The 63,932-nt window shown below is 41.1% G+C and overlaps 2 protein-coding genes across 2 annotated transcripts; one reads left to right on the forward strand and one right to left on the reverse strand.

Moving 5' to 3' along the window:
- The first annotated feature begins 16,129 nt into the window (after positions 1-16,129).
- Positions 16,130-29,669, forward strand: PDK4 (pyruvate dehydrogenase kinase 4). The gene is made up of 11 exons (XM_027540118.1): positions 16,130-16,798; positions 17,795-17,936; positions 19,554-19,625; positions 20,368-20,552; positions 20,726-20,812; positions 21,275-21,352; positions 23,117-23,193; positions 25,186-25,284; positions 25,471-25,581; positions 25,864-25,977; positions 27,456-29,669. The coding sequence occupies exons 1-11, from the start codon at positions 16,684-16,686 to the stop codon at positions 27,597-27,599; spliced, it is 1,224 nt and encodes a 407-aa protein (XP_027395919.1). The 5' UTR covers positions 16,130-16,683; the 3' UTR covers positions 27,600-29,669.
- Positions 29,670-58,517: 28,848 nt separating this feature from the next.
- On the reverse strand, positions 58,518-58,914 carry LOC113891914 (histone H2B type 1-like). Its single transcript, XM_027540351.1, has one exon. It carries the CDS (start codon positions 58,896-58,898, stop codon positions 58,518-58,520), a length of 381 nt encoding a protein of 126 aa, XP_027396152.1. The 5' UTR covers positions 58,899-58,914.
- Between the last annotated feature and the right edge of the window lie 5,018 nt (positions 58,915-63,932).

Genomic DNA, 63,932 nt, shown 5'->3' on the forward strand with positions numbered 1-63,932 from the left:
GTTCATGGCAAATAGATGGGGGGGAAATGGAAATAGTGACAGACTTTATTTTCTTGGATTCTAAAATCACTGTGGATGGTCACTGCAGCCACAAAATTAAAAGATGCTTGCTCCTTGGAAGAAATGCTGTGACAAACCTAGACAGTGTATTAAAAATCAGAGGCTTCATTTTGCCATCAAAGGTCTGTATAGTCAAACTATGGTTTTTCCAGTAGTCGAATATGGATGTGAGAATTGGACCATAAAGAAGGCTGAATGCCAAAGAATTGATGCTTTTGAACTGTCGTGCTGGAGAAGACTCTTGAGAGTCCCTTGGACAGCAAAGATAAAGCCTGTCAACCCTAAAGGAAAGCAACCCTGAATATTCATTGGAAGGACTGATGCTGAAGCTGAAGCTCCAATACTTTGGCCAGCTGATGCAAAGAGTTGACTCATTAGAAAAGACCCTGATGCTGGGAAAGTTTGAGAGCAGGAGGAGAAGGGGACGATAGAGGAGGAGATGGTTGGACAGCATCACTGACTCAATGACCATGAGTTTGAGCAAGCTCTGGGAGATGATGAGGGCTGACATGCTGCAGTCCACAGGGTGGCAATGAGTTAGACATGACTTAGCAACTGAACAACAAATGACCCACTAAACTGATTTCATGACCTACTGATTTGTGATAACTCACAATCCAAAATAGACCTCTCTAGAACATGGAGAACTTTGTTCCTAATCTGGAGTCATTTCACGCAGCCATGTTTTTAAGATTATAAAGCAACTGCACTTTAGACACACTCTAAAAATTAAGATGGCTGAGTGCCCCAGCTACCGATTCTGATTCAACTAGAACCAAGCATTCTGGGTAATTCTAACGTGTGCCAGGATCAGTACCGATTGCTCGGTCTAAAGCAACTAATAAGAAAATCTCTAAGTTATTTTATTGCAATACATTTTTTAAAAGACTCTCATAAAGTTATTTTACATAATATGAAGTAGCCAGTGAGTAGCTTGTGTATCCGTTTGCCACATTTGGTACAGGACGATCTTCAAAGCACTTTACAATGCCTATTTTTCCACTTAAGCAGCAGGACACCTGAGCATCTGGCCTCTTGCCTTGGACATGGCGTCTCGGCAGGAGTGGGTTATTACAGAGCTGCCTCTGGTCTGGGTGACCTTTTCTCTACTGAGCTTTATTTCCCTGAACAGAAACTAGATGCCTGAGAATGACGCATGGAGAGTGACTGGAGCGCTGCGGCAGTGACCCTTCACCTACTAAACTTCCCCTGTCGACTCCGCTGCCAGGCGGGGCAGCTCAGGCTGTGGAGGTGGGGCTGACCTTTCCCCCAGTTAGCCTGCCAGCGAGAGGCCGGCATCTGCTTCGCGTCCACAGAACGGGCTAGCACGTTTCCCCCAACACAATGTGGATGAAAACTGCCCAGCAGAGTCACTTTATTTTTAAACAGCAAATGCATTTATAAATTCATGTCCTAGCAAAGGAAAACTTACCCCGTTGCTCCAACAAACAGTACATTTTGTATACAGTACACTGAGGGGCCCATTTATAGAAAGCAGAGGTGGGAGAACCCTATGAGGGAAGGGGCAGGAGAAAGAACAAAGATGGGGAACCCCACACCTTTCCTTGCTGGACTCAGCCTTGACTACTGAAACCCACCTAGGTCCCTATGAACTGAGAACATAATATAACCAGGTCCCTCAAACTCAGTACTGTCAAAGTCTAACATTTATTTTCGAAAGGGAGGGATTAAAAGGGGAAAGGTGTATGTGTCTGTGTGACTACTGTTAAGGCTAAATGCAGTCTAATTTCCTCTGCAGCAAAGTCTAACTTATGCCCAGTGTCCTTAAGGAAACAAGCTGTTGAATTTCCAGCATCCTTTTTTTTCCCTCAAATTCAGTTTCATGCAGTTGTCTGGTCTGGACCAAGAGGACAAGCAGGCATTCTCAGTTCTAAGAGGTCAGAAAGGTTCATGTAAAAAATAATCCTAAAGTTGCCAAAGCCTAGAAGAGCATGGCAAAGATTCCAGTTTCAACTGAGGTTTACAAAATTCACACTTTCTACTACTTATGTGACTTAGGTGACTTAATATCCTGTCTGCCTCCATTTTTCCGCTGCAAGTAAAAGTGGTGGATTAAGTGAATGTTTTTGGTATTTGTCTTTGACGATCTCACTGAAGGACAGCTCTTACAAGTGGAAAGGAGAGGATGGAGGCACAAGGCTGCTTGGATTCCCCAGCCCAGAAATAGGCAGAGGTTGAAACTCCCAAACCTGATTCTGCTTCTCTAATCTCTGGAGTGCTGTGTTGGAAAACAATCCTAAGGCCAAACCACACCAAACAGGAAATAATGTTATGATCTATAATTGGTGGTGTCAGCTATAGTTGGAGAGGGCAGGACTAACTGCTTGGACAATACGTACTTGTACTTGCTTAAATTGGTATTTTCAAATAAACAGAAAAATTTAGTGTGTAATGTCTATGTATCTGTCTTTTCACTGCTAAGCATAGCATGCAATGCTATGCATACTAATGCACTGCATATAATATGCACTGCCAAGGCATATGAATTAATTGAATTAACCAGGTAGAAGGGAATGTCTGTATAACTGACAAAATTTTCCCATTTTTAAGTGGATATTTAGTTGGGTACTGATTCAGTTTTGACCATCCCTTGCACTGGGATGAACAAAGAAAGGACAGCAGGTAGTGACCTCTAAAATTTGTCTTCCAGATTACCTGATACCTGATTGTGTTCCTTTTATTTTCAGTAAAAGTTTGTCTCAGGCAGTCAGTCAGTGCTACACAAACGAAGCTGGGCCTTGGCAATACTTGGGATTTTCCAAATGAGAGATTTCTATTTGGAATCTGGAGGGGCAGGGGGGTTTCCCTGGTGTCTCAGTGGTAAAGAATCTGCCTGCAATGCAGGAGACCGGGGTTTGATTCCTGGCTGGGCATGGCAACCCACTCCAGTATTCTTGCCTGGAGAAACCCCATGGACAGAGGAGCCTGATAGGCTACAGCCCATAGGGTCACAAAGAGTCAGACATGAGTGAAGCGACTTAGCAGCGGCAGCAGGGGAAGGGGGGAGAGGGGTGAGAAAGAGACCCCCCTTGGTGATAATCTCAGGAAATCTGGGCAATGATCAGCAGTCAGAGAAAAGGAACAAGTCATAAAAGCAGAAACAGTCTCAGCTGACAACAGCTCAGGATCCGTGTACAGAAGACAAAGGGCAGGGAGGATAAGAGAGAGGAGCTGAATTCAGGCTCCTCAGGTCTGGAGTTGTCAAGCCTCCTATGCCCAAGGGGTTAGCAGCAGAAGGCAGGGGAGCCATTAACCCAATTCCCTGTCCTGATCCTGCCTTCCAGTTTCATCAAAAGCCTATTTTAATAGATCTCTGCCAAATTCTTTGGCCTGTTCTTTTGTTACATGTGGTTTCATTTCAACTTTTGAAATAACATTTATAATTCCTTATAATTATGATATATGACAAAACCAATACAATATTGTAATTAGCCTCCAATTAAAATAAATAAATTTAAATTTTTTTAAAAAAGGGAAAAAAAAGAAAAAAAAATTCCCTGAAATAGCAAAGAGACCCATATGACATAACATTAATGAAACTTTTGTGACTTCCACATAATCATATTTATCTCTAATTAAAAAATAAAGCATATGATTAAAAAAAAAAGAAGTAACACATGTTCCATTGTTTAACGTTTGGAAAAGCACAAAAGAAAGCAAATGTAAATAATGATAATTTTACCACCCCAAAATAATCACTACAAACCTTCTGGGCTATTTTCTTTATACATATGTTTATGCATATGTTTGTTCATATAATATTCAAAATATTAACCATCTATGTTTTCAGACACGACTTGGCAACTAAACAACAATTGTTTTCCACCAGCATTTCTTATTTTCCAATGCCCTCCTCCCTCATTTGGTCAGCTAGGCCATAACTCACAGAAGAAGCCAAAAATACTTAATGCTAAGTTTGGGAGATCTGAGAGATTGAGTTATATGTTTTCTTTTTTCCTAAAAACCTATGTGTGGTTTCTATGATCCATCTACTAACTCCTACTTAAGGTTCTTTGAGCTGTTGTCAAGTTTCTTTCATTTTTTATTTTCTTCTGTACCCTGCAGACCAGAGAATCTCTTCCAGTTTGAGAGGTAATAGTGGGAAACATGATGTGATTTACTGAATATTCACTTATGCTCAGGCTTCCCAGGTGGCGCTAGTTGTAAAGAACCCACCTGCCAATGCAGAAGACTAAAGAGACGTGGGTTTGATCCCTGGGTCAGGAAGATCTCCTGGACGAGGGCACGGCAATCCACTCCAGTATTCTTGCCTGGAGAATCCCATGGACAGAGGAGCCTGGCAGGCTATAGCCCATGGGGTTGCAAGAGTCAGACATGACTGAAGTGACTTAACACGCACACACACTATGCTCTAAACTCCTTCAAAGCCTAGGCCTTTGCAACTCATTTTCTGCACCAAGACCCTAGGAACACAGCGGGAGCAGAAATGGCTGCAGGAAGATCAGGCAGACAGGCACGCAGCAGCCTTCTAGAGCTTCCTGCAGCCCCAGACAGTATAATCACAACAGAGGCACTGGAGTAAATAGCGTAGGAGACTGCGGACCAATGTGTTTCAGGAACAACAGGATGAAGTGCTGCCCATGTGGCCAAGAGCAGACAGATGCGAGAGAGAGAGAGAGAGAGAGAGAGAGAGAAACAGACCCAAGTGCGTCTTCTAGATGGGAATGAGGGATGATGATGTAGCAATTCACATGAACCAACAATCTAGGACCAAATACAATGAGAAACATTGTCATAGAAGCTAGATGGCTAAGTGACACCAAGCACCAGATCTCCACCTGCCGTGAGACCTCGGGGAATACACAGATGCAACCCTGGGGGAAAGGATGATAAAATCTCCCATTAATCAAACAGCCTTGTAATAGACACAAAGCTGACTTATAGACAAGATGATATCAACAACTGCACATTCGGCATTTGTGAACTGAAATTGGTACCCACTGTATATATTTAGAATGGCTTAACTCTGGCTGCTTCACCGAATGAGTAAAACAGGAAGAGAGAGAGAAGAGTTTTCCTAAGTGTATAATTATGGTGTTGGACCATGGAGTCCAACTGGACAAGAGGAGAGAGAAGACACAGAGGAAGGAAGGAAGGCCAAATTGGAGTCTCAATGAGTCTGAGATACTGTACATGAGATGACAGTCGAAGTCACCTAGGAGTATGGTGTCGCACAGAGTCGGACTTAAAACGACTGAAGCGACTTAGCAGCAGCAGCAGCAGGAGTATGGGACGTGGCATGCAGAGAGTCGTTGATATTTCCTGTGTTGTGGCATTACTTGTGAAGATAAGTTCTAGGGTGTGTTCATGGGAATGGGTAGCTGAGGTGAGCTATACATAGATATTGATAAGGTAAAGAGACTGATGAATTCAGGGGTAAAAGGATAGATATATCATTCATAGTAGTGTTGAAATCAGAATGATTGATGAATGAAATCAGAAACAAGAATGATGACAGAAAGCATACTGGAAAGGAAGTAGTCCGCTATGCCGTAAAATGCAGCAAAAAAAAAAAAAGTAGTAGGTAGAATTGTCTGATGCCTTGTCTTCAAAGGTCCTGTGATTTTAAAGGAGAATGGAGGTGTAATGTTTTGAATGCAGAGGGATAACAAACAGGTGTGGAAAGATTTGAAGACACTCATCTCACCTTCAGGTCATTAAATACTTTGAGTTAAGGAAAACATCCATCTCCACTTAAGAGGTTGCATGAGACACGAAGTCTGTAGGTTGTGGCAAGAATATAAACATATTTAGAGAAGAAATTGGGGATGTTGGGAATGTACAATGTTTGCAGACAAATGCTGAGTTCTAGAGGGCAAAATGGAAATATTTGGAAGAAGGACAAAGAGCATGAGAGACTAGGTCAGATTGGGAGGTACAAAAAATGATCTGGAGAAGACACTAGTCAAAGATAGATAAATGGAAGGGAAGAAATGTCAGGTGGTACCTGAGCTAAATCATGATGTGAGGCATGGCAGGACTAGTCCAAGTAGACTCTGAGGTCCAACAGTACAACGTGGCGTCCAGGGACTCATTTAGCCTAACTGTGTGGCTTACTTTTCCACTGAGATGTGTCACGACAGCCTCAGGGAGCAGGATGTAACCTGGAACACAAGACTAAGGGAAGGCCTGGGGGAGGACGGTCCCCTGCAGTGCTATGGCGTGGTAGATGGGAAGAAAATCTCACAAATAAAATAGGATGCCTATTCTTCAGTTAACAGATAGTAAAACACAAGCAACAGAAGAACAAGCAAGGGATGAAGGTGAGAATGAATCAAGTGCAGGGCATCTAGGGTGAATAGGGAAAAAATGGAAAACACAAGATGCGTGCCATAACATGATTAGAGAGAGCAAGGGAGCGAGCCAGAGGGAAAAAGAGGAGACAGTGGGTTGGGAAAGGAGTCTCCATGCTTTCAGAGGCAAGGTAGTCCTGACCAATAGCCAGGCACGTGAGGTGGCCGTGGGAATAAGTAACAGAAAGGCAGTAGGAGGACTTCCCTCATGATCCGATAGCTAAGACTCCATGCTCCCAATGCAAGAGGCCTGGGTTCGATCCCTGGTCAGGGAACCAGATCCCACATGTCGCGAATAAAGATCCAGGATGCTGCAACTAAAAAAGATCCCTCATACTGCAAAGAAGATTGAAGATCCCTTGTGCCACAACTAAGATCCAACATGGCCAAATTCCTTAATTAATGTTAAAGAAGAAAAGCAGCAGGTGTCAAGGTCACTGAGATGAAAGAATTCAAGGAACTATGAGGACAAAGTTAGATAATTCATCCACCTGACCTCTGAAGTTGTCTAGGATTATATGCTTTCCAGAGCCTCAGTTCTACCTTTCAATTCAGTGGTATAGACCAAGGTGGCACAGTGGTAAAGAATCTGTCTGCCAAGGCAGGAGACTCAAGAGACACAGGTTCAACACCTGGGTTGGCAAGATCCCCTGGAGGAGGAAATGACAACTCACTCCAGTATTCTTGCCTGAAGAATGCCATGGGCAGAGGAGCCTGGTGGGCTACAAAGAGGGGCTACACGGGGTCACAAAGACTCGGACACAACTGAGTACACACGAAGACCAAGATACTCAGGCCTGGACTATCATCCCCCATTGCACAGCATTTATTTCTGCAAACACTCTCTCCACCTTACGTGCCCAATTTTTGGCATTCAGGCAAAACACAGTCACAGAGGACCCTGGTATTGGCAGTAGCAAACTTGGTGATAGCATGGTCTAGCTCCTAGCTGCTTCAATCCACTGTTGTTTCATCTTGGAATCCCACAGAAGAAGGAAAATGTGAGGGGAAACAAGTACAGGGAACGATTTTTCCCCAAGTGGCATTATTTTATACCCTGTTCATTTGGTCAAGAACTCTTACTGGCTTGAGTGTATGAAACACAAAGTCATGTATCATGGAGAATATAATACGGAGTATAAAGAAGTGCAGGGGTCTCCTTACATACACCCCAATACCATGACTATTTGGTATTATTCCTTCCCAGACCCTTTACCTCCATATATTAACTCATATTCAAATATTCCATTTTTGTTATTTTTCTTTTTTAATTAATAATTTCAGTTGTACTGGGTCTTTGTTGCTGCACAGACTTTCTGTAGTTGCGGCAGGCAAGGGTTTCTCTTCGTCGTGGTGCACAGGCTTCTCATTGCGGTGGCGTCTCTAGTTATGTGGCATGGGCTGTAGATGCGAGCTTCAGTAATTGCAGCACATGGGCTCAGTAGCTGCAGCTCCTGGGCTCTCGAGTGTCAGATCGGTAGTTGTGGCACACAGGCTTGATTGCTCCATGGCATGTGGGATCTTCCCCAATCAGGGATCAAAAAACTGTGTCCCCTGCACTGGCAAGTGGATTCTTATCCACTGAGCCGCTGGGGAAGTCCTCTTTAAGTTCTCTTTAAAAAAAATTGAACCGTACCATATATATATTAGTATGCCATAAGCTTTTGACAATTAAGATATAGAGGACAACTTTCTAACATAGAGACAATGTTGGTGTAGGTCCTCTGGTAAGCAGTTGCTGAGACAAAAGTGCAAGAGGTTTGGAGTTTTTTCTTTGTCTATGTAGAAATAAAAACATACATTCACCAAATGTGTGACTTTATAACATGTACCTGGACCAACTAATCTGCTTTAGGGAAAGTACCATATCCATGGAAAGCAGCAGTTTCTATCAGGGCTACTGCTCCTTTGGCCTATAGTAGTCCACAATCACTCTCAAAAAGCCATCTGTTTTTACAGATGAATTTGGTAGAAATATGATGGAACCACCACCTTTGAGACACAAGAATGGAAGTAATCTCCATCATTCCCACCAGAGGATCATAGTGTTCTGTAACTGTTTCAGAAGCTTATACTTGGCTTTCCCCACTTTGACAGTGCTAACCCTATAGGCCAAGGACTTACTGTGAAATTATTTCAAATGCCAGTTACCAAGTATGTAAATTCCACTTATACCCTCAAGGACCAGGGAACCGATTTCTATCTCTGCCCAATATAGGATAAGCCTCTTCTAATGGAAAATGTTTATGCCAGAGTCCCCAGCTGGGCTGCCAGAGGGGTGGCCTGTGGAAAGCTAACCGGGAGGAAGCAGAGTGAGCAGAGAAAACTTTCAGACCAGAAAACTTTCAGATCAGTAGTTGTGGGGACATGGGAAGCAGAACTGAGCAGGGACAGACTCAGAACATGACACAAATTTGACAGAACTTCAACCAACAGGAAGAAGGCCTCAGAGCAGAGAATTCCCATTAGCAGAGTCCCACACTGAGGAGAGGGCTTCTCAGGTGGTACCAGTGGTAAAGAACCTGCCTGCCAACACAGGAAGATGTAAGAGATGTTGAGTTCTAACCCTGGGTTGGGAAGATCCCCTGGAGGAGGGCATGGCAACCCACTCCGGTATTCTTGCCTGGAGAATCCCATGGACAGAGGAGCCTGGCTACAGTCCACAGCAGTTGGACTCAAATAGGTCTCAGAGTCTGAAGTGGCTTATCATGCACACATGCACACCGAGGAATAATGGCCAGCCCTAGGTGCTTATCCATCACAGGGGTCTACATGTGAAAGGCCTGGCATTGGTTCCAACACTGTGTGGATCCCAAAGGGGCTGCAGCCTTGCTGTCAGCTAACTGCACACCCTGCAGCTAACAGATAGGATTGTAGTGCATCGGCTCAATTGCTCAGTCACGTCCGACTCTCTGGAACCCACGGACTGCAGCATGCCAGGCTTCCCTGGCCATCACCAATTCCCAGAGCTTGCTCAAACTCATGTCCACTGAGTCGGTGGTGCCATCCAACCATCTCATCCTCTATCATCCCCTTCTCCTCCCGCCTTCAATCTTTCCCAGCATCAGGGTCTTTTTCAGTGAGTCAGTTTGTCACATCAGGTGGCCAAAGTATTGGAGTTTCAGCATCAGCATCAGTCCTTCCAATGAATATTCAGGACTGATTTCCTTTAGGATGGACTGGTTGGATTTCCTTGCAGTCCAAGGGACTCTCAAGAGTCTTCTCCAACACCACAGTTCAAAAGCATCAATTCTTCAGTGCTCAACTTTCTTTATAGTAAAATTCTCATATCCATACATAACTACTGGAAAAACCATAGCTTTGACTAGATGGACCTTTGTTGGAAAAGTAATGTCTCTGCTTTTTAATGTGCTGTCTAGATTTGTCATAACTTTTCTCCCAAGGAACAAGTGTCTTTTAATTTCATGACTGCAGTCACCATCTGCAGTGATTTTGGAGTTCAAAAAAAAAAAAAACCACCTCTCATTGTTTCCCCATCTATTTGCCATGAAGTGATTGAACCGGATGCCACGATCTTCATTTTTTGAAGGTTGGGTTTTAAGCCAGCTTTTTCACTCTCCTCTTTCACTTTCATCTAGAGGCTCCTTATTTCTTCTTTGCTTTCTGCCATAAGGGTGGTGTCATCTGTGTATCTGAGGTTATTAATATTTCTCCTGGCAATCTTGATTCCAGCTTGTGCTTCATCCAGCCTGGCATTTCGCACGATGCATGTAAGTTAAATCAGCAGGGTGACAATATACAGCCTAGATGCACATACTCCTTTCCCAATTTGGAACCAGTTCATTGTTCCATGTCCAGTTCTAACAGACATAGTTGCTTCTTGACCTGCATACAGATTTCTCAGGAGGCAGGTAAGGTGGTCTGGTATTCCCATCTCTTTAAGAATTTTCCACAGTTTGTTGTGATCCACACAGTCAAAGGCTTTGGCATAGTCAATAAAAAAAAAAAGTAGATGTTTTTCTGGAACTCTCTTGCTTTTACTATAATCCAGCAGGTGTTGGCAATTTGATATCTGGTTTCTCTGCCTTTTCTAAATCCAGCATGAACATCTGGAAGTTCATGGTTCACATACTGTTGAAGCCTCGCTTGGAGACTTTTGAGCATTACTTTGCTAGCATGTGAGATGTGTGCAATTATGAAGTAGTTTGAATATTCTTTGGCATTGCCTTTCTTTGGGATTGGAATGAAATCTGATCTTTTCCAGTCCTGTGGCCACTGCTGAGTTTTCCAAATTTGCTGGCATATTGAGTGCAGCACTTTAACAGCATCTTCTTTTAGGATTTTAGTGCATGGGTGTCATTTATTTATTCATTCCCCCATGAGTAGACAAGTTCTTTTGTCTTCAAAATTTTGTTCTTACAGGTAGTACTACATGAGCAGTTTCATACATAAATCTTCATGCTCTCTGTTGGTAAAAACCGTAGGTTAAGTTTCTAGAAGTGGAATGGCTGAAACATGAGGTAACTATCCTTAAAATTTTATAGATTCTGCCAATTGCCTTCCAGAAAATGTTACCAATTTTACATTTCCACAAATAACACAGTAGAGCAGCTCATTTCCCCAGGACTTGCCAACATCAGATGTTATCAGACTTTTGCGTTATTTTCCAATCTGATGGTAGAACAATGATGTCTCATTATCTTATTACTTCCTATTTTCCTACTCATTCATTAGTCTCAGAATGTTTCCATATGTCTATTATTTTTTTCTTTAGTTAATTTTTAAATTTCCTTTGCTTACCTTCTCTTATTGTTTTGTAAATGCAAACATTAAACACAGTTGAATATTTTCTGGTGGGGGCAGGAAATTAACTGTAAGCCTGTATTTGGAGCTGAGGCAAAAATTCTTCTTGCTTCCCCAAGGAAAGTCAAGATGTGCTACCTTCAGGATTCATTTGCCTTTTTTATGATAACATTGGAGCTCCCGCTGAAAAAGAAGGAAAAGAATTCTTTTGCTTTGGTGCTGCTCTAGTGAAGGGAGGGTTTTGACTTTGGTAAGTGTACAGAGGCTGAGAATGAAACCAAGGACTACTCCAGAAGGAAGTAACGTGCATGGTAAAAAAGTGAGACATAGCTGTAGGTGACTGTTGAGGGGAGCCTTGTGTAAAGAAAGTAGGGAGAGACTTTCATCCATTCATTGTCACTTCTCAGCAATGGCTCAATAGCCTTTGAGTTCTCATCTTCCCTTCACCAGTAATTACAACTGTGACTGCTTCCCCAGTGACTTCTCCTGAACTCAAAGTGTTCCCGAACTCACCCTTTGTGTTCCCTTCTCCTCAGTCAACCTTTCTTCCTGACCCTCTTCACTTCTTTCTTCTATTGTTGAATTACCCCTCCCAGTAGCACAAGCTTAGAAGTTCAGAGAACTGTTTTTTTATATTCTTCCTTCTCAGAATTGACAAACCCTAGAGATTTTGCCAATGAAATTACTCTTTGCATTTCCTCCCCACATTGTCCCAACACTTTTTTTCCTCTTTCTCCGCCCATGAACTTCTGTTCTACCTTTATAACTCAGATGTGTCACCTCCTCCAGAAAGTCTTTGCTGACTACTTGCACGTCCCTCCTCTCCAGCACATACTTTATATACATCACACTACTTTATCTTTACACTATCTATATGTCATTCTCTAAACCTTCAAGAAAGGAAGGTTTTCATCTTTATGTTCCCCAGCACCTATCACAGTGCCTGATACATAATGTGGGTTCAGTGAAGTTTCAATTCAGTTCAATTCAGTTCAGTCGCTCAGTCATGTCTGACTCTGCGACCCCATGAATCGCAGCACACCAGGCCTCCCTGTCCATCACCAACTCCCATAGTTCACGCAAACTCACATCCATCGAGTCGGTGATGCAATCCAGCCATCTCATCCTCTGTCGTCCCCTTCTCCTCCTGCCCCCAATCCCTCCCAGCATCAGAGTCTTTTCCAATGAGTCAACTCTTCGCGTGAGGTGGCCAAAGTACTGGAGTTTCAGCTTTGGCATCACTCCTTCCAAAGAACACTCAGGACCAATCTCCTTTAGAATGGACTGGTTGGATCTCCTTGCAGTCCAAGGGACTCTCAAGAGTCTTCTCCAACACCACAGTTCAAAAGCATCAATTCTTCGGTGCTCAGCTTTCTTCACAGTCCAACTCTCACATCCATACATGACTATGGAAAAACCATAGCCTTGACTAGACGGACCTTTGTTGGCAAAGTAATGTCTCTGCTTTTGAATATGCTATCTAGGTTGGTCATAACTTTCCTTCCAACATTGAATTGTTTAGCTACTAACATTTGAGCAGGAAGCACATTGCTTGCTGCCTAAGAGGCTTCAACAGTTTCATGATGCCTACTCCAGGAATAGCAAAGTCCTCATACCAGCATTTAAGGCTTTCATGATGTAACCCAACCTTCCATTTCCTCCCCACTTTGGTAAACTAGTCATTATTCCTCTGCTATATCCCTAGCTTGTACACCCATGCTTTTTCTAGGCTTAGAAATCCTTACACATCATCTACCAATAATTTGCCCAAATCCTCCTCATCCTTCTAAGGTTACCCCAAAATCCAGTCCTCAGAGAGAGCATTCCCTAATCTCCAACACAGCTCTTCCTCCAAACATCACCTGAGTTTGGAGATGTTAGCATTGCCACCATTGCTATTACCACCAACGTGACACACCGATCAAATCTCTATTATGAAATAGTTGATAATGCATTAATTGTATTCTTTTTCTTGCTCTGAGGATTAAATTTTTTAAAATCCCATAATTTTTTAAAATTGACTATTGTTTTCCATCACCCAATGTTAGGAGAAAATGTTTTTTCACCCACCAATGCATGCCCACTCCAGCTCCTGATACACAGTATTCTCTAAAAGTACCAATTGTAAGTATCAGAGACCAAACAGTGGTTTAGGCCTTGCTTTCCTCAATATCTTCACCAGTAGTCCCTTTTCACCCCTCAGTGGAAGCCTGCTCCATCTCTTATAATTGTTACTTTCTCAGAGAGACCTTCCTTGCCCACAAAGCATTAACAGCTCCCATTATATTCTTCAAGTCAATTTTCTTCATGGCCCTCACATTTGCTTTTGTAATGCCTGTTTCCCCCACAAATCTATAATCTCCATGAGGGAAGAGAGAGTGTCCATATTGTTCTGTGTTGAAGTAGCCATTTCTTAAATAATCATTTGTTTGTTATATACTCTGAAAATACTTTCTCCAAGTATGCTGCTCATTTTTTTAACTTGAAATAGTCTGTAGTCAAATCTGTTCATCTTTCCATTTTGGCTTCTAAAGTTCCTGTTATGTGTATTTTTAATCGCTTCTTTGGAATATGCTCCTAGAGGTAGAAAAGTTGAATGGGCTTCTCTTTAGAGTCTTGATGCATTCTTTAAATTGGACATGCCCAGCCCTTTGGCAAAAGTGTGACTTGCATTCTTGAAGCTCAATCACAGGTCCTGTGTTATGAGATTTTGCTAGGCTAGAAAGAATTCATCTGATGCTCCTGAAAATAAGTGTGCTCCTGAAAACTGCAGGAATCAGTTGCCTCCAGCAGGGAGGATGTGTTCAGCACAGGGGACAGGGGGGAAGCTCTGGTACTCCCCCCTGCCCATTAACAGCAAATCCGCTGATAGTCCTCTGATGTTTACCTTTACTCAAATGAATGGGCAGATCTGTCCATACCCATTGCTCCTCAATAATTCCCTTTCCTTTACTGTTATAGCAACTGGATCACCTCCAAGTTCTGAGATCAGCCCGAGAATATAAATGCAGCTCTCTTTCCAGGTCACATTCTAATCACGGTAATACACGGCATCTTATCCAACTGGGTCCACAACTTGACCTGTCTACTCCAGCCTAGTTACCATGGATGTTGTCAATAAACAACTGTTCCTGTCATACAGAAATGACAGAGAAGAATGTAATGTACTGTGAGAACAACCTGGTAAATATTGTTGGCTGGGATAACACGCACACAAAAGTGTGATGACCTCAGTTCACATTTAGCCCTTAGCCATCTCTGTGAACATCATATGACTTCACCTGATCTTTAATCACCCCACCACACATATGGGAGTCCTGCAGGGTAAGCCAGGTCAAGTGCTCAATGGGGCTCTCCTAAATTAAACCTGCTTGTAATGAACACCATCATTTCCATTGCTTTTCCTCTGCAGATTAAAGAGTAGAATGCTTTGAAATACTTTGCTATTCCAGATCCCATACACAGGGTGAGAAAAGCAAAGGTATGCTTTTCTTTTACTTCTGTTCTTAGGATGTATTAAAGTAAAAAGAAGGGATTTTTTACCTTAAATTCACTTGCTTCATCAGAGGAGTTTTATTTAGTTTTTTGACTTCTTGACCATTTTTGTCGCTCTTGTTGTTTCATAGAGCTATGCAATTATGTAAAAAAGGATTCAGAATGCAAAGACATAAATCATAGTGGTATCAAAACTTATCTCCAAGTGGAGATGCAATTTGGAACTTTCCCATGTTTCCATAACTGAACTTGAGTAGCAACAAAGCAAAGTAGGACTCAGAAAGAGTCATCAGACATGGTCCCAAACCTGACCTCTTGTAGGGCAGAGGGTTCAGAGAGGGGAAAATATAAGAAAATAAATAGCTACAATATAATGTCATAAGCATATTCAAAAGCAGAGACATTACTTTGCCAACAAAGGTCCATCTAGTCAAGGCTATGGTTTTTCCTGTGGTCATGTATGGATGTGAGAGTTGGACTGTGAAGAAGGCTGAGCACTGAAGAATTGATGCTTTTGAACTGTGGTGTTGGAGAAGACTCTTGAGAGTTTCTTGGACTGCAAGGAGATCCATCCAGTCCATTCTGAAGGAGATCAGCCCTGGGATTTCTTTGGAAGGAATGATGCTAAAGCTGAAACTCCAATACTTTGGCCACCTCATGTGAAGAGTTGACTCATTGGAAAAGTCTCTGATGCTGGGAGGGATTGGGGGCAGGAGGAGAAGGGGACGACAGAGGATGAGATGGCTAGATGGCACCACTGACTCGATGGACCTGAGTCTGGGTGAACTCCGGGAATTGGTGATGGACAGGGAGGCCTGTCGTGCTGCGATTCATGGGGTCACAAAGAGTCGGACACAACTGAGCAACTGAAGTGAACTGAACTGAATATGTCATAATGTGAGAAAAGCCATATTTGGAAGAAGGAGTGAGGAGAAGCAATCAGGGAAGATACCTTGTAGCACATAGGTTGTGCTGGACATTTACTAGTGTAAAATAGTCTTAGGCAAAGATTTGGATAAAGGACATTTCATACAGAAGGATAGAGTGGCAGTCTCTGATGGAAAGGGGGAAAAGTGAGTCAAATTGACAAGTTAATCCCTTTTGAATCTTGTTTTTAATTAAAAGAGTTAAGCCTAATGGAGGGAATGTTTTACTGGAAGGAAACAGACTGATGGCTTTTTTTTATCGCCACAAGGAAAAATAACCCGTTCTTTGGTCTGTTCCTCAAGTTCCAGCAAAAGGAACTTTCAGTTCCCGACCTGTGCCATTCACTGATGGAGAAAACGCAGGAAGAACTCCAGGCTGTTGATTCTCTTCGCTGTCCAATAGCAGAGCAGCCCATACTTTTGGACAAAGCTGATAAGTTACTGTAAAAGGCCCGCTCTGAGCAAGGACCAATGATGTCTCCGAAAGCAGATTCTTGGAAATAGTTTCTGGCCAGGAATGCGTGACATTGAGACAGCCGTCTCTGGTAAACAAGGACGGGTCTGGGCTGGCCACCAGCCCACGCTCTCCGGAGTCCTGTCCCAAGGGTCTGATCTTGAGTCCCCGTACCTCCTGACGTCCGCTTGGGCTTCCTGCTATCCCCTGACACCTGACAGCCTCTGGGGGCCAGGCCCCCGCGACCTGGAGGCGGGACCCAAAGTACTTTATCTGAGCCGACTGGCGCAGCCCCAAGTTCAGGAAGCTCTCCAAGTCCCAGTGACTCCTCCCCTCTGGGGCGGGTGCAGGGTTGGGGCGGGGGAGTAGGGGGACCTGCAGGGAAACAAATAAAATCTCGGGAGGCGACGGGAGGTGACAGGACACGAACTTGAGTCTCAAGCCACCTACGGCTCCGCAGACTCACTGGCCGACTCCTCAACCGCGAAGCCCCACCGCCTCCCCGGAACCTCAGCCCAGGCCGGGGCGCACGAGGCCGCTGGCCCACCTGCTCTCCCTGCCCGGACGCGTCCCACCCCTTCTGCGGTCCCAGGTCAGCCTTCACCCCACAAACCAGCCCCAACTCCGGCCCGGGACGGTGGGCATCAAGATGAAGGCGGCACGCTTCGTGATGCGCAGCGCTGGTACCCTGATACCCCGCGAGGTCGAGCATTTCTCGCGCTACAGCCCGTCCCCGCTGTCCATGAAGCAGCTGCTGGACTTCGGTGAGAGGGGATGTAGGGCCCGGGAGGGTCTGGGGAGCTGCCTCAGCTTTCAGACCCGGTATAGGGAGGACTCGTTAACTTAAAACAACCGGGGTCCGCTTTCCCGCGGAACCCTGGAACCTCGACGCCAGCACACTGTTTTTCTTAGATCTGCCTCCTTTCTGACAGTCCAGTTCAAGGCCACTTGCAGCCCCGCTGATGCCTGCCGGATAGTCTGAGCTCACCCTCCTCCTTCGGTCCTAAGCTTTCAGTCAAAAGACTTTTTGCCTCCAGTCATCATTTAACAATAGTGAAACTTCCCTTTTTCCCTAAAGAGGAAACGTTATCCCCTCCTTCATCGCATATTACTTCTTGGAGAGGATTACTTGTATTATTAAGTAGGCTTGAATTAATTGCTATTTTAACCTCTAGCCACCCTCCACAGGGTTCATCTCTCTGTAGTCCTAACAAATTTCTTTGTTTCTTTACCTTTATCATTTTTCTCTATATTTGCATTACTGCTGAAAATATTTGCAAACTTTCGGCAGAAAAATCTTATAAAGAAAATTTCAAGCATTTAAATATATTATTATTTATCACTAGTCTGTAAACATCAGGACATCCTCCTCCCCACCCCTCCCACCACCCCCCTCCCAACCCCAATCTTCTTAATCCAGCTTCCTATCTAGAACTCTGAATGATGTGGTCTTCTCGACCTTGTAGTTGGATTGAATCCTGCACTCTTTTAGAAATACTAAGAGCCTTGGGATATTATGACTTCTTGGAAGTGAATCCTCATCAAAAAGAGAAAACAGTAATTCTCATATTTGGTCACTTTTTCTAAAAGAAAGAAAAAGATAAAGAAGATGCTTACTAATGAATTATAAGTAGATGCTTAATTACTATTGAGGGTGAAATAAAATTTTGTAATATATATGTGTGTGTGGATAGTTAATGCTACTCAAATATATAATTTAGGTACATGTTTTTGAAAAAAATAAATGTTGTTTATTGCAGGTTCAGAAAACGCATGTGAAAGAACCTCGTTTGCATTTTTGCGACAAGAGTTGCCTGTGAGGCTGGCCAATATCCTGAAGGAAATTTATATACTCCCTGACCGACTAGTAAATACCTCTTCAGTGCAATTAGTTAAGAGCTGGTAAGTGGTGAACCATTCTGAAACAGTCTCTAGTTTTAAAACAGTTATCTGAGTATGAATTCTTACAATGTATTAAAATCTTAATTTGAAAACAGGTGGTCTGAACCTTAACTACTTAGCAAGATGTAAAGAATTTTCTGTTAATCTAGGGTAAGTTATCCTAAGGGCAGTTATGAAGCTGATAAAGTAGATATTTTCACAATATAATTTTTACCTCTAGAAGAAAATATGAAAAATAATCAACAGTTACCATATTTGTGTTTTAAATCATAAAAGAGTTTGATATTGCAAAAAGAATCCTATCCTAGAAATAGATATGGAATGACTACTATTTAGAGAGGGCCTAAAATGTCTTGCTGGCATTTGGCTATTACTATTCAGAAACTAAGTGGAGAGTCTGGCTAGAATTAAAAATTTGGGAGTATTCTGAATAAAAAAAAAGACATCAAAGATGGGGGCTTCCCTCATAGCTCAGTTGGTAAAGAATCGGCTTTACCAACTTTACCGCTTTGGTAAAGAAGACCCCGGTTCAATTCCTGGGTAGGGTAGATCCACTGGAGAAGGGATAGGCTACCCACTCCAGTATTCTTGGGCTTCCCTGGTGGCTCAGCTGGTAAAGAATGTGCCTGCAATGCGGGAGACCTGGGTTCGATCCCTGGGTTGGGAAGATCCCCTGGAAAAGGGAAAGGCTACCCATTCCAGTATTCTGGCCTGGAGAATTCCATGGACTGTATAGTCCATGGGGTCGCAAAGAGTCAGATATGACTGAGCAACTTTCACTCACTCACTCACTAATCTTCATTGCTTAAAAACCAACTAATGAAGCAGCCTCTGGATTCAAATCCCAGCTCTGTCCCTTCTTAGTTGTAAAAATCCTTGGTTAGTATCTCTATTATCTCTAAGCCTCAACCCCCTCCCCCCGTCTATTTTGGAGGAGAATAAAGATGATGCCTCAAAGGGATATTTGGGTGCAATTAAATGAGGTAATCCATGTACAAAGCACCGAGAACAGTGCCTGGCCCACAGCCAGCACTCAGTTCAGTTATGATCTCTTTTTCAAAATAAACACTGAGTTAGGGAGAGTACATAACCCAAAGCAGCAGATTTTCGGAGAACAGAGCCAGGTTATTCACCGAGGCAGATATATACCAGACCTTCGCCCTAACCCACCTTCTGCACAGCTCTCTGTTTATTGATTTAAGGAATATATGTATTATACAGTCATTAAACAGCTGCAATCTGAAACACAGACTCAATCCCTAGTATGTACTGCTGCTTTCAAGACTTCTACTCTCCTATGAACGCAGTAGGAAAAAAGCATGAAGCCTTCCCGTAAAAGTTGTTTCTAAACGATTTTGCTATAAAAATAAAGACTCCTGACAAACAAAACAGAAAACTGACTAGTGATCTGGGATAGTTAAAATTTTAAGTTATTAAGTTGAGGGTTAAATCGTTTTCTTTTTTCTAAGACATAATGTTTTCCAAATGTCTTGGAAGAAAGTTTTCATTTTAAATATACTTTCTCTCTTCAAATCTCTTGAAAGAAGCAATCTATTTTCAGCCACCTGTAACTGACTATTCCATTTTAAAACTTAAAACACACCTATTGCTTTGTAGGTATATGCAGAGCCTGATGGAGTTGGTGGAATTCCATGAGAAAAGCCCAGAGGACCAAAAGGCATTATCAGAGTAAGTGTTATGCATTAGGACAAGTGTCTAAAATTCTGATTATAAACATCATATTATTTTTTAGAACTTAAAGGATAATTTATAGTATTGTCCTGAATAGTAAATAACTACCCCCTTACAAATGACAAGTTTTGGCTTGCTGGTTTTTAAAAGTAATAGAGAACAATGGCATGGAACATGATTCTGAGAATGAAATATGTAGAGGATTTTTTGGAAAAGGAACTCTATTTTTATTATAAATTTAGTATCATGATCAGATTTGTAGAAGGACTTCCTATCACATAATACTAACGCATGACAGTGTCACTGGAGGGTAAACATTTTTCTTTCAGAGTAACTGACAGTTTCTAGCTATAAGATTCTTTTCTAAATCTGACAAGAAATTTGAAGTTTCTTTCACAATGGCATTTTAGAGCCATATCCAATCTAACTTATTTTTTTAATTATTATTTTTTAAAAGAGAAGCCTTAGTGAACAACTAGAATGAAAACACCAGTCACAGACCTGGTATTTTCACATGCAAGCTAAAAGCAAAATAAATCTATTTATGAAACTGTCTCCTCTACTGTAGTCAAAGAATCTGTAGTGAGAATTAAATAAAGCTTCATCCAAACATTTTATCATTTGATTTGTTTAGATGGGTACTTGTAAAAAGCTTTAACCTTCTTTGAAGTAATCTAAGAAATATACATTAATGAAACTTACTTGAACCTCTATTAACCATAAATGTATTTTGGCTTAGTTTTGTAGATACTCTCATCAAAGTTCGAAATAGACACCATGATGTAATTCCTACAATGGCACAAGGAATCCTAGAATATAAAGATGCCTGTACAGTTGACCCAGTCACCAATCAAAATCTTCAGTATTTCCTGGATCGATTTTACATGAATCGTATTTCTACCCGGATGCTGATGAACCAGCACAGTAAGTTAGCTCATCACGACAGTCATGATACATATAGGGATGGGTGGAGAATGTAAGCTGTACTCTAACTAGATACTTCACTACTTGGTGGGTCACATTCTTTCTCAGTGGTAGTTCTAATCATTATTATCCTGATTTTTATAATGATGCTCTTTGTTTTTATTTTTCAACAGTCCTTATATTTGGTGACTTACAGACAGGAAACCCAAGCCTCATTGGAAGCATTGATCCAAACTGTGATGTGGCAGCAGTGGTCCAAGGTAATTTGTAGGTTTCTGCATTTCCCTTATTGAAAATGTACACTATCTGATTGATAGTAATGTACACTATCTGAAATGTACACTATCTAGTCAGTTGAGGTGACTCTCTGAATGAATTCATATTCAGAGTATTCCTTTTATGTTTTTATAAATTCTGTAATGAATTTTGAGAGTCAAGTATTTAAATATTCATTATAAAAAATCCAAACATCAGTAGCTCATGTGCCACACTCTCATATATCGTATTTGATCTTTGACGTGCACATATTCCTATAGCAATAGCTATAACTTAAACATTGTCATTTTTTCCAATAAAATATTAAAAAGGTATTTTTAATATACATAAACCTGAACTCTAATGACTATTTTAGGTAAAAGGTAGTGTATACACTGATGATCACTTGAAAATTTTACTTGGCATAAATTCACTTAATCATTATGAAAAACACACTTCCATTCCAGATGCCTTTGAGTGTTCCAAGATGCTTTGTGATCAGTATTATTTAACATCTCCAGAATTAAACCTAACACAAGTGAATGGTAAGTTATAAATTCTATATATTTTAATCTGTAGAAAATTCAGTCTTCTCCCAGTATGATTTCTTCCTGTATATACAAAGCAATTTCTGTGTTCCTTTTTTCCCTTCTGAACTTGCCTAGAATTTTTACCCTTTTTTTTTTTTTTTTTTTTTGAAGCCAAGGCTCTCTTTATCTCAACTGGAAAGTTCCAATTGAGTATATTCAGTTGCTAAAGACAATTCATAAAGAAGAGTGGTTTGAGCAGATAATGTAGGATTTAGGGCAGCAGCTAAGTTCCAGTATCCTAGATCAAAGAAAGATTGCTAAGTTCAGAATGTGGGGACAAGGCAGGCAGAGTAGGAGGAACCACTTGGTAATGGAGATATATTCCTAAGGAGGTTACTTATCAGACCTGAAAACAAAAATACTTTAAATTGTACTATAAGAAAGAAGCCAGTCATAGAAGGACAAATACTATGTGCCTGCACTTATATAAGGTATCAAAAATCGTCAAGCTCACAGAAGTGGAGAGTTGAACGGTGGTTGCCAGAAGCTGAAGAGGGGAAATGGGGAGCTGCTATTCAGTAGGTATACAGTTTCAGTTATGCAAGATGAATAAGTTCTAGAGATCTGCTCTACAGCACCACTCTTATAGTTAACAACACTGTATTGCATAGTTAAATATTTAAGGTATATCTCATGTTAAATGTTTTTACCAAAAATTAAAAAAAATTTTTTCATGTAAGTATACACCATGGTTTTGGAAGCAGAACATACTTCAGAAGGGCTTCCCACACTGCCTGAAGTAATTACAGGATGAGTGCAATGCACTATTTTTATCTTATCCCATAGTTGCTTCTCAAAGCAAGACCATACACTTAAATTGGAATAACCTTCTCCTTGCCACTCAAAGAAAATATCTTTTTCAAGTAATCATTATACAGGAACAATATTTGTTGGTGGAGAGAATTTAAATCGAGTTGCTCAAATTAAGAGTACCCTAGCTCATGGATTTTGGAAAGGGAAATGGAACTGATGGCTAAACTAAAAGTAGGAGTGGACTGAAAAATATTTCTCAGCATTAACAGAAATGTTGCATAATACTTGCAGATAAACTGCTTGAACTGTTTGCTGAAATAAAGAGGAAATTGTGCCAGACCTTGTTTTCAAACTCTGCCAAGGCCTGAAACACTGAAGAATAATACTTTTATTTTTCTTTTCAGAGTATTATGAGGTTTTTGTTTCTGTTTTCTGTAGCCTCTTGGTGAAATTTAAGCATAGTTAGCCTATGGGATTTTATGTTTAATTCACAAAAATCGAGAATAACCAGATGGGTTATTTTCCCATGCATTAAAAATATGAAAATTATAGCTGCTGCTGCTAGCATCAATTTTGATGTTATTGTAGACTTTTACATTTATTTTTCTTATTTCTTAAAATGCATTTAATTTTAACTCTGCAAGTGTTCAATACACAAGTTTTGAAAGTAGAAATAACTAATCCATGTAATCTAATTTAGAGCATCCTCATTTTACATTTATTTGGCTTTATGTACAGAAATGCAAACATTAAATCATAGAGCACTAAGAAGCAACTGTAATAACATTTTGAAAATAAGCCAGCTGTGTTTACTGTTTGAAAGGGAAGGTTCTAAAGTAGGATTTTAGAGGAGGATGGGGAGTATCCCAATTCTGTTCAAATCTAAAATATTAATCAAATAGATATGACAATATATTTTATGAAATATTTGTTTCCCAATTCTAAATGAGCTTAATTTTTTTCTAGTAAAATTTCCAGGCCAACCAATTCATATTGTGTATGTTCCATCTCACCTTCACCATATGCTCTTTGAATTATTCAAGGTAAGACACTTCACAATAATTGCATTTTTAAAAAAAGTTCACTGGTTACATTTTTATTTCATTTATCATCCTCTACTGAACAGGAGCCTCACTCTCTTCTCCCAAGCATGCTTCTGTGTTCTAATAGAAAGAAGCTACAGTTAATGTTTGAAAGGGTACATGCAGTTCCTCGTAGCATCAACATGTATTTGAGAATGTACAATATGACCCACTATGTCACGCTCCCTGTTCCCATTATATTCAGGTGTCCAACAGAGCACTAGTTATTCATGCATTCATTAAGGAAGGTCATAGGGTGAATGCTTCAGTGACCGAGGCCTGTTTACCCACCCCTATGGCCGGTCCAACTCCAAATCCAGAAATTCAGGTCCAGAATTACTGGAGGTGGCAGGGCCCCCGTCTATGACTAGAATATATTCGGAGGACAGTCAGCTCTTTCAGTGATCTACTTTAATGTGAATGTACATCACCTGGGAGTTTTGCTAAAATTCAGATGCTGTGGGTCTGGGATTGGGCCTGAGATTCCGAATTTCTAATAATCTGACAGTTGATGCTGCTGGTCCACGGTCCACACTTTCATAGCAGGACAGTACGGTGTGTGTGTGCTAAGTCACTTCAGTCCTGTCCGACTCTTTGTGATTTTATGGACTGCAGCCCACCAGGCTCCTCTGTCCACGGGATTCTCCAGGCCAGAATACTGGAGTGGGTTACCATACCCTCCTCCAAGGGATCTTCCCAATGCAAGGATCGAACCTGTGTCTCTGGCATCTCCTGCATTGTCAGGCAGGTTCTTTACCACTAGAGCCACCTGGAAGCCCAAACAGTAGGACAGTGCTTCTCAGACTTTAGTCTGCATTACAGTTACCACAGGCCTTGTTAAATATGGGTTCTTCTGCCTATCTCAGAGATTCTGATACCCTGGACCTGAGAATGTGCGTTTCTAAAAAGCTCTTAGAGGATGTGGCTGTTATAGGTCTGCGATAGTCAGGTACTAAGGATCAAATCCTGTCCCAGGTTCTAAGCCCACACTAAAACTCTATCCTTACACCAAAAGATAGAAAAACACTTGAAGCTTTGTGACGGTTCCTGAGTCTCCTGGCCTGGAGAGGAGGAAGCCTTAAAAAAAAGAAATGTGAAATCTGCCTCTGATATAACTCAGAGAACCCACTATTTCCTAACTTATTCTAATACTAGTGCAATGAGGTATTGATTGTACTACAAGCATGTGATCTATTTTATTTCACTTCAGCTAATGATTAGAACTTAACATTGTTATATAGAAACCTGAAAGCAGATAACCCAACAGAAGGGTAGGAGAAAAATGGGTAAAATAAACCAAACTTTGTATGAAATTCATCTAGCTGTCTGAAAACTTATTTGGGTTTCTTTCTGTTAAAGGACAAAGACTCTTTTTTGTTGATTTGATTTACTTTTAAATTGAATGGTTCAACTCATAATAGTTATTTTGCCATCATAGGTAAAAGTTAAGATGATAATCAAATGCAAATTGAAATTTAATTTAGAATTATTTACTATCCTTTAACATAGTAACAGCATTTTCCCATCAAATTTTATAAAAGCCAATAAATTGGTTCAATGATTCACTGTTTATTTGTTATGTAATAGTCTTTGGTGCTAAGATGTAAAATGTAATGGAAAGTCAGAAAAGAAAGAGCCAGGAAATGGACTATAAAAACCAATTTCTACATTTAAATTAAGCTTACAAATAAGAACTTGACAGCTAGCAGAATTGTTTTTCCATTAGACATTACTCCCAAGAGCTATATTACATGATAAATGAATATTTTTCATTATACATCCTGCATGACACATTCATAAATGGCTATTCACAGAGCTATTTTACTCCTAACTTAAAAAAGTAAAATAAGAACTTTGAATTACCCTCTGTGCTTTCATTTTAAACATAAAAACAATTATTTATTGTCCCTCATCCTTCTGCCATTGAATACCTTGTGGTTTTGTTTTCTTTAGAATGCAATGAGGGCCACAGTTGAACACCAGCAAAACTGGCCTTCTCTGACACCAATTGAGGTGATTGTTGTCTTGGGGAAAGAAGATCTTACAATTAAGGTAACTATTCTGTTTTGTCTTTTGAGTCCTTCTTAAGAGAATTTTTAAAAAGGAGTCAATAATAATAAAGCTCTCTGCTTTGAGCTACAGATCAAAGTCATGTATACCAGGTGAAGACAAGACATTTTTGTATAGACAAATATACATTGTTTTTAGCATATAGCTCTGATGACTTGTTTGTTTAAGATTTCAGACAGAGGAGGTGGTGTTCCCCTGAGAGTCATTGACCGTCTCTTCAGTTACACGTACTCCACTGCACCAACGCCTGTGATGGATAATTCCCGGAATGCTCCGCTGGTAAGACCAACTAAATGGCTAAGTTCACCCCAGCCACCTAGTTCTAAATGTAGAGGAAGGATTACAAGGATGTATTTAGGCAAGTTAATCAGTTTAGTTAAACTGGGCATGGGGGATATGAGAAGGAATGATAAAGCCAACTAAGAAACAGTTATCCAAGGGGTTTCCTATTGGAAGCAGAAGATATGTGTCTAAGTTCTAGGACATCAGTATCAGGGAATACATTTTGTATTTCTATGATTGTGTTCACTTCTTTGTCAGTAACTGATCTTTCCCTTCCAGGCTGGTTTTGGTTACGGCTTACCAATTTCTCGTCTCTACGCCAAGTACTTTCAAGGAGATCTAAATCTCTACTCTTTGCCAGGATACGGAACTGATGCTATCATCTACTTAAAGGTAAACTTTAAATCCAATATTAAAAAAAAATCATATTTCTGAAAAGATTGCTTCTGAGTTCTATGGTCCATGGTGAATACCCCAAACTGAGTGAGCACAAATATTGACCAAAAGCCATTACATTTTATGTTTGGTATGTGTAAATATACTGGTTAATATTTAGTATGGTAATATGCCAAAAAGGAAGTGAGGCAACCCTACCTGCCTCAATGAAGCAAAATGGTTTCCCAAGAAACGCAGTAGTTTCTGAGTGAGGAAATGCTCACGTGAATTTTTCAAGGCAGCTTGACATCTGTGAGAATAGCTGTAGTTTTGTTTTACTTAGGTTTGTGGGAAATGCATATATGCTAATAATGTTTCAGCCTAGAAGACAAGATACTCTAGACCTTAAGCTGACCTTATTAGAAATCCAGGGGGAGGAAAGCTGACAGCTAAGAAGCTGTCAATGGGGTGCCTGGCACTTCCTGTTTAAACTTTAAAACTCAGTACATGTTTTTTCCATTTGTGATAAAGCCTCAATTTATTTGTTAAGGTCACTGTCCTGATTCTGGTTAATCATTTGCCAACTAGTTCAAATGAAAATACATTCACAGTCATTAGCAACTAAAACATTAAGCTTCCAGGCTCCTGTTTTGCGCAAGGGAAGTATTTACTACATGGTCATAGGACACCTGAAATAGTTAATGTATTCATTTCTTAAACAGTAAAAATGTCTTCAATGTATTGAGAAAGATTAATGTATTATAGATCTACAGTATCAGACTTTAATAGATCAATAGTATCAGGTTAGGACTCTCACTTTATTACATATACAGACATTTTGCCTGGAAAACCTATTTGTCTATTTTTATTCAACTCTATGAGAAGGAAATGGCAACCCACTCCAGTATTCTTGCCTGGAGAATCCCAGGGACAGAGGAGCCTGGTGGGCTGCCGTCTATGGGGTCGCACAGAGTCAGACACGACTGAAGCGACTTAGCAGCAGCAGCAGCATGCCACTAGCAATATCCAGATAAGGGGCATGTGTAACTACTGAACACAAATACTGTTCCCTAATTTATTTTGTTGTTCAGTCGCTAAGTCGTGTCTGGCTCTTTGTGACCCCATGGATTGCAGCACGCCAGGCTTCCCTGTCCTTCACTTATCTCCCAGAGTTTGCTCAAACTCATATCCACTGTGTCAGTGATGCTATCTAACCATCTCATCCTCTGCCACCCTCTTCTCCTCTTGCCCTCTTAATTTATAATTGTATATATACTGTTTCAGCCCCTATAGGGTATAGATAATATTTATTTTTCAATTTTCTTTCATATAGTGCCTACCATACCATGGACTCTTGAGGTGCTTTTATTACTAAATTAATTAAAAGAGTGTATTTGAATGTTTGAATGCTTACCTCTGAGTTTCTTTTGAACAATAACTTTGGGTACAAATTACGCAACGAATAATTTCTCTGGTTTGATTTTTCCCTCTTTCAGGCTCTGTCTTCTGAGTCCATAGAAAAACTCCCAGTCTTTAACAAATCAGCCTTCAAACATTATCAGACGAGCAGCGAGGCTGGAGACTGGTGTATCCCAAGCAAGGAACCAAAGAACCTGGCGAAGGAAAAAGTGGCTGCGTGAGGAGGGACTCGCGGACACGCTAAGGGATCAAAGTGGGTCTGTGCCAGGGCTGCTTCCTGAACGTTTGCCCATGAACTCTCATTTCCTCAAAAACAAGCAACAGCAACAAAAACTCCTTGATCCGAACACTGATGTGACCGGAAGAGAGTTCCTTTCTGTGACCCAGGCGAGCACAGTGCAGGACCGCAGGACTAACGGCTGGCCAGCTCTTCATTCTTCTAACTTAGAATAATGCATGAGTTTGTATCAAATCCTGAAGAAGGAATAAGCCTGTTTACCATCAACAAAAAGGGGAATGAGGGAGAAGGGAAGATGAAGGCTAGCAGTTTCAACCGACTGATACTTTAGGCCACTGATTGATGTCATCAGATATTGGTATTTACGGCAGTACTTTCCTGCCACTCAAAGGATGAGGGCTTATTTTATACTGTATGATTAGAAATGTATGTAAACATGTATTTCATGCATTTCTAGACATGAAAAGTCAGTGACTAAAATAACATTTACTTTGAATGAGGACACATGAGCCAACACGCTTTATTCAAAGTTGCAGCCAAGGCCTGGGTCTATATAAAAACTCGGAAGAAAGCCCCTTCTGATAAATACAGTGCCTTTACTATGTTGCTTTTCCTGTTCACACCTCAGATAAGAGGTGAGCACTTATTGCAAGGTGCATATGTCTTGGTTGAATTTAAAATGTGCACTGAATTCTGGATGTTGGCAGTTGGAAGGGGAGAAGAATTGCCAAAGTGATAGCAAAACCTCACCCTTCTTTGAAACAGAAGTAGATTGGAAAAACCAGTATTAGGGAAAGATATCAGGCATTCAGAATCTAACTCAGTAGGAAGGGCTGTTCTCCACCCTGCAGTGGTGGAAATCCAAAGGCATCTATTTTCTAGGCTTAAAGAGATATATATTTTTATATATTTAATTATGTTCTCTACACTCCACCATTAACATCTGATAAAAATTTGTAATTAACAAATGGTTCAAGAACATTGGAATTTAAATACTTCCTGGAGTATTTTTAACAAATAGCCTGCGGGTAAGAGGTTTTCACGCTGTGGATGGGTGCTCTCATTTCTAAATTGTTGTGAATGAGAGCTAATGCATGAAAGCCGTAAAGCGTACGCGTATGGCACTTTGGGGGAGTTCAGGTGGAATGTGCAGGTGGACAGGGCAGTCTAGCACATTCCTCTCGGAGACGAAACGAAGAAACACAAGGAAAGAAGGAAGGAAAGAAGAAAGATGGAAAAGGAGGATGGAGGGAAGGCGAAGGCAAGCATCTTGCTATATTCCCCATAAATTATTTCAAGAAATGACCCATATTATCATGGATAAATTATTGACGAGGATGAATTGGTGTTTTTCAAAACAGTATGGTTTCTTTCAGTGGTTTTTTCACTCTTACAAGATAATAGGCTTTTACAAGATAATAGACTCTTTTGTGAAACCGGAATATTAAAAAAAAAAAAAAAAAACAGCTAGCATTTTCTGTTTTGTAAAATAATGAGTACCATCTATATGTTGGATTTAACATTTGTGTTTAATTTTCTCATGGCCTAGTGTTGTGGTGCTTCTGGTAGTGGCCACAGAAGGCTCAAACAATTTGCTGTGGATTTCAGATTTTATCATCAGAAGTCCTGGAGGTGACTTTCTTGATTATGGGACTCTGGCTCATGCATTTATTGACTATATACAACTATTTGCAATAGAATATTCGATGTTTCAAAAATCTAAACATTTTTGCATGTAAATATTTGTGTTTACCAAAAGAATTAAAGCAGTTGATTAATAGTTACCCAAATACTGTGAACTGTCTTTAAGACACTAGAGAAAAAGAAATGTTGGTATCTCAGTAACACCAAATGTGTAAATGGAGCTCTATAAAACAGAAATAGTCCATATTGGTATTTGTGAAATCGTGGAAGAGCTTTAGGATCCTAGTGGATGGAAACTGAATGTTCAGGCCCACTTAAATTATTAATGTATAAATTGTGTTTTTGTGTCTAGGTTATGTACAAAGAAATGTGATAATTTTTATAATAAATATTTTTTATTATAATGATAGATGTAATCTTTTAAAGTGCTTTTCTTAAATTAATGGAAAATACTAAGAAGAATTTGAGGTAAAAGTTTTCCTCACTTTACATCAAACTTCATTTATATATTGGTTTTGGAAAAACTTAAAATCTTAATTTTTAAATGAAAGATAAACACCTTATAGCATTCCAGAAATTTCTGATTGTCCTTTGCTTTCTTGGTTATGCCCCAATAACACATAGAAAAATATATGTTTATCTACATGAATAAATTAAATAATCAGTTTTGTAATGCATGTATTCTCTATATTTTTGGGATAAATCTACTTTAAAGTCTCACTTAGTGACTGTACTTGCAAATACAGTAGAGTATCAAAATAATTGCCTAGATAATTTAGGTTCCCAAACAATTTATAGATTAAATATATGAACAATAATACAGTAGCAATATGACCGAAGTACTAAATTAAGTGATGACATGTTTTATCTTTGTTAAGTTCACACTCTTTCTTCACTAATTTAATTCCATTTTATCATTTGACAACCTTCTCTGCTCACCTCCATAATGCCCTTATTGCAGAGTTTGTAACAAAAAGAAGGGAGGGAGTGAAGGAGAGAGGGAGGCAGAAGAAAGGAAAAGAAGAAGGGAGGGAGGGTAAAAAGAAAAGCAATTAGAATAAAATACAATTAGTGGAATGAGTTTGCCATTACCGAATACTAATATTTTATCAGGGTAATCATCAGTTCGTTGCTCAGTCAAGTCTGACTCTTTGCGACCCCATGGACTACAGCAAGCCATGTCCATCACTAACTCCAGGAGTTTATTCAAACTCATGTCCATTCAGTTGGTGACGCCCTCCAACCATCTTGTCCTCCGTTGTCCCCTTCTCCTCCTGTCTTCAATCTTTCCCAGCATCAGGGTCTTTTCCAATGAGTCAGTTCTTCGCATCAGGTGGCCAAAGTATTGGAGTTTCAGCTTCAGCATCAGTCCTTCCAATGAACACTCAGGACTGATCTCCTTTAGGATGGACGGGTTGGATCTCCTTGCAGTCCAAGGGACTCTCAAGAGTCTTCTCCAACACCACAGTTTAAAAGCAACAATTCTTCAGCACTCAGCTTTCTTTAGAGTCCAACTCTCACATCCATACATGACCACTGGAAAAACCATAGCCTTGACTAGACAGACTTTTGCTGGCAAAGTAATGTCTCTGCTTTTTAATATGTTGTGCAGGTTGGTCATAACTATTCTTCCAAGAAGTAAGCATTTTTTAATTTCATGGCTGCAGTCACCATCTGCAGTGAGTTTGGAGCCTAAAAAAATAAAGTCTGTCACTGTTTCCACTGTTTCCCCATCTATTTCCCATGAAGTGATGGGACCAGATGTCATGATCTTCGTTTTCTGAATGTTGAGCTTTAAGCCAACTTTTTCACTCTCTTCTTTGACTTTCATCAAGAGGCTCTTTAGTTTTTCTGCACTTTCTGCCATAAGGGTGGTGTCATCTGCATATCTGAGGTTATTGGTATTTCTCCTGGCATTCTTGATTTCAGCTTGTGCTTCATCCAGCCCAGCGTTTCTCATGATGTACTCTGCATATAAGTTAAATAAGCAGGGTGACAATATACAGCCCTGATGTACTCCTTTCCCAATTTGGAACCAGTCTGTTGTTCATGTCCAGTTCTAACTGTTGCTTCCTGACCTGCATACAGATTTCTCAAGAGGCAGGTCAGGTGGTCTGGTATTCCCATCTCTTTCAGAATTTCCCACAGTTTGTTGTGATCCACACAGTCAAAAGTGTAGGTGTAGTCAATAAAGCAGAAATAGATGTTTTTCTGGAACTCTCTTGCTTTCTTGATGATCCAATGGATGTTGGCAATATGACTTCTGGTTCCTCTGCCTTTTCTAAATTTAGCTTTGAGCATCTGGAAGTTCATGGTTCACATATTGCTGAAGCCTGGCTTGGAGAATTTTGAGCATTACTTTACTAGCGTGTGAGATGAGTGCAATTGTGCGGTAGTTTGAGCATTCTTTGGCATTGCCTTTCTTTGGGACTGGAATGAAAACTGAGCTTTTCCAGTCCTGTGGCCACTGCTGAGTTTTCCAAATTTGCTGGCATATTGAGTGCAGCACTCTCAAAGCATCATCTTTTAGGATTTCAAATAGCTCAACTGGAATTCCACCATCTCCACCAGCTTTGATGCTTCCTAAGGCCCACTTGGCTTTGCATTCCAGGATGTCTGGCTCTAGGTGAGTGATCATACCACTGTGATTATCTGGGTCATGAGGATCTTTTTTGCATAGTTCTATGTATTCTTGCCATTTCTTCTTAATATCTTCTGCTTCTGTTAGGTGCACATAATTTCTGTCCTTTATTGTGCCCATCTTTGCATGAAATGTTCCCTTGGTATCTCTAAGGATAATCATATGTGAATAAAAAAATACCATCAACCTACAGCATTAGATCCTAAAGAACCTACACCTAAGCCCTTTATCATTGACACTTCCCTTCATTTGACTACCTTCATTTCTTTTTCTATCAAGGAAGTACCGCACTGTGTTCAAAGAAAGCCTAGGAACACATACACACATGGGATTTAGCTCCCCACCCCAGTATTCTTGGCTGGGAAATCCCATGGACAGAGGGGCCTGGTGGACCTCAGTCCATATGGTTGCAGGGAGTCAGACATGACCGAGCAACTAACTTTTCCATTGAATTAAGCTACTTGGGAGGTAGGCTGTTACCATGCCCTGGGCTCAGAGCTCCATCTACATTTCCATAAAAACTGAAAGACTTCAAGTTCCAAAATCTCTGTTTATGCACACATACATCTTTTTGAATTTTCAAGTTCAATAAAGCGGACTGAATTTTCATTAAAACTATTTTTATAACATTTCTCCCAAATTTCAAATTTGGTTCAAAATGGTAAGAGCATTTGATCTTAACTATAATAACATGGGCAAGGAGAGATCATTGTGAGCTAATAGCTTAAGCATTGGCCTTAAAATTTATTTATTCTCCTACTACATTTTCACGTACTATATTTACATTTAGATATGTACCAATACTGCAAATGTGCATGGACTCGCCAAATCACGTTGGCCTGTCTTGATGAAAGCATTGAGGAATTTTCGTAAGTTCACAGGAGCTCCTGTAAGAGGTTCCCAAGCCCCCCACCTTGAACAGTTAGAGCAACAGGCTTCTATCTCCATTAACATTCTATCCATACATCTCTTGGGGGGATGTTTCACTTTTCACCTTACATCACAGTTACTTACATAAAGTGAATGAAAGTCGCTCAGTCATGTCCAACTCTTTACGACCCCATGGACTATACAGTCCATGGAACTGTCTAGGCCAGAATACTGGAATGGGCAGCCTTTCCCTTCTCCAGGGGATCTTCCCAACCCAGGGATCAAACTCAGGTTTCCCACACTGCAGGCAGATTCTTACCAGCTGAGCCACAAGGGAAGCCCAAGAATACTAGACTGGGTAGCCTATCCCTTCTCCAGAGGATCTTCCCGACTAAGGAATGGAACTGGGGTCCTCTGCACTGCAGGCAGAGACTTTACCAACTGAGCTATGATAGTTACTTAGATACTCAATAAATGTTTCCTGGATAAATACATGAATAAACACATTAAATAACCTCTGTCTTTAGAACAGTATCCCTGCATTTAAAAGTGATTAAACTCTGTGTTAAATGTGGAGAAATAACTCCAGAAAGAATGAAGAGATGGAGTCAAGCAGAAAAACCCAGTGGTGGATGTGACTGGGGATGGAAGTCAAGTCCCATGTTGGAGAGAGCAATATTGCATAGGAACCTGGAAAGGTAGGTCCATTAATCTAGGAAAATTGGAAGTGGTCAAACAGTGTTCACAAGAGTGAACACTGACATTTTAGGAATTGGTGAACTGAAATGGACTGGAATGGGTGAATTTAACTCAGATGACCATTACAGCTACTACTGTGGGCAGGAATCCCTTAGAAGAAATGGAGTAGCCATCATGGTCAACAAAAGAATCTGAAATGCAGTACTTGGATGCAATCTCAAAAATGACAGAATGATCTCTGTTCGTTTCCAAGGCAAACCATTCAATATCACGGTAATCCAAGTCTATGCCCTGATCAGTAATGCTGAAGAAGCTGAAGTTGAAAGGTTCTAAGAAGACCTACAAGACCTTCTAGAACTAACACTCAAAAAAGATGTCCTTTCCATTATAGGGGACTCGAATGAAAAGTAGGAATTCAAGAACACCTGGAATAATAGGCAAATTTGGCCTTGGAGTACAGAATGAAGCAGGCCAAAGGCTAACAGAGTTCTGCCAAGAGAATGCACTGGTCATAGCAAACACCCTCTTCCAACAACACAAGAGAAGACTCTACATATGGACATCACCAGATGGCCAACACTGAAATCAGACTGATTATATTCTTTGCAGGCAAAGATGGAGAAGCTCTATACAGTCAGCAAAAATAAGACTGGGAGCTGACTGTGGCTCAGATCATGAACTCCTTATTGCCAAATTCAACTTAAATTGCAGAAAGTAGGGAAAACCACTAGACCATACAGTTACGACCTAAATCAAATCCCTTACCATTATACAGTGGAAGTGAGAAATAGATTTAAGGGCCTAGATCTGATAGATAGAGTGCCTGATGAACTATGGACGAATGTTTGTGACATTGTACAGAAGATGGATCAAGACCATCCCCAAGAAAAAGAAATGCAAAAAAGCAAAATGGCTGTCTGAGAAGAAAAAGGCAAAGGAGAAAAGGAAAGATATACCCATTTGAATGCAGAGTTCCAAAGAACAGCAAGGAGAAATAAGAAAGCCTTCCTCAGTGATCAATGCAAAGAAATAGAGGAAAACAATAGAATGCCTTATGATCCAGCAATCCCACTGCTGGGCATACACACTGAGGAAACCAGAAGGGAAAGAGACACGTGTACCGCAATGTTCATTGCAGCACTGTTTATAATAGCCAGGACATGGAAGCAACCTAGATGCCCATCAGTGGATGAATGGATAAGAAAGCTGTGGTACATATACACAATGGAGTATTACTCAGCCATTAAAAAGAATACATTTGAATCAGTTCTAATGAGATGGATGAAACTGGAACCTATTATACAGAGTGAAGTAAGCCAGAAAGAAAAACATCAATACAGTATACTAACGCATATATATGGAATTTAGAAAGATGGCAACAAAAACCCTGTGTATGAGACAGCAAAAGAGACACTGATGTATAGATCAGTCTTATGGACTCTGTGGGAGAGGTAGAGGGTGGGGAGATTTGGGAGAATGGCATTGAAACATGTATAATATCATGTATGAAACGAGTCACCAGTCCAGGTTTGATGCACTATACTGGATGCTTGGGGCTGGTGCACTGGGATGACCCAGAGGGAGGGTATGGGGAGGGAGGAGGGTTCAGGATGGGGAACACAGGTATACCTGTGGCAGATTCATTTCCATATTTGGCAAAACTAATACAATATTGTAAAGTTTAAAAATAAAATAAAATTTAAAAAAAAAAGAGAGAGAGAGAAAGACTAGAGATCTCTTCAAGAAAATTAGAGCTACCAAGGGAACATTCCATGCAAAGATGGGCTCAATAAAGGACAGAAATGGTATGGACCTAACAGAAGCAGAAGATATTAAGAAGAGCTGGTAAGAATACACAGAAGAACTGTATAAAAAAATCTTCATGACCCAGATAATCACGATGGTGTGATCACTCACCTAGAGCCAGACATCCTGGAATGCGAAGTCAAGTAGGCCTTAGTAAGCATCACTATGAACAAAGCTATTGGAGATGACGGAATTCCAGTTGAGCTATTTCAAATCCTAAAAGATGATGCTGTGAAAGTGCTGCGCTCAATATGCCAGCAAATTTGGAAAACTCAGCAGTGGCCACAGGACTGGAAAGTCAGTTTTCATTCCAATCCCAAAGAAAGGCAATGCCAAAGAATGCTCAAAGTACCACACAATTGCACTCATCTCACACGCTAGTAAAGTAATGCTCAAAATTCTCCAAGCCAGGCTTCAGCAATATGTGAACGGTGATCTTCCAGATGTTCAACCTGGTTTTAGAAAGGCAGAAGAACCAGCGATCAAATTGCCAACATCCGCTGGAGCATCGAAAAAGCAAGAGAGTTCCAGAAAAACATCTATTTCTGCTTTATTGACTATGCCAAAGCCTTTGACTGTGTGGATCACAATAAACTGTGGAAAATTCTTCAAGAGATGGGAATACCAGACCACCAGACCTGCCTCTTGAGAAATCTGTATGCAGGTCAGGAAGCAACAGTTGGAACCGGACATGGAACAACAGACTGGTTCCAAATAGGAAAAGGAGTATGTCAAGGCTGTATATTGTCACCCTGCTTATTTAACTTATATGAAGAGTACATCATGAGAAATGCTGGGCTGGATGAGGCACAAGATTGCCAGGAGAAATATTAGTAACCTTAGATATGCAGATGACACCACCCTTATGGCAAAAATCGAAGAACTAAAGAGCTTCTTGATGAAAGTCAAAGAGGAGAGTGAAAAAGTTGGCTTAAAGCTCAACATTCAGAAACCAAAGATTGTGGCATCTGGTCCCATCACTTCATGGCAAATAGATGGGGAAACAGTGGCTGACTTTATTTTTGGGGGCTCCAAAGTTACTACAGATGGTGACTGCAGCCATGAAATTAAAAAATATTCACTCTTTGGAAGAAAAGTTATGACCAACCTAGACAGCATATTAGAAAGCCAGGGACATTACTTTGCCAACAAAGGTCTGTCTAGTCAAGGCTATGGTTTTTCCAGTAGTCATGTATGGATGTGAGAGTTGGATTATAAAGAAAACTGATCGCCAAAGAATTGATGCTTTTGAGCTGTGGTGTTGGACAAGACTCTTGAGATTCCCCTGGACGGCAAGGAGATCCAACCAGTCCATCCTAAAGGAGATCAGTCCTGAGTGTTCACTGGAAGGACTGGTGTTGAAGCTGAAATGCCAATACTTTGGCCATTTAATGCGAAGAGCTGACTCATTTGAAAAAACCCTGATGCTGGGAAAGATTGAAGTAAGGAGGAGAAGGGGACGACAAAGGATGAGATGGTTGGATGGCATCACCAACTCAACGGACATGATTTTGGGTAAACCCTGGGAGTTTGTGATGGACAGGGAGGCCTGGTGTGCTGTGCTCCATGGGTCACAAAGAGTTGAACATGACTGAGCGGCTGAACTGAACTGAACATCAAATTTTATAAGATTTTAAGCTTTAAGTGGTATTTAAAAGTTTTACAACACTGCAGAAATTCTGGAATATTTTTCCAAGCCAGATAAATTGCAACTGATCTTGTTTAATGTAGCTCTCCATTGGAGCCTTCTGGCCATTAAAAATTATCACATGTTTCAAAGAAAGTAAATAATGGATAAATTATAACTACTAAGGAAATTTCTTGAGCAAATGGGTTGGTATTTCAGACTTTATTAGTATTCTTCCTTGTTGTTCACCTTGGATGAAAATAATATCACCATCCATATTTCATGGCCTCTTAATGGAAATAAGCAACTATCTTTTAATGAGATTTTTCAGTTCCTACTGAAGTGCAAATAAACATTAAAAGCCACTCAAAACCAACAGAAATGTCAGTAGCCTTGAAAACATGTTGAATCTATTAAATGATGTGAAAATGATGTGAGCTGTCTTAGTGATATATCCAGCAAGGAAATAATAAAGTTTATCAACAAATTATGAGACATCATTTTCATGTTTACTGCCATCGTTCAGTATGAGAGTAGCACAGAAGTGGTTGTCAAATAATGCAATATAGCTAGGAATTATTTATTAGCATATTATTTTCCATAAATGTAAAAGGATACTTTAATATATAAAACAAATAGCTTATTAAATGGCAAAGTCTTGAGTTTTTTTTTTTTTTAATCAATTCCATTAAAACTATACCTTTTAATATGTGTCTAGCCCCCAAAATGTACTTTGCTATTTGGCAGAATTGCCCTTAACTCAGTCTTTTTTTTTTTTTAATTCACTTTTAAGAATAACAAAATATGTTTGAAATTATAAATTTGTGACCTAACAATGAATTAAAAATTTGAATACAAAAATGAAAATTTTATACCATGTTCTTAGGCAATTCTTCTTACCTATTTGAGTCCCAGTTTTCTCATCTACCTGTATGAAATAATAATGAATTCTAGTTGCTTAAGGAAGACACTTCTAATTCTAGAGTCTTGGAGTCTATTCTTGTAACAAGCAAAAACACTTTTGCTGCTTCTTTAATTGCATTTATATGAGATGATGGATGTTCAGTCAACTTATCATGGTAATTATTTCATGATGTATATAGATAAAATCATTATGTTGTACACCTTAAACATATATAGTACTGTATGTCTATTATATATCAATAAAACTGGAAGGGAAAGAACTCTCACAAAGTGAATGAATGAATAATAAAGTTTAAAAATACATTAATAGTGATGAACTCTATTTTTAATTTTTATCTTATATTAGAATATAATTGACTTACAACATTATGTTAGTTTTCAGTGTACAGCAAAGTGAGTCAGTTATACATATACATACAGCTATTCTTTTTCAGATTCTTTTCCATATAGGTTGTTACAGAATATTGAGTAGAATTCCCTGTGGTACACAATAGGTCCTTGTTGACTATCTATTTTATAAACAGTAGTATACTGTTGCCTGGGAAATCCCATGGACTGAGGAGCTTGATAGGCTACAGTCCTATCACGGGGTCACGAACAGTCGGACAAGACTGAGTGACTTCACTTTCACTTTTTCCTTTCATACATTGGAGAAGGAAATGGCAACCCACTCCAGTGTTCTTGCCTGGAGAATCCCAGGGACGGGGGAGCCTCGTGGGCTGCCGTCTATGGGGTCACACAGAGTTGGACACGACTGAAGCGACTTAGCAGCAGCAGCAGCAGTATGTTTATGCTAATCCCGAACTCCTAATATCCCTATCCCTTTCCCCTTTGGTACCAATAAGTTTGTTATCTAAATCTGTTAGTCTGTTTCTGTTTTATAAATAAGTTCATTTGTATCATTTTTAAAATTCCACATATAAGTGATTTACTTCACTTAATATGATAATCTCTAGGTCCATGAGTGAATGAAGTTTTTGAATCTACATTTTCTAATAATTCTTTACTGAACAGCCTGCCTCCAATTTCTCTTCAGTTCAAAGTAGGCTTTTCATAATACTACTGTCAAGCTCAGAATCTTTTGCTACCTTCAAGTGCCTAAGAATCAGATATCTATAATTTCCTATAATCCAACCAATATAACCAATCTTACAATTTATATATTCTGTTACTGAACTGTTTAGTATATTGTCTTCTAAATATGCAACAAACATTTTCCTTTTGATCACTGTAAATGCCCTTCTTTTCTTCTCTGCCTTTTTTCTAAATGCTACTCCTTCTAGACCCAACTCGTACCCCTCTCCATGGACTGAGCATCCCAGTCCAAAGTGCCTTCTCTCCCAACTTCCTCCCCTAAGCTCTCACATGGGCAGGACCATTTCAGTATTTATGATTTAGTTCCTAAGGTTGCCTGTTAAATGTTATAGAGAGGTATAAAACCCAGGAACCCAATTAGATTGTGTTTTCCCTGCAATCCAGGACCATGTATAACACACACCTGTATAAAAACCATGATGTGAAGCCTGTCTCCTGTATTATAGATATAAAAAATATTCCTTGATTAATATATTTATGATGTGTTGGGAAGACAGAGGAAATCAATGAAACAATTCCTGATTGAGCAGATTATTCTACTGATCTAGAACCAAAGCCACCCATCTTAATATCAAGGGCCCTCAGCATTTCTTCTCAACCTGGGAACGATCCATGTTTATTTCCAGATGGATCATGGCTATAATATATACATACAAATTAACTTAAACGTTTTATTTCAGCTTAAAACTAGGTCTGTGTCCCCAGGGAGCTTAGAGTTACAGAAACACAAACACATGGGAAAGTGAATCATGACCAAAGATTTTACTAACAGTTCAAGTCAATAAGAGAGGAGACACCATAATTCCCAACATACATAGCCAGGAATATTCATTAACATTAATTACTATAGAAATTTTAAAAAGGAAAGATGATTTCAGGCCAAAGTGACTAGGTGGAAAGAGGACACTCTTAGGGGGAACAAGTGGGAAGAAGGTGCTTCCCCGATGGCTCAGACAGTAAAGAATCTGCCTGCAATGCAGGAGACCAAGGTTCAATCCCTGGGTCAGGAAGATCCCCTAAAGGAGGAAATGGCAACCCACTGTAGTCTTCCTGCCTGGAGAATTCCATGGACAGAGAAGCCTGGCAGGCTACCGTCCACTGGGTTGCAAAGAGTCGGATATGACTAAATGACTAACACACACAGTGAGAAGAAGACCATGAAAACAGAAAATCCAGGGAGAAGATAGGAAATGTATTGATATATTGGTGCTCAAGTGAATATAGTTTGAATGTCTAGATATTTGTGCCTGGGGCATCAAAGAGCCATTTACTAGGACAGGAAAGGATCAAACCAGTTCTGTTGACTGAAATCTTAAGATCATACATTTCACTGTCAGTTTATTTACAAGATAACAATGCAGTTATACATGGAATCTAGAAAAATGGTATTGATGAACCTATTTGCAGGGCTGGAATAGAGATGCAGACATAGAGGATGGATTTGGGGACACAGCATGGAAGGAAAGGGAGGGAGTGAGACAGGAGCACTGACATATACACACTGCCTTGTGTAAAACAGACGGCTACAGTTAGAACTGGACACGGAATAACAGACTGGTTCCAAATAGGAAAAGGAGTACGTCAAGGCTGTATATTGTCACCCTGCTTATTTAACTTATATGCAGAGTACATCATGAGAAAGGCTGGGCTGGAAGAAGCACAAGCTGGAATCAAGACTGCCGGGAGAAATATCAATAACCTCAGATATGCAGATGACACCACCCTTATGGCAGAAAGTGAACAGGAACTAAAAAGCCTCTTGATGAAAGTGAAAGAGGAGAGTGAAAAAGTTGGCTTAAAGCTCAACATTCAGAAAACGAAGATCATGGCATCCGGTCCCACCACTTCATGGGAAATAGATGGGGAAACAGTGGAAACAGTGTCAGACTTTATTTTTCCGGGCTCCAGAATCACTGCAGATGGTGACTGCAGCCATGAAATTAAAAGGAACTTACTCCTTGGAAGGAAAGTTATGACCAACCTAGATAGCATATTCAAAAGCAGAGACATTACTTTGCCAACAAAGGTTCGTCTAGTCAAGGCTATGGGTTTTCCTGTGGTCATGTATGGATGTGAGAGTTGGACTGTGAAGAAGGCTGAGCGCCAAAGAATTGATGCTTTTGAACTATGGTGTTGGAGAAGATTCTTGAGAGTCCCTTGGACTGCAAGAAGATCCAACCAGTCCATTCTGAAGGAGATCAGCCCTGGGATTTCTTTGGAAGGAATGATGCTAAAGCTGAAACTCCAGTACTTTGGCCACCTCATGCAAAGAGTTGACTCATTGGAAAAGACTGATGCTGGGAGGGATTGGGGGCAAGAGGAGAAGGGGCTGACAGAGGATGAGATGGCTGGATGGCATCACTGACTCGATGGACGTGAGTCTGAATGAACTCTGGGAGTTGGCGATGGACAGGGAGGCCTGGCGTGCTGCGATTCATGGGGTCGCAAAGAGTCGGACACTACTGAGCGACTGATCTGATCTGATCTGACTGGTAATCTGCTGCACAGCACAGGGAGCTCAGCTCTGTGCTCTGTGACAACCTAGAGGGTCCAGATGGGGTGGGAGGGAGCGAGGCTCTTTTGCTCTTGCAAGGGGATGTGTGTATACTTAGAGCTGATTCAGCTATAGCTGATGTATACAATTATAGCTGTATAGTTATTGTACCGCAGAAATCAACATAACATTGTAAAGCAATTATCCCCCAATTAAAAAGACAAAAGATAACAGTAAGACGAGGTACAAGGCAGTAACCAGCATGATATTCTCAAATGAGAAATTAATTTAGTATTTGAATAGCTGAAGAGAGAACCTGTAGTATGATGACCGATGAATGAAAACAGAGGGTTCTTATCCAAGTTTGTCTTACGGGTCAGGCATGAAGGTTCTGGAGCCAAGCTGCCTACACTTCCATGCCAGCTTTGCCACTTAATAGCCACAGGAAGTTACATAACTTTTCTCTACTTTGGTTTTCTGATCTTTGATATGGGGATAATACTATAGCATCTTTCTTATAGGAATGCTGTGAAAATTAAAATTAGCTAATATATTTAAAACATTCGTAACAGTTCTTGGCACATAATAAAATTTACATAGATATTAGCTATTTTATCCATAATGGTTTTCAAGTAATAGATACTGAATCCTTCTATTAAGTTCTGATACAAATGAGTTGATAAAAATAAAAATAATGTTCTTCAGATATGCGGTCATACAGTATGAGCATGCAGTATCACTGATAGTAACAAATTTGCCCCAATATACCCTATTGCCCGGTTATGACGCTGGGATTAGATTTTGGAGGTCAAAGTATGGTCTCTTGACCTGAAATTGCTGAGTGAGGCTAAAATCTGGGTTCAGGTAGAGATCAAACCCAGACCTTGACCTCTTTAGGAATGCTGCCCAACCAAAACCTGGCTGGATGGTGTTGCCATGTGCTAGCTAATGAGATCCATTAACTTTTGTGGGTCCCTTTGAGAGCTCTGCACAAGACTGTCCCTCCCAGAATATGGAGAAGAGACTGGCTCACTGCACATATAAACAAGCACACAGCACTGTGCCCGAAGCACACTCTCAATAATTGTTCATCGAATGGATGAAAAGAAACTTAAACCAAAAAAATAACAATTAGGCTTCAGTTGTTCCCCAGGCAGCCTCTTTCCCCTTCTAAGTATCATGTTTCATCTTGTGAAACCAGAATTCCAAATGATAACAAAAGCAAGCACAAAACACGTTTTTTAAAAAGGTTTTGAAAACAGTTCTCTGGCCTATTGGAAAGTAGAAAATATTTTCTTATATTTTTCCTGGAACGTCTGACAAAAATAGATTTTTGTAACTGAAAATATATCCTGCATTCTGTATAGAGTCAGCTATGAGTCTTATTTTTACCTGGTCCACATAGTTACAAGCAGGATTATACTAATTTGGGAGAAATTATTTTAGGGATAAAACTTTTACCCTAGGAATAAAACTAGGGAGTGAACTTGAAGAAGCAATTTCTTAACCAAAGATAATCTACTGGTTACAATATTGACTTGGTCTTTCAAACTATTATTCCCATTGGCTGAAAATATTTATTTCATGTATTAGAAGAAAAACTGGTTTCATATTCTTCTTTTTCTCTCTCTGAGTCCTTTTAGATTGAACATTGAAAAATGAAGGTGCCAGTTGCTCAGTTGTGTCTGATTCTTTGAGACCCATGGACTGTAGCCCACCAGGCTCCTCTGTCCATGGGATTCTCCAGGCAAGAATCCTGGAGTGGGCTGTCATTTCCTTCTCCAGGGGATCTTCCCAACCCGGGGATCAAATCCGGGTCTCCTGCATTGAGGGCAGATTCTTTACCATCTGAGCCACCAAGGAGGCCCTGAAAAAACAATCTTTTGTATTTTGCACTCATGATATGACTGGTCAACGATATCAAGAATCCAAATTCCTTTATCATGGTGAATATTTAACTCCCCAAGAAGGTATATTTGTCTATGGTGTGTGTGTGTGTGTGTGTGTGTGTGTGTGTGTACTCAGTCATGTCCAACTCTTTGCAACCCCATGGACTGTAGCCTGCCCCACTCCTCTGTCCATGGAATTTTCCAGGCAATAATATTGGAGTGGGTTCCCATGTCCTACTTCAGTGGATCTTCCCAACATAAGGATTGAGCCTGCTTCTCTTGCATTTCCTGCATTGGCAGGCAGATTCTTTACCACTGCACCAGCTGGGAAGCTTTAAATTGAACAATAAGTAGGCAAAAAAGAAAACTCTATAGAATTGATTATGCAGCAGATATTTTTCTAAGGATTTTACATTAACCAACCCATTTTCCCTCACAACAACTCATCATTAACTCCTTTGCATAAATGCAGTCCTTTTGTCCTCACAGCATCTGTGTATTATTATCCTACTCCATTTACACATAGGAAACTGGGCCACAAAGCAGTCCAGTAAGTTCGCCCCTATTGTGGGACAGAGCTGGAGTTTGATTCAAGGCACTCTACACACCTGAGCCTTCACTCTGGAGAAAACATTTCTTCTTTGAGAAAGAACAGTTTAGCATAGCTAATCTACAAGGCAGAGGGACACTGCCACTGACCTCATCACACAGAGCCTAACTGACCAGCTGTGGGCCACTGGATTTCTTCAGACAATATTATCAGAAGTTCCTACCTACTTGCAGAGACATTAGAAGCTTAAGATGTTAATCCAACTCAGACTTTCAACTGAATGAAACTTAATCATTCTTTAGACATTGAGGCAATGTCTAATTTAGTCAACAAGCAATCAATATTTGTTAAGCACCATATGCTGCCATGCAGGTCAGGAAGCAACAGTTAGAACTGGACATGGAACAACAGATTGGTTCCAAATAGGAAAAGGAGTACATCAAGGCTGTATATGGTCACTGTGCTTCTTTAACTTATATGCAGAGTACATCATGAGAAATGCTGGGCTGGAGGAAGCATAAGCTGGAATCAAGATTGCTGGGAGAAATATCAATAACCTCAGATATGCAGATGACACCATCCTTATGGCAGAAAGTGAGGAAGAACTAAAGAGCCTCTTGATGAAAGTGAAAGAGGAGAGTGAAAAAGCTGGCTTAAAGCTCAACATTCAGAAAACAAAGATCATGGCATCTGGTCCTATCACTTCATGGGAAATAGATGGGGAAACAGTCAATGTCAGACTTTATTTTGGGGGGCTCCAAAATCACTGCAGATGGTGATTGCAGCCATGAAATTAAAAGATGCTTAGTCCTTGGAAGGAAAGTTATGACCAACCTAGATAGCATATTCAAAAGCAGAGACATTACTTTGGAAACAAAAGTCCGTCTAGTTAAGGCTATGGTTTTTCCAGTGGTCATGTATGGATGTGAGAGTTGGACTGTGAAGAAAGCTGAGTGCCGAAGAATTGATGCTTTTGAACTGTGGTGTTGGAGAAGACTCTTGAGAGAGTCCCTTGGGCTGCAAGGAGACCCAACTGGTCCATCCTAAAGGAAATCAGTCCTGAATATTCACTGGAAGGACTGATGCTGAAGCTGAAACTCCAATACTTTGGCCAACTGATGTAAAGAACTGACTCATTGGAAAAGCCCCTGATGCTGGGAAAGTTTGAAGGCGGGAGGAGAAAGGGACAACAGAGGATGAGATGGTTGGATGGCATCACTGACTCAATGGGCATGAGTTTGAGTAAACTCCGAAAGTTGGTGATGGACAGGGAGGCCTGCCATGCTGCAGGTCCATGGGGTCGCAAAGAGTCAGACACAACTGAGCAACTGAACTGAACTGAACTGAACATTCTGTCACCCACTGGGAATACTGTAATACATCACAATAATCCCTATGCTCAAGGACATTATAGTCTATTTGTGAACATAGAAATTAGGCTTGTAAATATTGATATGTTTTAATATTTTTATCGTCCATATTGTCCTGAGAGTTAGAGTCAAGATTTCTGGGACAGGACAAATTATTTATACATATTTATAGTAAAAACTGGGCTTCCCTAGTGGCTCAGTGGCAAAGAATCTGCCAGCCATTGCAGGCGATGCAGGCTGAAGATCCCTTGGAGATGGAAATGACAACCCACTCTGGTATTCTTGCCTGGGAAATCCCCATGGACCGAGGGGCCCGGTGGGCTACAGACCATGGGTCGCAAAGAGTCAGACACAACTTAGCAACTAAAAACACAGTAAAAACCGTATCAGCTCCCCTGGCCACAACCCTTCTCCCTTCTAAGGTGATTTTGTAAGAGCAGATGTCACCTTATACTAATTGGGATCTGTGCTATAGATGAAGAACCCAAGGAATCTTGAGAGTTTATCAAGAAGAGGAACAGCTGTACCCCCACCCACCCCGTCCTCCCTTTGTGAGACAGTGAGAAAAAATTTTTCTCCCTAATATACACAAACTCTCCTTCAGGGAAGAATAGGAAGGATCCTGGGTTCTTACCTTCGGAAGGTAAATAAATACCTCTGGGGGAGATATGACAAGTTTTGTCCTAGCAAAGCCCACTAACAATTCCTGGGAAATAAAAATAGGATCTGGAATAAAAAGTCTGACCCCTCTTTTTTTTTTTTTTTTTTTCCCTTTCTTTGTGCTTCATCCAGTGTCACTTACTCATGTAGGGCTGGGTGCAGAGGTCTCAACCTGAGGCTGTACACAGCTCCGCAATTCCAGATGGCAGCAGCAGGCTGTGTGCACAGACCATGCACTCAGCTCTGCTATCTGGAGCCACAACCAACCTGCCAGAACTCCATACCTTCCCCTCTGCTGTGAACCCTATAAGGTAGCCCCACTCCTGACCTGTCCAGGAGAGCATGTGCTCTAGAGTGACAGCTTGCCCCTCTCCATTCTTTGGTCAAACAACAAAGCTTTCCTTTGCTTCTGAATAGAATTCAGTCTCATTCTATTGACTCTAATGATACCAGGCAGCAGGACCCATTGTTGGGGACATTTCTCTGGAGTGGACTCAGTGTAAGCGTCTTATTCCAGAACAACTCCTGGAATGTCTCCAGATCCAGCTTTGATCAGATGCCTTTTTCAGAATCAACTTCTGTAAATATGGAGTTGAAATGTTCTAAGCATCCAAGGCTCAATCATGTGCCTATCTATGGGGCTAGAGGAAGAGGGGTGTGGTGATAATTATTCCAATTTAAGTCATATAGAGGCTTTCCTAATGGCTCAGACAGAAAGAATTTGCCTGTAACGCAGGAGATCCAAGTTCTATCTCTGGGTTGGGAAGATGCCCTGGAGAAGGGAATGGTTACCCACTTCAGTATTCCTACCTGGAGAATTCCATGGACAGAGGACCCTGGCAGGTTATCGTCCATGGGGTCAAAAAGAGTCAGACACAGCTGAGCAACTAACACTTTCACTTTTCAAGCCATGTAGACTGGGAAAGATAACACAAAATGGGTAGAGGTGTTTCCCCAAAGGAAAGGATGGTAGAAACATAGCAGGAAAGGATGAGTCAGAGCACTGGTGGCAAAACTTTCACTAGCAAGGGGGACAAACGTGTCCTCTGTTACAAGAGGGAACCATGCGAGTGGTAGATAGATCATGTTTGGTTGTTAAAGTGGGCCAGGTAGCAAATATTTTAGGCCTTGTGCATTACATACGGCCTCTTTCATATATTTTTCTTGGCTTTTTAAACAAATATTTAGACATGAAAAAAATTTTCTTAACACCTTGAATGGGCTGCAGTTTTCTGATATCCATGCAGGTAGGGAAAACATGGAGAGTTACAGTCACCTACGGTAGTGAGTTCACCCAACAGGTAAAATAAAAATAAAGAGGCAATGAAAGCTTGGAGTATTTATGAACAAATGACTGAAATCTAGTCCTCTAGATGCTGAAGTCACAAGTAACTCATTATTTATAGATAAATTCGATGAACACATATCTGTCTTAGGAGACCTTCAGAAGAAGTGATTTGGAAAAGTCCAGTTTGTATGAATGTAATGAAGTAAAGAAATGTCCAGTTAGCCAGTGTGTAGGGCTGAGTTCCAGAAGACATAACAAGAGTTTGGGAAAGAAGTGATATTGTCAAAGGAGGTGAGTTCTGTAAAGGTGAGCACACAGTGTTGCCTCAAAGGATGACAAAGAACAATACAGATTTGAAGAAGTACTATTTTAGTTTTGATTATTCCATGAGACTGAGTCTCACAGAATTCAGGCTTGGAGACAGAGGAAGTAGTTACAACATTGGGGAGATCCATTCCTACTCTTCTTGATCCACAGAGATGGTGATGGCTATAGTGGCCTAGTTGCCTTGGCCTACCCAAGAGAAGAGGTATTTTGGCAGGTAAGACTCCTCACACATGGGTGCTTTGCATCAGGTCATTGCTGCAGCTCTCTATGGAGAGGTAAAAAGGGAGCTGCTGAAATTGGATATACGCTCTATCATTGTTCAGGACCGTGAAAGATGCAAAGGAAGCTTGAAAATTATAGCAGCCTGTATATTCACAACAAAAATTAGAAAGCACTCTGAAGTAGCATTTAACCAAGCAGCAGACAGCATCAATCTAAATCAGAAGCAAGGATGAGAAAATGGATGTCCAAATGTAGACAATCATTATCCAAAATCATTGAATAAAGAAAATATCCTTTTTCAACAACACAAGAGACGACTTTACACGTGGACATCACCAAATGGTCAATACAGAAATCAAATTGATTACATTCTTTATAGTCAAAGATGGAGAAATTACGCAGTCAGCAAAAACAAGACCTGGAGCTGACTGTAGCTCAGGTCATCAGCTTCTCATAGAAAAATTCAGGCTTGAACTAAAGAAAGCAGGTAAAACCACTAGGCCAGCCAGGTACAATTTAAATCAAATCCCCTATTAATATGCAGTGGAGGTAATGAATAGATTCAAGGGATTAGAACTTGTAAATAGCGTGCCTGAAGAACTACGGATGGAGGTCCATAATATTATACAGGAGACAGTGAACAAAACCATCTCAAAGAAAAAGAAAAGCAAGAAGGCAAAGTGGTTATCTGAGGAGGCCTTACAAATAGCTAAAGAAAGCAGAGAAGCAAAAAGCAAGGGAGAAAGGGAAAAGTATATCCGACTAAACGCAGATTTCCAAAGAACAGCAGAGAGATAAGGCCTTCTTCGATGAACAGAACTAAAAGAAAACAACAGAAGGGGAAGGACTAGTGATCTCTTCAGGAAAATGGGAGATATCAAAGGAACATTTTGCCCAAAGATGGGCACAATAAAGGACAGAAACTGTAGAGACCTAGTAGATGCTGAAGAGATCGAGATGGAAAGAATACACGGAAGAACTATACAAAAAATATGTTAATGAACTGGATTACTACAATGGTGTGGTCAGCCACCCAGAGCCAGACATTCTGGAGAGCAAAGTCAAGTGAAGGAAGCACCGCTGTTAATAAAGCTAGTGTATGCGACGGAATCCCAGTAGAACTATTCAAAACACTAAAGGATGATGCTGTCAAGGTGTTGCATTCATTATGTGAGCAAATCTGGAAGACCCAGCAGTGGCCGCAGGATTGGAAAATGTCAATCCTCATCTCAATTCCCAAGATGGGTAGTACTAAAGAATGTGTTAACCATCAGAAAATCACACACATATGCTATGCTAGTAAGGTCATGCTTAAAATCTGGCATGCTAGGCTTCAGCATTATGTGAACCAAGAATTTCCAGATGTCCAAGCTGGGTTTAGAAAAGGAATAGGAACCAGAGATCAAATTGCCAACCTTCACTGGATCACAGAGAAAGCTAGGGAATTCCAGAAAAACATCTATATCTATTTCATTCACTATGTCAAAGCCTTTGACTGTGTGGATCATAATAAATTGTGGAATGCTCTTAAAAAGATGCAAATACCACACCATCTTACCTGTCTCTTGAGAAACCTGTATTGAGAAACCTGTCAAGAAGCAACAATTAGAACCCTGTATGGAACAACTGACTGGTTCAAGATTGAGAAAGGAGTACGACAGGGCTGTCTCCTGTCACTCTGTTTGTTTAATCTATACGCTGAGCAAATCATGAGAAATGCCATGGTTGGATGAGTTACAAGCTGGAATCAAGACAGGAAGGAGAAACATCAACAGCTTCAGATATGCAGATAATACCATTCTAATAGCAGAAAGCAAAGAGTAACTAAAGAGCCTCTTGATGAGGGTGAAGGAGGAGAGTGAAAAAGCTGGCTTAAAACTCAAATTTTTAAAAACTAAGATCACTGTATCTGGCCCCATTACTTCATGGCAAATAGAAAGGGAAAAGGTGGAAGTAGTGACAGATTTCCTCTCCTTCGACTCTAAAATCTCTGAGGATGGTGACTGCAGCCATGAAATCAGAAGAAGGTTGCTTTTTGGCAGGAAAGCTATGGCAAACCTAGACAGAAGAGGCTGAAAAGAAGACGCTTTACTCTGCCGACAAAGGTCCGCAGTCAAGGCTGTGGTCTTCCCTGTGGTCACAATAGGTTGTGAGAGCTGGATCATAAAGAAGGCGGAGCACAAAGAATTGATGCCTACGAACTGTGGTGGTGGAGAAGACTCCTACACATTACTTGGACAGTAAGGAGTTCAAACCAGTCAATCTTAAGGGAAATCAATCCTGAATACTTGTCAGAAGGACTGATGCTGAAGCTGAAACTCCAGTATTCTGGTCAGCTGATGCAAACAGCTGACATTGGAAAAGTCCCTGATGCTGGGTAATATTGAGGGCAGAAGGAGAAGAGGGTATCAGAGGATGAGATGGCTGCATGGCATCACAAAAGTAATGGACGTGAACTTGGGCAAACTTTGGGAGATGGTGATGGACAGGGAGGCCTGGTGTGCTGAAGTCCATGGGGTCAGAAAGAGTTGGACACAACTGGGTGACTGAACAAGAACAACAATGTAGATAAAGGTCATAAGAGGTGCTTCCTAGAAGGAAATGGAGCTTTTAAAGAAATTCAGGATCCAGCTAGGAGAAAAAGGTACAAGCAGACAGCAGAAAAGAAGAAAAGTGTTAGTAAAAGTCTGAGGACCAGAATATACATGGAGCACAGGCGGGTGTATGTGAGCATCTTTATAAACCCGTATGTGTTGGAGTTGACAGAGGGAGAGAAAGGCCATAAGACAAAGGTGATGAATTGTATGGTGGGGTAAAATGAAATAAAGATGGGTATACATATCAAAGATCTTGAAAAGTATAAGACATGATCTAAAAAATAGTAGGGAGCCATAATCAATTTGACCAAGGAACTGAATGATCAAAGTAGCATTTTATAAAAATTAGTGCTGCCTTTGCATACAGGATAATCTGGAGAGGAGACAGGCAATTTTACAGCTCTGTAAAAGTGCCTTTGAAAGTCAAAACATTTTTAAGTCTTTGTAGAGCTAAACTGAAGAACTCCCAACAAAACATTTTCTTTCTTTCCTCTCAAAGGAATGCTGACATGGCAAGAAAAATAGTTTCACCATGTGTTTGTACTTTCTTTTATAAGGAGTATAAAAGAATTGCTATACTCTTTTAATCTGAGCAGCTCAGTCTACAGAAACTTTAACTTCTATCTAGAAATTTTACTGTGGGAAGCTTTCCTCTCAACATGCATACTAGATATTTTTTCTTGATGCCTTAATAATTCATCTCCAGTTTGGTGATTTTTATCTTAACATGGAGAAATTGATGAGGGCTCCCTGCCTATGAATTCAAATAACTAAAAGTTGAAAGCTAAAATCTTTAAGATTAGAGGAACTATGGTTATTTAGTGAAGACTAGAGAATAACTTAAAACTTTCCCCTCAGTGGACATAGTTGTATCTTATTACATAGCTTTTAATCTCTTACTAAGGATAATGCAAGAATAAACACATTTGTTTTGAAATATGGTTTCAAGGGGAGCCCAGAAAGAATTTTTTATACAGTGGAGCAGGTATTAAGGAACGTGATAGACTTTCCTAGAAGAGTTTTGCTAAGGTTATGGAGGTCCACTTTGAGTTTAGGCAAGACCCAAACATGTTAAAGGCAGAGTTGGCAGAGGTCTAGGGAAATTAGGATCAAAGAAATATTAAAATAAAATACCTTTTGACTTTTACATTTAAAAGAGAAACAAATTTCAGGGAATGAATGGCAGTCTAACAAGGTGGACATTATAAAAACATGTTCTGCAGGGTTAATCCGGGTGTAATAAACCAGTTAAGGAGCATGGAACCTCAATAAAGAAAGATGCGATTATGAAATTTTGAGTATAGGATGTTTTCTTTCACTCAGATTTGTTTTCTAGCTCAGTTTCCACCCATATTAAAAATTTATTAGAAATACATTTTTATTCCTAAATAAATTAGAAATATATTTTTAAAAGATAATTGTTTAAAAAAATACTACAAGTGCGTTGACTTTAACTTTTGTTAAGCACTGGGTTCCATGTTGCCCTGGCTGGAACTCTTCTATCAGAATGGTGAAGGTCTTCCTCCATTCTATGAGTTTCCAGGGTCAGCTATAAGAAAAGACAACAATCTGGGTGGCTTAAGCAATAAAAATTGATTGTCTCATAGATCTGAAGGCTGGAAGTTCAAAATCAAGGTGTCAGAAAAGTTGGTTCTTTCTGAGGAAGGTGAGGGTAAGTCTGTTCCATGCTAGTCTGGTCCTAGCTTCTCGTAGCCTTGGGGGTTTCTTGGCTTATAGATGCATGATCGCTGTATCTTCAGATTATCTTCCTTCTGTCTCTATGTTCACATTTCCGCTTTGTATAAGGATACAGTCATATTGGATTAGAACCCACCCTATTTACTTTATATTAACCTGATCATCAACAAAGACCTTATTTCCAAGTAAGGGGGCATTCACAGATGCTAGGGTTTAGAACATCAACATCTTTTATGGGAGCACTATTCAATCCATGACACCCACCAGCACTGACCTCACCATTCACCTTAATGCAACTTTGGCACCAAGAGAGTGCCAGTGCTTCTGAGGTGGAGCAAATCTAAGTGTAGGACTGTCAGGTGGAACAGAAAACAGAGGAGTTGCTGGCAACAAACTCAAATTCTTTAAAGCATTAGGTGGATTAAAACCATTTGGTGTCTATCTAGGGACTATCAAAGCTTACCAGTTTGAAAAGTCTGTAGCAAATTTTACCTAAAATCTACCAGACATAAAAGACATGGAACGCTAATCTGGTACTTTTCTCAAAATGTTCCTATTTTCCTAACAGGACCTAGATGTGACTTTTTACATCCTGTATGTAAAACATGATATGAGGAAGTAGGTCTTCAGTCCCCATAACAGTTTGTCTACCTGAGAAAAGAGGGCTATTGCTTTAAAAGAAAATCTTCCTAAAGTTTTACTTTTCTCTTTCATCCCCAAAAGAGAAAGAAGATCACCATGTTCATCAAAACACGCACCTGGGAAGATACTATAATTAAGCCTAAGCTTCAGGAAACAACGAATAACAAGGAAAACATCTCTCTGGCCAGTTTTATACAACCTCATACATTTACATAAAAAAATCTCCAGAACTTAACCAATTTTTTTTTCTTTTCCTTGACTTCTTTCCTTTTCTTTTGCTAGAAAAGAAAGCACTGGGAGTTGACACTCACATTGTAAATAGCAGAGCCAAAGTTTCTGTAAAGCAAGGCTGCAATTTCTCACAGCTAAAAGGGGTAGAGGCCAACAGCAGAATCTAGCTCTTCTAATCCTCTGTGTTGCCTCCCTACATAGTGCCATAAGCCACAGAGGGAAAAACCATTTGCCCTTACAAAGTAATTCTCTGACTCTAGCGCCTGCATGAGTGCTAAGTTGCTTCTGTCATGTACGACTCTGTGTGACCCCTTGGACTGTAGCCCACCAGGCTCCTCTGTCCATGGGATTTTCCAGGCAAGAATACTGGAGTGGGTTGCCATGCCCTCCCCCAGGGGGATCTTCCTGACTCAGGGATCTAACCCATGTCTCTAGAATTATGTCTCTAGAATTGGCAGGTGGGTTCTTTACCACTAGCACCGCCTGGGAAGCCCCCTAACTATAGTAAGCCCTCCTTATCTGTACCAGTTAGGAATACTTTCAATCGCAAATAACAACAGACAAGACTAACCAAATCTTAAGCAGACGGGGTTTGGAGGCAGGAGTGGGTCTTGTTTTGTTTTTCCCTTTGTTTTGTTTTTCCATAACCCACACCCTGAAATTGAGTCCAGGACATGAGTGTTGATTCAATCTTGTCAAGAGGAACTGGGCTCTTTCTACTCTTCCTCTCTACCATTCTCAGCAAGTCTTATTTTTATCACATCACGGTTTCAAAATGACACTCATAGCACTAGGCATCTTGTCTTTTAGGTTAAAAGAAGCAATTACAGGGCCCAGCAAGCTACCTTTTCACCTTTGTTGTTTTTATTAGGGAACAAAGGCTTTCCTATAAGCCTCCAACTTTTCCCTTTCTGGTCAGGTCTCAGTCCTGACCTTAGTTATAAATAAGGATGGGAAGGAAATTCAGAATATGGTAAAGGGACACAAGACCATCATGATTTGCTTAGATTCGGGCTAAAAATATCCTGACACTGAAACCAATCATGGTTCTATAAGCAAGAAGGAACAGAGAAAATGCCTCTGGGTCTGCCAGAACAAACGAGGGCATTTAGTAAGACTCTGGGGAGTCTTTAAATGACAATCCATCATTGGAAACTGAAAGAACAACAAAAAAATGAGAAAAACAATTAGCTACAAGTGTAAGTTAAAAAAAAAAAAAAGGACTGTTTCTCACTCTAAGAAGCTCAAGAAACACCAATGAATAAAACAGAGTCCTCGTGATAACAACAAAAGCTGACTAAATTAATAATCCACACACAATAGCATTGACAGGGACACAAATAAGTATTTGCTGATCCTTAATGGACAGGGAGGCCTGGCGTGCTGCAATTCATGGGGTTGCAAAGTTGGACACGACTGAGCGACTGATCTGATCTGAACTGAATAGACATTTATGGTTTCCCTGGTAGCTCAGACAGTAAAGAATCTGCCTGCAATGCAGGAGACCAAGGTTCGATCCGTGGGTCAGGAAGATCCCCTGGAGTAGGAAACGACAACCCATTCCAGTATTCTTGCCTGAAGAATCCCATGGAAAGAGGAGCCTGGCGGGCCATAGTTCATGGGGTTGTAAAGAGTCAGACACAGTTGAGCGACTTTCACTTCACTTTACTTCAATGGACATTTGCCATTTTAGACATTGGACATATTTAAATGCTGCTAAGTCACTTCAGTCGTGTCCGACTCTATGCGACCCCATAGACGGCAGCCCACCAGGCTCCCCCGTCCCTGGGATTCTCCAGGCAAGAACACTGGAGTGGGTTGCCATTTCCTTCTCCAATGCATGAAGGTGAAAAGTGAAAAGGAAGTCGCTCAGTCGTGTCCGACTCTTAGCGACCCCGTGGACTGCAGCCTACCAGGCTCCTCCGTCCATGGGATTTTCCAGGCAAGAGTACTAGAGTGGGGTGCCATTGCCTTCTCCAATTTAAATGCTAAATGGAATCATTTCAACAACTGGCCTTATGAACAATTCTACAATATCAAAAATGGGACTTTGAAAACTCTAATGTGCTTACAAGTCACATGGGAATATTGTTAAAATGTAGATTCTAATTCAGTAGGCCTGGAAGGGGCCAGAGACTGGATTTCTCACAATTCCCAGATGATGCTAATGGTTCTGGCCCATAGACTATACTTTGGTAAGGATCTGGAAAACAATGCATACCTTTTAAATTATTTCAGCATGATATGAATTTTACTTTTGGTGGTTGTTGTTGTGCAGTCGCTCAATTGTGTCAGTTGAGATTTTTGCAAATAATCATTCTTGCTTTGGGTGAGAAAGTTTTTGTAAGGAAAACATTTTCTGGAATGTTGTTAAAAACCATTTTGAATACTTGGTTACATACATCACTTTTGCTTCTTGCACATTGCTTCAGTCTCAAACAAGCACTAGTCTCAAATGCTTTTTCCTCTTAACATTATTGGGAAAAAACATTTTCTTTGACCACATGGCATGCAGAATCTTAGTTCCCCAGCCAGGGATTGAATTCATGCCCGCTGGCAGGCTAGAGTCCATGGGGTTGCAAAGAGTTGAACACGACTGAAGCAACTTAGCACACACACGAAGAGCTAATGCCCATGAAGAAACACAGAACCTTGAACGTGCTTAAATGAATTTGATTTCTTGGTCATGATCACACATTAAAAGAACCTTAACAAAATGTGCAACAACTTCTCCCTAATTTCATATTTTATCTGGAAGGTATGCTGAAGGTAATAGACCCAGAAGCATCAAATAATTGGCCTACATCTAAAAGGCTTTTGGCTAAAATCTTAAAGTCAGACTTATCAAAATGCTCACAAGACAAAGAGGGCATCAGAGTCCATTTCTAAGGCTTCTCTATCCTAAAAGGCTATATAGAAGAACTATACCAAAAAGATCTTCATGACCCAGATAATCATGATAGTATGATCACTCATCTAGAGCCAGACATCCTGGAATGCAAAGCCAAGTGGGTCTTAGGAAGCATCACTACTAAAAAAGCTAGTGGAGGTGATGGAATTCCAGTTGAGCTATTTCAAATCCTAAAAGATGATGCTGTGAAGGTGCTACACTCAATACACTGGCAAATTTTGGAAAACTCAGCAGTGGCCACAGGGCTGGAAAAGGTCAGTTTTCATTCCAATCCTAAAGAAAGGCAATGCCAAAGAATGCTCAAACTACCACACAATTGCACTCATCTCACACGCTAGTAAAGTAATGCTCAAAATTCTCCAAGCCAGGCTTCAGCAATATGTGAACCATGAACTTCCAGATGTTCAAACTGGGTTTAGAAAAGGCAGAGGAACCAGAGATCAAATTGCCAACATTGTTGAATCATCGAAAAAGCAAGAGACTTCCAGAAAAACATCTACTTCTACTTTATTGACTATGCCAAAGCCTTTGACTGTGTGGATAAGAACAAACTGTGGAAAATTCTGAGAGAGACGGGAATACCAGACCACCTGACCTGCCTCCTGAGAAATCTGCATGCAGGTTGAGAAGCAACAGTTAGAACTGCACATGGAACAAAAGACTGGTTCCTAATCTGGAAAGGAGTACAGCAAGACTTGTATATTGTCACCCTAATTATTCAGTTTATATGCAGAGTACATCATGAAAAATGCCATGTTGGATGAAGCACAAGCTGGAATCAAGACTGCCAGGAGAAATATCAATAACCTCAGATATGCAGATGACACCACCCTTATGGCAGAAAGTGAAGAACTAAAGAGCTTCTTGATGAGAGTGAAAAAGTTGGCTTAAAGCTCAACATTCAGAAAACTAAGATCATGGCATCCGGTCCCATCACTTCATGGCAAACAGATGGGGAAACAGTGGAAACTGGTTGACTTTATTTGTGGGGGCTCCAAAATCACTGCATATGGTGACTGCAGCCATGAAATTAAAAGATGCTTGCTCTTTAGAAGAAAATTTATGACCAACCTAGACAGCATATTAAAAAGCAGAGCCATTACTTTGCCAACAAAGGTCCGTCTAGTCAAAGCTTTGGTTTTTCCAGTGGTCATGTATGGATGTGAGAGTTGGACTATAAAGAAGGCTGAGCACTGAAGAATTGATGCTTTTGAACTGTGGTGTTGGAGAAGACTCTTGAGAGTCCCTTGGACTGCAAAGAGATCCAACCAGTCCATCCTAAAGGAAATCAGTCCTGAATATTCATTGGAAAGACTGATGCTGAAGCTGAAACTCCAATACTTTGGCCAGCTGATGCAAAGAACTGACTCACTGGAAAAGACCCTGATGCTGGGAGGGATTGGGGGCAGGAGGAGAAGGGGAAGGCAGAGGATGAGATGGCTGGATGGCATCACTGACTTGATGCACATGAGTTTGGGTGAATTCCAGGAGTTGGTGATGGACAGGGAGGCCTGGCATGCTGTGATTCATGGGGTCGCAGAGTCAGACATGACTGAGTGACTGAACTGAACTGAACTTCAGTCACTCAGTTGTGTCCGATTCTTTGTGACCCCATGAATCGCAGCATGCCAGGCCTCCCTGTCCATCACCAACTCCCAGAGTTCACCCAGACTCACATCCATCGAGTGAGTGATGCCATCCAGCCATCTCATCCTCTGTCATCCCCTTCTCCTCCTGCCCCCAGTCCCTCCCAGCATCAGAGTCTTTTCCAATGAGTCAACTCTTCACGTGAGGTGGCCAAAGTACTGGAGTCTCAGCTTTAGCATCATTCCTTCCAAAGAAATCCCAGGGCTGATCTCCTTCAGAATGGACTGGCTGGATCTCCTTGCAGTCCAAGGGATTCTCAAGAGTCTTCTCCAACACCACAGTTCAAAAGCATCAATTCTTCAGTGCTCAGCTTTCTTTATAGTCCAACTCTCACATCCATACATGACCACAGGAAAAACAATAGCCTTGACTAGACGAACCTTTGTTGGCAAAGTAATGTCTTTGCTTTTGAATATGCTATCTAGGTTGGTCATAACTTTCCTTCCAAGGAGTAAGTGTCTTTTAATTTCATGGCTGCAGTCAGGGGCGGCGACAAGAGGAGTTACCCTGCGTCTGAGGTCAGGGGCGGCGGCTGGGAGGAGCTACCCCACATCCAAGGAGCCATGGCTGCGCAGGCGCAGGAGGGCCTAGAGGAGCTATCCCAAGTTCAAGGTCAGAAAGGGCGGCGGTGAGGAGATACCCCTCGTCCAAGGTAAGCAGCAGCGGCTGCACTTTGCTGGAGCAGCCGTGAAGAGATACCCCATGTCCAAGGTAAGAGAAACCCAAGTAAGACGGTAGGTGTTGCAAGAAGGCATCAGAGGGCAGACACTGAAACCATACTCACAGAAAACTAGTCAGTCTAATCACACTAGGACCACAGCCTTGTCTAACTCAATGAAACTAAGCCATGCCTGTGGGGCAACCCAAGATGGGCGGGTCATGGTGGAGAGATCTGACAGAATGTGGTCCACTGGAGAAAGTGAAAGTGAAGTCACTCAGTCATGTCCAACTCTTACTGACCCCATGGACTATAGCCCACCAGGCCCTCCGTCCATGGGATTTTCCAGGCAGGAATACTGGAGTGGGGTGCCATTGCCTTCTCCGTTAACATCGGCAAGGCATATTATATTTACTTGGAGCTGGTATAGTTGGTGACAGCCTTAGTGCCCCCGGACACGGCGTGCTTGGCCAGCTCCCCAGGTAGCAGCAAGCGCAGAGTGGTCTGGATCTCCCTGGATGTGATAGTCGAGCGCTTGTTGTAATGCGCCAGGCGCGATGCCTCACCAGCGATGCACTCGAAAATGTCGTTGACAAAGGAGTTCATGATTCTCATGGCCTTGGACGAGATGCCAGTGTCCGGATGGACTTGCTTCAGCACCTTGTACACGTACACGGAGTAGCTTTTCTTTCGGCTGCGCTTGCGCTTCTTGCCGTCCTTCTTCTGGGCCTTGGTCACAGCTTTTTTAGAGCCCTTTTTAGGGGCAGGAGCAGACTTAGCCGGTTCAGGCATGTCTATAATGACAACACCCAACAAATGGCAAAACACTTCAGTATTCTTGCCTTGAGAACCCATGAACAGTATGAAAAGGCAAAATGATAGAATACTGAAAGAGGAACTCCCCACGTCAGTAGGTGCCCAATATGCTACTGGAGATCAGTAGAGAAATATATCCAGAAAGAACGAAGGGATGGAGCCAAAGCAAAAAGAATACCCAGCTGTGGATGTAACTGGTGATAGAAGCAAGGTCTGATGCTGTAAAGAGCAATATTGCATAGGAACCTGGAACGTCAGGTCCATGAATCAAGGCAAATTGGAAGTGGTCAAACAAGAGATGGCAAGAGTGAATGTCGACATTCTAGGAATCAGCGAACTAAAAATGGACTGGAAGTGGCTCGGTCGTGTCCAACTCTTTGCAACCCCATGGACTGCAGCCTACCAGCCTCCTCCATCCATGGGATTTTCCAGGCAAGAATACTGGACTGGGTTGCCATTTCCTTCTCCAGGAGATCTTCCTGACCCAGAGATTGAACCTGGGTCTCCCACATTGTAGGCAGACGCTTTACCATCTGAGCCACCAAGGAAGCTCTCTTGTTTTGTTTTAATAGAGCATTAAAAAGCTTATAAATTAATTAAGAGAGAAACAGTCTCAGTTTGAGCATCCAGAAGAAATTTCCAAAGCTACACCACACAATCGAGCCAGCTGGAAGCCTTAGGCAGGGCCATGATAGGAAGTCTGATCCTGGCTCCTGTCTACACACTCAATTCCTGCTACAATTGCATCATAAATACTTTAATTGCCATCTCCTTCAGTTCTGAATTCAAGTGCTTCATGACTGCATCTTTTAGACACAACCTGAATCATCTCCAGAACTCTAGCTGCATCAGAATCTGAAAAGTGTTAGTTTTACCCTTCCAGCCTCTGAAATTTAGGAAGGAAGTTGAAAAGATTACTGAATAATTTAAATTATACTATCAATCATAATAAGCAAAACAAACTGGGAAAATCTTAAACTCAGATCAACTCATAAATTCTAGCTTCCTGAAATGTCATCCAAAGGATACCATAAATCATCCATCAGCCTGGGACCTATTCCCCTACACATGCTTATTTTTTCACCATCCATTTTCATCCCTGGACCAGACCAAACTCCTAAGTCTCTTCACATTCACAAGTGCGGGGAGCCGGTGAGGCATTCCACTCGTGACAAAGGTCATGAGGAAGGAGGCTCGGCATACGCAAAGGCGGGATCGAGCCTCAGGAGTCCCCCCGGATATTCTCGAGCATTTTCCCCCAAAAAACCAGAGTCTGCCTACTTTATTGCTTTGTGCTCTCACCTCTGACTTTACTGGGGGCTGTCCCCTACCACCATCGCTCTCTCTCTGTCAAAGAGTTAACTTACAACTCCAATTAATAAAGTTCCTGGGCAATTAGGAGTGTTTAAATCCAAACCCCTCAGATGGCTCTCTAACTCGCCTGACAAGTTTACCCGGACTCCTGCAGCTATGCATACGATTGTTTACAGTCTCCCAGCCTCGAGAGGCATGGGAAGCTTAAGATATTCAAATAGCTTAGAGCCTCTCAGAGAGTTAAAAACTGTCAGAATAAACTAGTAAAGGATTTCATTGATGAGTCAATGCTTGTTGCCAAGTTTTCACATCCCCTGAATTGTATCCTTGAATATGTATCAATTAATAGTGGGTATGTAGAAAAAATAAGTAGTGGCCTTGGTAACTTTAGACCCTTAAGGTAATAAATTCTTTCTTTGTTGTAAACCCATTACACATCCGCCCTATAGGAATGCAATTTTATCTTTGGAAGATGGTGCCAAACCTTGAAATAATTACTCTTAGAGAAAGTAAGTCTTTGTTGATAAGTCCTTGTCAAGAGTCATAAAATGTTAGTAGGCCTTCTGGCCAGAAGATGATGTAAATCACCTAAACCATTTGTATACGATACATTTGCAGGAAAGAAACCTTGGTTTTTGATAAGAATCAAAGACTGCTGACTTTGCATCCCCTATTATCCTCTATGTGTAACTTAGGGTATAAAAGCCCCTGTTAAAAATAAAGCTACGGGCCTTGCTCACCAACGCTTGGTCTCCCCATGTCATTCTTTCTTTTAACTTCCAGCTGAGTCTCCATCTGGAGCGCGGAACCCACCACGCTTACTAATCATGCCTGGGCTTCTAAGACCCACTCGAGAAGGTGTCTAGGGTGAGACACCTTCCGCTATTCGAGAGGGCGCCTGCGGCCTACGGAAGTGGTGCAAACTTCTTGTCTTGAAGTTTTATTGGTCTCCCGCGTAAACCAAGCTACTCAGCTTCTTTTCTCCACTGAATTCTCCTACTGAGCTATCCTCATTCTATTGTTCTCTATATCTCTAATTAGCATATAAATAGTCGCCGACGCCGTCTCCCCTTCGAATACCCTGGATCAGCCGGGGCTGGTCCTCGGCACACAAGGCCTTGAGCATGCATGGTAAGTCACTTTAGTCATGTCCAACTCTGTGCTACACCATGGACTGTGGCCCACCAGGCTGCTCTGTCCCTGGGATTCTCCAGGTAAGAATACTGGAGTGGATTGCCATGCCCTCCTCCAGGGAATCTTCCCAACCCAGGGATCAAACCTGCGTCTCTTTAGTCTCCTGCATTACTGGTGAATTCTTTACCACTGGGCCACCGCAGAAGCCCCCCACAAAGCATCATCTGTCCCCAACTCGAGTGCTGCTTGATCCAACTTCTGGTTGAGAGCAGGCCAAATGGCTGACTGGCTCGTGCCATTGCAAAAGTTATAAAACCTTGAAGGCTCATCATTTAACCCTAGTTATCTCAGCCTCACTGCAAATCCTTGAGAGCAAAAGCCAGACTCTGATATGACCTCCATCACTCCTATCATGGCAGAAACCACAACAGCTGTCTGGTGGGAAGACGGGAAAGTTAACACTCTGGCAAACCAGCGATGAGAAAGAGTAGGCAGAAAGGCGTCGGTAATAGACTATTCACCCTTCTCTTCCTTTTCTGAGATGCTGTGAATTCATGATGCAGATCACTCTCTGGAGGTGTTCTGCATAACTGAGCAACCATTTGAATGTTCTATAACTAAATCTCCCTGACATTATTTTTTAATTTATTTTTAGCCTTCCTTGTTGTCTCTCTCTGCTTCTCTGGGATTGCATTCCAAAGGAAAGCGAACGCTCATAAGATTAACCTCAGACCCTTTCTCAGGAACCCAAGCTAAGATAACACTTTCGTATACACCAGTCCCTCAGTGTAGAAAGACATTTTCTTCCTGCCAACAACGTTCAACTTTTCAAAACCCGGCTCAAAATATTCCCCTTTAAGGAAACCCATATTTCACTAATCATTTTGTTACTTCTTACCCAACCTCATTTATTCTTAATTTTTTCCTAAATATTTTCTGATTATATACATTTGTGTGTTTCTTCACTTCTTTTGTGCACGTTATCACCGGCAAAGCCCACTGCTGTCCCAGGAAAAAAATAAGATGGCATCTAGGTGCTAAAATAAGGTCTAACCTTCTCTCTTGCGCTTCATCTAGTTTCACGTGCAGAGGTCTCAAACTTGGCGCTTTGGACCCAGAGATCCTGGTGAGAAGTGGCCTCGGGGACATCTCAGCACCTGTGTGGCTCAGGCACAGACCGCTGCGCAAGACACCGACAGTCAAGATGGCGGCGGCGGGCCTGCGCAGGTCTGAGCCGCACACCTGTGCCGACTGCGGGAGGACTCCGTCCCCTCCCCCGCCGGCAGGAGCCCAGTAACGCAGCCCCGCCCACTGCGGTCTGTCCAGGTGCGCGTGTGTTCTAGAGGCAAGCTGGCACCTCTCCGTTCCTTGATCAGAGTATAGCTTTCATCTGTTCCTCATACAAACTGGGTCTTGTTCTGTTGGCCCCAGTGACACAGAGCAGGACTTCTGTTGGAGACTGACTTGGGAGGATCAATAACAATATCAGGTCTGATTTTCTCCCTTCCTCAAGCTGTTAAAAGCCCGGACTGTCACTTTTTAAAAATACATTTTCTCGGCCACACTTAATACAGTGGCTTTGCCACAAACTGTGCCCAGTGTAAACGTGTTGGAGGAGAGGTGTCTGGCTACCCTCTGACCCTTCCCTGCCTGCATCAGCATTGCTTCCAGGCCCCCTTTGTCTTCCTGAGGCAGCCCCAGGCTTTCTAGGGCCAATCTACTGCCCCTCCCTCCTGGGTCTGACCCTCCAATCATAATTCTCTTCCTCCTACCTGCAGTTCTCTGTCCACTGCTCAGCTTTGAAAAACAACAGACTTGGTCTGCATCCCTCTCATTAACGACTAAAGTGAGGACACCTGGTCGTTGTTCAGTCGCCCAGTCGTGTTTGACTCTTTCACCCCAGAGGTTTGCCCAAGTTCATGTCCATTGCATTGGACTTGGAATGGACATCTTAGGTGTATTCATGTATTTAAATAGACCCTGTAAACATCTGCCTTACATCAATGTGGTCTTACTCTAAAAATGGAATTTAGACACTTAACCTTAATGAAGGAAAATTTTCTGAGCAAGATGATTTAAACTAGTGACTGTAATGTTGAATTGCAATATTCTAGAACTCCAGTATATCATGCTTTGATACTTTGTCAAGTATCAAAGACCCAATCTGTTTGTTGGTGTGATACCATTATTTCAGTGTTTTAAAAATCTGAAATCTGAATTATTTATGTCTTGAGAAGTACCTAAAGAGTTAAACCCAGCATTTACATGGAGGCTTTATGATCTTTCAAGGTATTTGGGCTTGTAAGTGAAAAAGAGTATAACTCTTAGCACAGATTTTCCCAGATCAAATTCTCTCTAGGTCTACTTCTTGAAAGAGGTATTTTTAAATTTTATTTTTAGCATTAATCTGAATATATAAAGAAGGAGAGCTTCCCTAAAAGAGAATTATAAAGAACAAAGACTTAGTCTTACCCTCAAGATATCTACACTTCGAATGGGGCCAAGTTGACAGCAAAAACAGTCAGTGTTCAGTGGTGGAAACTCCTTATCTGTTTGATTGAT

This window comes from Bos indicus x Bos taurus, chromosome 4 (assembly GCF_003369695.1).
Source record: "Bos indicus x Bos taurus breed Angus x Brahman F1 hybrid chromosome 4, Bos_hybrid_MaternalHap_v2.0, whole genome shotgun sequence".
NCBI classification, from domain to species: domain Eukaryota; kingdom Metazoa; phylum Chordata; class Mammalia; order Artiodactyla; family Bovidae; genus Bos; species Bos indicus x Bos taurus.

Excerpts from the sequence above, each read along its gene's own strand:
- LOC113891914 (XM_027540351.1), bottom strand. The coding sequence starts at position 58,898 with ATGCCTGAACCGGCTAAGTCTGCTCCTGCCCCTAAAAAGGGCTCTAAA.
- PDK4 (XM_027540118.1), top strand. The coding sequence starts at position 16,684 with ATGAAGGCGGCACGCTTCGTGATGCGCAGCGCTGGTACCCTGATACCC. Across the intron at positions 20,553-20,725 it reads GATGCTGATGAACCAGCACA|TCCTTATATTTGGTGACTTA; the intron begins GTAAGTTAGCTC and ends ATTTTTCAACAG. Across the intron at positions 25,582-25,863 it reads ATTCCCGGAATGCTCCGCTG|GCTGGTTTTGGTTACGGCTT; the intron begins GTAAGACCAACT and ends TTTCCCTTCCAG.